Source organism: Xenopus laevis, chromosome 6L (assembly GCF_017654675.1).
Source record: "Xenopus laevis strain J_2021 chromosome 6L, Xenopus_laevis_v10.1, whole genome shotgun sequence".
NCBI lineage: Eukaryota > Metazoa > Chordata > Amphibia > Anura > Pipidae > Xenopus > Xenopus laevis.
Window position 1 is genome coordinate 23,749,060 of NC_054381.1, and position 72,089 is coordinate 23,821,148.

Genomic DNA, 72,089 nt, shown 5'->3' on the forward strand with positions numbered 1-72,089 from the left:
ATCATTATTGGAAGTAAAACCAGCCTATTCGGTTTGTTTAATTTTTACATGATTTTCTAGTAAACTTAAGGTATGAAGATCCAAATTACGGAAAGAACCTTTATCCGTAAAACCCCAGGTCCTGAGCATTATGGATAACAGATCCCATACCTGTAGTAGGTTGCCAAGTACCTAATACAGCTATTGAACCTTGGACCCATGAGTAACAAGACTGCTGCATAAGGATGGAACCTTTCTTTCCAAATAATATCAGCCATTATTGTGTTATGGATAGTTACACATTTTCATGGTTTACAATCTCTACTTAAGCAGCCGCCCTAGTCACACAATTATGTAACTTTTAAGAGATTTTCTGAACTTGTATAATAAATCAATTTCCTACAAACCTGGCATTACCTGTATACAGTTGCTCCCATAGTAGATGCTTATTTTTGGATTCCTGGCTTGGAGGCAAGTTTTGGTTGTATAAATACCATGCATACTGCTAAACAGACCCACCTGTAGGCTACCAGTCCACATAGGGAAAGCAAATATATAGTGATGTGCGAATAAATTCAGCAGGCGTGAATTCTCTGCAATTTCCACGTTTCGCTGACGGCAAATAAATTCGCAAAATTGCTGCAAATTCACCAGCGTAAAAAAATTTGGAAATGTCGCTTGCGTCAAAACAATTGTGCGCCAACATTAGTCGGGCGCCCATTGACTTTAATGACAGCATCAAAATGGATGCAAACATTAGAATTGACATAGGCATCAAAATTGACCGGGGCGTCAAAATTCGAGTTTCTCAAAATTTCACTGGAAATTTGCAAATTTTTCAGCGAACCAAAATGGGAAAAATTCTACAAATAACCAATTACAGCCTTTATTGGGCACCCGCTAGGAACGTTTTTCATTTTTGTGTTGCTCCCCAACTTTTTATTTTTAAATGTGGCTCATGGGTAAAAAAGCTTGGTGACCCCTGGCCTAGACAAACAGCATACCCATCAACCCCTCCGGGAGTTACCTGTTTAGGGCCCCTCTTCCTGTTGCTAAGTAATATGTATGCAATTGCAGTGAGCATTCAGTAACAGGCCACACCCACAATTGTTGGTGGTGCACTACCCAAAATGACCTCATTGCACTGTTGGCATCTCGGAAATAAGTTGCTTTTGGTTAATGGCTTTGCCAACCCCCACCTGGAAAACTTTCTGCCACCACCTATGGAGCCTTCTATTGGAAATGATCACTATAGGGCAGCTGATCCCTTCAAAAACCACCACTGAAAAATCAGAGAAATGGTGAATTTTGGGTTTTATTTGCTATCTTAATCAGTCTTGGGTCTTGCTCACCATTTCTATAAATGCCATTTAGACATGGAACCCAGCTGGCTGGAAAGCAGCACCGCACAAGACACAAGAGACCCTTCATACACGTACTTTTGATAATGAGCAAGGGTATCTAACATGCAGTTATTAGCCATTTGCAGGCTGTTTCATATGTTAATAACTGTATATATAAATATACCTCGTCAGAACTATCGCCAGGTCCACGCTGGCTGCCGTGCGTGTACTTTAACGTGTGATAAGCCTGGGGAGACGGAGCAACATAAAAAGCTTACTATTGGATTTTGGGCTAAGGTTACATCTGGAACGGCTCGAGGCATGAAATACATGAATCCTTCTGCCTGTGTGGTCAGCATTAGGCTCATAACGAATAAAACATTTACATATAAAGTTATATATATATAGTATGGCACACACAGGCAGGAGCAGCTCAGGGGAACTAAAAGCAGATGTTATCTTATGTACACTGTTCTACAGCAGCCGCTTATCAGTGTGGCCTCTCATGTCCATGCTTTCTACTTAGGCAAATGACACATAGGGTGTATTCTCCACAAGGGGATTTCACTACAGGCCCTAACATGGCCACCTGGGCTACCCAACTAAGATATTACTATCCCTAATTGGAGGCAAAGCAAATTTAATGTTTAAAATGTTTTTTTTTTTAAAGGTTTTTATTTTGCATTTTAAACAGAAAAGAAAATCAATAAAAATTAACAATAAGAATAATAATCTTACTTGGCATTTGCAGAATAAAATGGGTACAAGTGTTTGCATAAAAACAGTGATTGACATGTTACATCAGAAGGCCCAGGGTTTAGCTATCCGATAACAATGCCTGGGGGTTGACATCCAGCCAAGGGGTCCAGATTTTCTCAAACTTGTCAGGAGTTCCCCGAGCATTATAGGTCATTTTGATTAGGGGAAGGGTGGCATTTATTAAATCAATCCACTGTTGGAGTGTGGGAGCATTAGGACTCATATAGAGCATAATAATGTTCTAGCTTTTTGTAAGGGCACCACTTCGTCTATTATACCTAGTATACAGATTTCAGGAGTACAAATTCCAGGGAGAGACAGATATTCATTGCTATATCGAGTTACCTCTCTCCAATATGATATTACCTTGGGACAGTCCCAGATTAAGTGTAGGAAACCTTCCTCTGCTGTACCACACTTAGCACATTTAGCCCCCTCTAGTCTAGTCTACCCTTGAGTCTCTGGGGTGTGATATATACAGTATTTGGTGAATCATTTAAATTGGATCATTTTATCCCTTAAGGTGGCCATAGACACACAGATCCTATCGTACGAATCGAGGATTCGTACGATTTTCGCATCGTGTGTGGCGTGTGCCGACATCTTTTCGTCCGTTTGGTCGATCGGTCAGGTTTGATTTTGACCCGACCGATCCCGCCGGAACCCAGGGCACATCGTAATCGGATCGTTCGGCCATACAATCAGATTACACCTGATATAGCCATGTTTGTTAATGGCATATCGGGGAAAGATCCGCTCGTTTGGCGATGTTGCCAAACGAGCGGATCTTTGCATCTATGGCCACCTTTAAGGAGATTAGAAAGGCGTAACGGTTATCTATAGCCTCCTCCCAATGTTCTTCATCTAGTGAGGGGAGTGTTACCAACCATTTCCTTTTGGCTTTGTCAAATGGCACAGACTGTGAGGCCTGGATTATACTGTTTAACTGTGATAATAATTTAGCTGGGGCTGGATCCCAAAGTCTGGCCTCCCACGCCTGCTGCGTTGGTGAAAGCTGGTATGATTGGAATTGGGCATAGAATGCATGTCTCAATTGAAAGTATCGAAACAGTTGTATGTCTTGCCGGTTAAGTTTGGTTTTTAGCTGTTCCAGGGAGGGGAAGGATCCATCCTCTAACAGGTCTTCTAAGTGTCTGATCCCTAGAAGTGGCCAATAATGAAAATCTGCCAGTTTTACCAGGTGTGGCAGATTTGAATTTCTCCACAGCGGTGTTTTCCCTGATAATTTAGGGAAAGAGGTGGCGCCTTTAGCTTGTACCTTTGCCCACACTTTAATAGGAGTGGTGAGTACCCCTGGCAATGAAGGAAGGTCCCCCCCTTCTATAAGGGGCATTGCGTGTAGCTTCCAGAGAACCCATGATTGTTGCATGCAAATTTGTTAATGAGTTGCTATTCTCTGGGTTAAACCAGTTATGAATATAAGATAGCTGGGATTAAAATATTTCTTTTAGCAGACTTACAGGAACAGTAACACCAAAAGTGTTCTAAAGTAATGAAAATATCATGTACTGTTGCCCTGTACTGGTAAAACTGATGTATTTTGTGGTGTAGATGTCACTGTGCTCTGACTTATACTGTGCATACTTCCTGACAGCTTAAAAGTGTAAGTTACTGTTGTGTAATGCCTGCATGCGTCTCTGCTAATAAAACACTATTATACTCTTCTCATCCTCGGCTACCCAAAATATAACCGATTGACGACGAGATGGCTTATCTAACTCTGCAGCAGCCTGCACCTTTTCTTCCAAACCCTGGTGAGCCTACTTTTTCTTTTACTGCTTGGATCCGTATGTTTGAAAATAACATTATTGCTGCTGACCAAGGGGAGATTTCTGCTGCTAGAAAGCGTGCTTTACTTATTCACTGCCTGGGAGCAGAGGGACAGCGTATATTCTATACATTACCATTACCTGATGATACTTATGAAACTGCTCTTACTGCTATAAGAACTTTTTCGTGCCAAGAGTAAATGTGGTTGCTGAAAGAGATAAATTCTGCCAACGTGGACAACGTAATGGCGAATCCACAGAACAATTAGTAGCAGCTTTGAGAGAGTTGGTTGTTACCTGTGACTTTGGGAATCTAACAGATGAAATGCTAAGAGACCAAATAGTGGAAAAAACAAACTCACCTCACATTAGAGAGAGACTGCTCCTAGAGCAGGATTTAACCCTTGCAAAGGCTATGACAGTTACTAGCCAAATTGAAACAGCAGTGGCAGAGGCTAAAACTCTCAGTCAGGGAACTGCTGGGAATGTACAGACTGTGAATTCAGCACTGTGGCCTAATAATGCACAGTCACAGGCAAAATACAGTGTTAAGGAAAGGGATTCACCTACACTGCAAAACCATAGAGCAAATACAAATAGAAAATACTGCTTTCGCTGTGGTTCAACACAACACACTGCAAATCATGTTACATGTCCTGCAAAAGCTAAACGGTGCCGCAAATGCACAAAAGTAGGACATTTTGATTTGCTAAAGATGTTCATAAAGTCACTACTACAAATGTCACAGTATTAAGTGTGGATAAAGCTGGTACATTTATTCCAGACAAGTTTATATGCACTGTCAGTGTTGCTTCTGCACTCCATTAACCTGATGTTTGATACAGGTTCAGCTGTTTCTATACTACCAAAGGATATTTTCTTAAAATACTTTGCAAAAGATCCGCTTGTTGCACCTGCCCTGAAACTGGTTAGTTACTTAAAGGATCCAATCCCTGTGCTTGGTTGCTTGCCAAATACACATCAAATACTGCAAAATGTGACTTTTACATTGTGAATAAGGGTACTGCTATACTTGGAAGGGATCTCTTTGCTGTATTGAACCTACAATTAGTTGATGGTTTCATTACTGCAGCACCAGTGCCTGCCACACAGCCAGTGTCTAAAATGTCACCACTTCAGCCAGTACCATTCCCTGATTCAGCATGGGAAAAACTTGCTATTGATCGGTCCTTTTAAAGATGCTCCTATAGTTTCATCAAGGACCTCATCAATGAGTTAATGCAGTCCGCAATCTGATGTGAAAATCACAGTCTAGTTAAAGGGCCCCATACATGGGCAGATAAGCTTCTGACTCAAGTCTAAAGGACTCAGTTAAATCTGCCCCTGTATGGCTACCTTAAAGGGAAACTAAAGTCTAAAGTAAAATAATGCTAGAAATGCTGTATTTTGTATAGTAGACATACACATGAATTTACTGCACCAAAAGCCTAATCAAAAAATCAACAAATGATTTATGATTTCAAAGTTGGCCACAGGGGGTCACCATATTGTAACTTTGTTAAACATCTTTACAAGACCAAGACTGTGCGCATGCTCAGTGTGGTATGGGCTGTTTAGGGATTATCATAAATGATCAAAACAGCACAAGTCCAATAATATCTGCCAGAAGCTGATACAGCAAGACTGATTAATAATCAGAATATGCAGACTGCACTGGATTCTGTGTTGTCATGTAATCTAATGTGGATTTTATAGTTTTTGTATTGCTTAATACAAACGTTCTCCAACTTTGCAGAACCAGTGGCTGCAGCAAAATAATCCTCCAAATAGAATCCCAGTTTATCTGTTTAAATCTGGCTCTATGATCTTTGTCCCTGTAGATGGAATTGTAAACAGTAAAGGGGATTTAAAGGCAATAATAAAATCCAATCTCTACACATTCGCCGACTGCTCTACAGGGAAACAAACAAAGCTGCTTGAGTTCTGCATCAAAAATAAATGGGGTGAAGACTGCGCTCAGTCCGAGGGTGATATGAAGAGATAGCGGAGAGAAGAGCTGCACCAATGTTCAACAAATGGATCCACTTATCCACATGTCAAATAATTCGAAAGGAAAATGAGAGGTGCGCTGAAAATACAATGCAGATTCCTATAGGAAAAGGAGATAAAGCCTCTATGGTGTAATATCCTCTGTACACGGAGACGGTGTTTTACTATTAGGTCTACTCACATTTTTGAAGAGATCGTGTCACAAAAGGAAACTAGTCGCGTCTGGTACCGGTCGGTCGGTCTGCGAAGGAAGGAATACGATCCTTTCTTTCGGACAGCGGTCAGGGACTACAAGAAACACCTGACCACTGTCCGAAAGAAAGGATCGTATTCCTTCCTTCGCAGAAACATCCGACCGCTGTCTGATAGAAAGGATCGTACTCCTTCCAGCACAGTCAAAAGCACTACTGAACCAGCTCTGAAGAGGCGGGCTCGAATAGAACCGTTCCTAACAGTGAGCGCACCAACACTGATCTACACGCTAGTCTTACACTAACAGCAGGTAAGCGCATTATCGGCTAACCGCCTGACCTAAAGTGACGGTACTACACTATCCCGCACTCTCACCCAAAAGGTGCAAGACCGACCGGTACCAGACGCGACTAGTTTCCTTTAAACATAACTAAAAATGTGCAAAATAAATATATAGTTAGTTAGCCAAAAATGTAATGTATAAAGGCTGGAGTGACTGGGTGTCTAACATAATAGCCAGAACACTACTTCCTGCTTTGCAGCTCTCTTTTAGGCAGTAACCAATCAGTAACTTGATGGGGGGGCCACATAGGTCATAAATGTTGCTTTTGAATCCGAGCTGAATTCTAAGGATCACTTGCAAACTCATAGTTATGTCCCATGTGACCCCCCTTCAAGTCACTGACTAACTCAGAGTTAGAGAGCTGAAAAGCAGGAAGTAGTGTTCTGTTATATATCCAGTCACTCCAGCCTTTATAAATTACATTTCTGGATAACTAACTATATAAGAAACATTTTTTATTTTGTACAGCCTATCTATTTACCCAGTTTTATTTTTATACTGCATACCTCCCAACTGTCCCTTTTTCAGAGGGACAGTCCCTCTTTTTACAGCTCAACTTGCAGTCCCTCATTTGTACTAGAAAGTCCCTATTTTCTCTGCACTGAACAGCCAGAAAAAGAAATAACGTTTCTCACTTAATTGGCTTTTAGCAGAGAGCACAGAACAGCTAACAGGTGCAAATAAGATACTTTGTAACAATTTTGAGACACAAAAAAACAGTTTAGATAAGGAGAAATATTTTCAAACTTTCATAACCTGCCAAAATTTGTAAAATGAACATGGTAATTAGGGGGTGTGGTCACAGAAAGGGGCGCGGTTAAAACATTTTGCTGTTCTACGTGTGAAAAACATTTTTGTCCCTCTTTTTACTTCCAAAATGTTGGGAGGTATGCACTGAACTGTTCCTTTATGGATGTGAGACTGCAAAACCATTATAATGCCTCACGCATACATGTAACTCCAAGCACAGTATCTGAGCTGTTGCTCAACCACACACTTTAGGCCAGGTGGCAATTAGGTCACACTTGAAATGTGTATTTGCCTCTCCTAATACATGGCCTAAACATATCTTCCTCTGTGCACTAGGCCTCAGGAAAGACATATAATTTCTGTAGCAACCCAGGGGCCCTGTGGATTGGGCCTATCTGTGCTTTACTAAATGGGAGGCGGGCATACCTCCCAACATTTGAGAATAGGAAAGAGGGACAAAAAATTAGCCGCGCGTAGCGCGGTCGAATTTTTTTTGGCCACGCCCACTCGATGGACACCCCCCCCCAAAGACACACCCATTTTACAAAAACACACCCCTTCCCCTTGGTTGACACGTGCCCCTGTTAATAGTGAGCAGCTGTACAACACACCCCAGGAACCCACTGTGCCCTTCCATTACACACACCTGTAGTTCTGCGGGCATTTATGCAGCTGAGCTCTCAAGTCCCGACACGACACTTTGTAGCAGCAGAGCTCGGACACCGCCAGACTCCTCCTCCATCGGTTTGGCCGCAGGCGCAACGCCGCAGTAGAACCAAAACAAGCGAGCGTCGCGAGTGACAGTGTGTGCTGCGGCTATAGCAGTCTGGCAGCCAAAGGATCCAAAATGAAAGCTCCGGGAAAGCCAGGCTCCTTTGTATAGCGGCTTTCGCCTTTCCCCCCGCCTCAGCTCCCAGCCCAGACTGAGTCCCAGCGCGCACAAGTCTCTGAATCCTGCCCCCTCCTTACAGGGTGGGACTAGATGGAGACGCGCACGCCGCACAGCTTGTGACATCACGGCAAAGTCTCTTCTCGCGAGACTTCGGCAAAAAACGCACCAGGAAGAGCGACAGAGCCCCAGTGTAGCGGGACATTAAGGCTACATTCCGGGACAGCGGGACAGGCGCATAAAAGCGGGACTGTCCCGCCTAAAACGGGACGGTTGGGAGGTATGGGCGGGGCCAAAGTATAATCCAGCACATAGCCCCTCTGCTGGCTCCAGCCAGTCCTTAATATATAGGGGCACATTAACTAAAGGGCGAAGTGGCTAACGCTAGTATTAATTTGCAAACTTTACCACTTTTTGCCACTTTTCTGATTTAGGGTGCAGGTATAGCTTCGCTAGCGAAGAAGATAGACACTAGTGCAACTTCGCACTCTAACGGCAGTTGAATTTTCGCTCTGGCAAACAGATGTAACTGTGGAAATTCACAAGATGTGGAATTCACAAGATGTGGATTTTACTGAATGCCAGACTTGCATTCACCAGCAAAGACCAGGCGAAGTGCAATGGAGTGTATAATAAAAAATTTTTATTGAAAAAGTCCCAAAAACGCTGGTGTCTTTTCACTTTTTCAGAGTGATAAGCTGCAAATGTCCATACATTTTTTTTTTGGTACCTGGGTTCCCCCCTACATTTCCTAACATATGGCACATAAACTATACACTGGGCTCATGTGTAGGGCAATATAACAACTCTATTTTATTAAGGTTCCCTGGGCTTGTGTAATGTAATGTATTTACTGCAACATATACGTCCATTCAACTTTCACTTCCCTCCATATGCAAATTAGCCAACGCTAGCACAACTTCGCTTTGCTTGCCGAAGTAACGCTTGCACAACTTTGCCAGCGTTCGTCACCCTGTTCGTAAGTTTGCATGTTAGTGAATTAGCAAATTTACGCCTGCCGAAGTGTTGCGATGTGAGCGAACCGGGCGCTAGTGCTGGTGCTTAGTGAATCTGCTCCTCCCCACTTATAAGTGATGACCTAATATTACCACAAAGGTATTGACCAGGATTACTTTTGAATTATTCTAGCTCTATATACGGATAAAGTATGTTATACTTGCAGTTAGGCCATTACCCATTCATATAATTGGGGAATGTTCCATGCAAATGCCCATGGCAATTACATATATCCATACATAGTAAGAACTTGCTGGAGACAACATAGGACCATGTGCTGGATTAGACTTTGGCCCTACCCATTTAGTAAAAAAGCATATAGGCCCAACCCTCAGGATCCCTGTATACCTGGTACCCCAAGTGACATAACCCTAAATAGCTGATGTATCAATGTTTCAATTTGGCTTTTTACTGCAGGTATGGGACCTGTTATCCAGAATGCTCGAGACCTGTTTTTAGGGTTCTTTAAAGGGCATGTAAAGTCTAACATAGAATAAGGCTAGAAATGCTGTATTTTGTATACTAGATGTAAACATGAACTTACTGCACCACAAGCCTAATCAAACAAATAATTTATGCTTTCAAAGTTGGCTACTGGTGGTCACCATCTTGTAACTTTGTTAAACATCTTTGCAAGACTAAGACTGTGCACATGCTCAGTGTGGTCTGGGCTGCTTAGGGATCGTCATAAACAAAGCTGCTTGAGTTCTGCATGACTGGGAAGTAAGGCGGGGGCTCCCCCTGCTGTTCATAAGTATGATTGTTTCCCTGCTCAGCAGTTAGGGACCGTCTGACAATTCCTATCCACAGCAGTAAATGAAGGGAGAACTTAACTGCATACTGTCAGGTTTCTTATAAAAACGGTACACATTTTTTAATTAAGGTATATTGGAGATAGGTTTCTTTTTCATTAAAGAAAGTAAAAATGGGATTTTATTTTTTTGCCTTTACATGCCCTTTAAATGACATGTAAACCCCCCCCACACAAAAATTAAATGACTAAAGAGCCTCTTTGAAATCTGTAATTACTTGCCACTCTGGTTGTTCTAAGGTTAATAGTAAGGTTGCAGCATCCCCTTAATCATGTAGGATTCCTTCTCCTCCTCTAACCCACTCTGGCCCCTCCCTCAGGAATTTCCTTTGGCTGTTGGCTCATGAGCATGCTCAGTTCCTCTCAACTCACATTAATAAACACACCCTCGAGTCTAGCAGCCAATGAAGAGATGGCATTGCTGGTTCCCATAAAAACTCTTCTCTAGCTGTCTGATCCTATTTTTAAATCCTAACCACCTCTCAGAGTGAGCTCAGAGTAACTATTACAGTGCTCAATCCAAGCAGAATTTGTTATCATAGTAAACACTGCCTTTTTATGCCTGCATTCTTTAATTGCATGATATTTACATCACACATGTGCTGTTTGCAAATATAAATGCACTGATGAGGTGTCAGAGGGAAAATGGCCCCCGGGTGAAAGCTGCTATTTGTTTAAGGGAAAATAAATGATGCTGGCAAATGGCGGGAATGTATGCAGTACAAATAATGCAATTTGGGTGGGGGAAATGTGCTTCATGGTAGTAAAATGTAAGCTTTCCATGTCCTTTAATGTTTAAATTATTTTAGTGGATTTAAGGTATGGAGATCCAAATAAGGCAAAATAGGGCATGGGAGTTTGGTAGAGCTTATTTTATTTTAATTGAGATAAATTCCGATTTTATTAAATAACCTCCTTATAGTATTTATTCAGTTCAAGTTTTTTTAATTCATTTGAGTTTTTTCTATTCAGATTTTTTCATAGATAAGGTAACTTTCGTTGAATTTTATTAGAAGTCAAAAAACAATCTCTAGAATTACACAAATCTGAACTTTAATAAATAAGGCCCTAAATGTTTAGTAGCCATTGAGCAGACAGAATGGAAATATTGCTGTGAAATATACATTGGTAGACCTGCAGTTAGAAACCTGCTTGATTCATGTCATTGTTAAGAGATAAAGTGCCAAGAAACAGAATTCTGAAAGAAGACAGTAGAATCATGGAAATTGTGACAGATTTAGATTGTTACGATAAAACCAAAGCCAAAATTGCTCTCTTCTCTGAACCTTTTAAAGGCTAATACCTGTCAGCTAGAATGTAACCAGACCACTTGTAAAAAAAAGTCTAGAAATGCAGCGTACTGATGTCTCATATCTTTTTACATGGAACACAATAAATGTCAATAAAGCAAAGCTAAAAATATTCAATAGCAAATATATCTTGTACGGGCAAATGTCTCAATAAGAAGTTTTTTATTCCAAAAACTTTCTGTAGTATTGATTAAAGGATAAGTAAACATTTTAAATAAGTGAATGTAAAAGTGATAATGGGACTATTCTTAGCACTTATGTAATGTACATTCATTATTTCTTTTGTTTTTATTCCAAGATATTAAGGGATACATGTGCTGTTAACATGAATGAATTTTGTTACAACAGCGCCAGCTGCTGGTCAGTTTCTGACCAGTCTGACCACCAAGTAGTCAAGGAAATTGTCAGGAGAAAGAAAGAGGCTGCTCTGATGTTCTTCTGCTTAGGAAAGATATGAGAACGTTTTCTAATTTTATTCCTAAGCAGAAGAACATCAGAGCAGCCTCTTTCTTTCTCCTGACAACTTCCTTGACTACTTGGTGGTCAGACTGGTCAGAAACTGACCGGCAGGTGGCGCTGTTGTAACAAAAGTCATTCATATTAACACCACATGTATCCCTTAATATCTTGGAATAAAAACAAAATAAATAATGAATGTGCATTACAAAAGTGCTTGATATAGCCCCCTCGTCAGTTTTACATTCACCTATTTTAAAGGTCAACTTACCCTTTAAAGAAAAATGGGTCACTACTGAAAATTATTCTATGGGTCATTAATGAAGGCAAGTGCAGTGTGCAAGGTGCAATTTTGGATACAAATCAACACTATTTTGTACCCACAATTCAGCTTTTCCCCATAATTCCAATGTAATTACAGGCCAGTGCAATACTGTACTCATGGCAATTGTGCAGATCGGTAAGAATTAATTACCATTTTTAGACTGGGGATTGTTTAATCTCCAGCACTTGGTATTAAAGGGGTAGTTCACCTTTGACTTAACTTTTAGTGATATTCTGAGACAATTTGCACTTGGTTTTAATTTTTTATTTGTCATTGTTAAAAATTATTTAGCTTTTTATTCAGCAGCTCTCCAGTTTGCAATTCAAGCAAGCTGGTTGCTAGTGTCCAAATTACCCTAGCAACCACACACTCATTTGAATAATAGACTAAAATATGAATAGGAGGGTGCCCAGATAGAAAGACGAATAATAAAAAGTAGCAATAACAATACATCTGTAGCCTTACATAGCATTTATTATATTTTTTTATGGTAGTTCAGGAGTTTGTTTTCTATGCAGGGGGCTTAGTGTGTTGTGCGTATTTATACCCTCCATTGTTGTGTCACTGTGCAGGCATTTGGTGGGGTGAAGCAGTTTCCCAGAACTCAGCATGGGGAGGCCGGTGGATCTATTAAAGCTATGGAGAAAGTGCTCTGCACCACCAAGATCTGAAGGAAAAGGAAATAGTGCTCAGCATTTAAAGGGGTTGTTCACTTCTAGTAAAGGTAATGGAAATATTATCCAGAATACGGAACTTCTGTAATTTGGATCTTTATACCTTAAACCTACTAGAAAATCATGTAAAGATTAAATAAACCCAATAGACTGGTTTTGCCTCCAATAAGGATTAATTATATTTTAGTATGGATCAAGTACAAGGTACTTTTTTATTGCAGAGAAAAATGAAAACATTACTTAACATTTGGATTATTTTGATAAAATTGAGTCTATGGGAGACAGCCCTTTCTGGATAATGGGTTTCCACATAACAGATCCCATACCTGTATGACGTATATATTAATATTCTGAGACAATAACCAACTCATTTTCATTTTTTATTATTTGTGGTTTTTGAGTTACTTAGCTTTTTATTCAGCGGCTATCCAGTTTGCAATTTCAAAAATCTCATTGCTATGGCCCAAATGACCCTAGCAACCATGCATTGATTTTAATAAGAGACTGAAATATGAATAGAGGAGGGCCTGAATAGAAAGATGAGTAAAAAGTAGCAATAACATTCATGTTGTAGGCTTACAGAGCATTTATTTGTCTAGATGGGGCCAGATAGATACAGGTATGGGACCTGTTATCCAGAATGCTCGGGACCTGGGGTTTTCCGGATAATGGATCTTTCCGTAATCTGGGTCTTCATGCCTTAAGTCTACTAGAAATTCATTTAAACATTAAATAAACCCAATAGGCTGGTTTTACTTCCAATAAGGATTAATTATATCTTAGTTGGGATCAAGTACAAGCTACTGTTTTATTATTACAGATAAAAAGAAAATCATTTTTAAAAATTTGGATTATTTGGATAAAATGGAGTCTATGGAAGTAATTCTGTAATTCTGATCTTTCTGGATATTGGGTTTCCGGATAAGGGATCCTATACCTGTAGTCCGAAGAAGAAGGAAATATTTCAAAAACGTATTAAAAACAAAAAAATGAAGGCCAATTGAAAACTTACTATACATCATGCCTATTTGCACATGGTCAGGCAATCACAGTAGGAGATTATAATATTATAATTGCAGTGCATTGGCAAATGGCTTTCAATGTGTAAAATCCTTCCCTGAATTCGCAAAACAATTGGGCTGTGGCTTAATGACATCATGTTACACAGTGCTAATAAGCATATAACAATATCTATAAAGAGCAATAACATTATGGTTTGCCATTTTTGTGCATAAATGAATCCACACTGCACGAAGGTGGCCACTGTCCTCCATAGAAGCCCATTTGAGAAACTAATTTGTGAGTCACACAATCTGGGCATGTGTATCTGTTTGTGTAATGAGGAACGCCTGGATACTTATTGAATATTGTGGTTTATTTTAAAATACCTTTTAATGAATTCATTAGGAACTGGACATAAACAAGCAGACAGTAAGGAATGCCAGGAGCCTTACAGAATATTGTGGTTTATTATAAATGAAAGAATACTACAATGTTTGTTTGCCTAAGAGGGAAGATTATCAAACTGGCAAACGCTAATAGATGGCTTTCAGCAGTAAGTCACGCCAACCAATAAGTAAATATAAGTTATAAATGTGTTTTGACTAAAGTCTTTTTACTCTGGATTTAAGTCTGAGCAAAGAATGGTAAACGGGGATTTATAGACAAGCGGCAACATGTGTTTATAAGAAGGAACTTGTCTTTTTGCTCCAGGTATAACACTTGATTGTCAGGAACACTCATTGTAAATAAGGTTTTACTGATTTATAAATCACTTGCAAGACCTGGAAAGTCACTGATGTAATTCTCAGTATCCTTTACCAACCCAATACACCAGCCAGGGGATAATTCCTATAGCATCTACTCAACTAAGGATGCCAAATACACTGAATTTCATCTGATGTTAATTACAATTCCCATCATCCCGAAGAGCTTTGACAATCTTTAGGGCAATATATTGTGAGCCGTACATAAATGTGGGTAAAATGAAAGCAACAATCAACCATTATTCTTTGGACAATTACAAAGGAGCATTAAAAATGGTTTACAACACCTTGCTTTATTTCTACTGACAAAGAGGCCAGGTGGAGGGTACCTTCATCAGGCCACTGGATGATTCATGAGAGTAGGCTGGTAGAATCAGGGCCGGAACTAGGAAAAAGATTCAAACAATTCTGTTGAGGTTTTTGTTGACGGAGCAATAGAATGTGCTCAATGCGTATCATGCTGTTACAACAATTCAGTTTGAATAAAAACTAAGAAAAAAAAAATTTCAGCACTTAATTTATAGGGCCCTATGATTATAAAACAATCGTTCCATGGTATGATATGTAATTTGTCCTTTCTCCTGGCCAAGGGGGACCCTTTCTGTTTAGGGGTGCAGGACTCTGCTATACTCAAAAACCAGCTTTGTAAAATATGTTTATTAATTTTATTTTATATTCACACAGTTCCCATGTATTGTTCTTATTATGAGTACATATAGCAAGTAAGGATTCTAGTGATTTCATATAGATAGTGTGTATCTGTATTCGTTGTGTAGTATTGTAATCAGGGCTGCCATCAGAAACTTTGGGGCCCAGCAGAAGTTATTTATATGGGCTCTCCCAGGAGCACAAGCACGCAGTACCAACATTTTGGCACCTCCTTTGTGTGTGCAATATGAACATGTTGCTCTGTATAAGCAGTTCATACATTGTGCTAATTAAAAGTTCATTGGGGTCAGTGCATTTTTCCATACTTCTCTACCTGTCATTGCTTGATGCACTAGTTACATACGTTTCTACAAAAGTAATGTCAATTTTTATATAAGTTATGTAAATTGCATACATTTAGGGGTCCAATGATGGTTAGTAGTAGTTCAGAAAAATAAAAAATAATGTGCTATATTGTGCTTTGTATGTACCTTTCTCTAAAAATAAACTCTTTTCTTTGTTTTATGTAAAATTACCTAAAATAAATAGAATACTTTGTATGGCAATTTCAAGCATAACATCCTCAGAACATATAGGGGAATGAACACAATTTACTATCACATAAAAACGGCTGGTTAAACGTAGTGGGAATTTAATGGAAAATGAACACCTGATCAAAGTGTCATTTAAACTATGTGCCAATTGATGTACCTCAGCACACAACACAAAAAAAAGCACATATAAAGGTAAGAAAGGGTTAATGACATCTCTGAGGGAGAAAGGAAGGGCCATAGGTGAGCCAATAGGGTGCTAGATATTAGGGGAGTGTTTGGGGTAGGCAGATATAGAAAATAAATAAAGCAAATAGCCTGTACTCAAGCTGCACTGAAAGTATGGGTGAGGGAGTGGTGGAATGTGGCTGTAGTAAAATTAACAACTTGCATTCTACGAATTTGAGATGGGTCCCCCCACCATCCAGCGTGACAGTGGACTGCCCCTCCGAGTCTATCCAATCCCATGCGACTCAAGATGCATGGACTTCAGCCCCACCCGGCTCTACTTCTGAGCTGACTGACGGCAGGGGGTCCGACCTCAGAGTGAGTGTAGCTTGGCCGCGCACCCTCACACAAAACAGCCCAAGACCTTCCCCCCTGATGGCAGCCCTGATGGTAATGTAATTGACCAAAGAGATTTGGTGCCATAAATTTTAGGTAGGATAACTGGAATGTTAATAGCAATGTGATTCTGTTTTGGGTCGGATAGAATGCCATCAGAATTAGTTATATCCTGCAATCCATATTCTTCCAGTTCTCGAGGGAACAATGAAGCCAGTATCACATACAGCTCAATTTAAAGCCTTTAGGACAAGTCATAATATAAAATGGCTCAGTTTAAGAGCGCTTGAATTATACTATAGAACTATAGAACATTTATTTTTGTTCGGGAGCAACATAACAGATATCAGACCTAGATGGAGAATGGATTTGCGATCTTATTCTACTCTACAAATCTGATGTTTATGAACCGGACTGTGCATCAACCCTTTTTCCTACCTCAATATTAAAAAATTGGGTTGTTAAGGTCATGCCGGGAAACTGTCCTGACAACAGCCAGAAGCAAACAGGCACACCTTGGTATGACACCCATTAATAGGCAAACCATATGCTTTCTGGGTCTGCAGGTTGGAGCAATCCAGGGCAATTTTTGCAATTTGCAGGAATGATAGAGGATGTATATGTAGGGGATCAGACAAGTTCTTGCCTTGTTTTTCCAGTTACAGGCTGGCGGAGAACCATCCGACTGGCAGTGCATCCTTGGAAGAGGACGAGTGCCTGACTTTGGAGCCAAATGTACAGGGTTTCCGACAGAGCTTATAAAGGAACCTTATAATAAACAAGGGAAAGTTGTGCTCACCACTAATTTTTAAAACCATTAAGCGGGGGTTGAGTGAGGCTGTGACCACAAAATACATATAGACAAATACAAGAGTCCTCTGCACTCAACCCATTATCAATATATTTAAGACATTGAGACATTTTGTGCATACAGCTACTAAAAAATGCCTTACCCTTTAAACAAAACAGGGATTGTTTGTCCATATATTGCAATATATTTAAGCTGGCCAACTACGTCAGTCATCCCATATCTGGCCAGTCCTACGCTCAATTTTCATCTGATTCATTAAGAATTCTATTGCTTCATTATTGTTTTTAAAATGTATTTATTTTTTTAGAAAATGTTTTAAAAAAAATATTTTGTACAAAAAGAAAAAAATTATAATTCAAGTGGTTTGGATGCAGCTAAAGTTGAATCTACAACAGGTAAAGACACATCTAAATTTAAGAACCACAGTGAATTCTATCCTACTCAATTTAGAGGACACCTGACAGATACTACCAGTGAAAGTTGAAGAAGCATTGTGGCAATTACTTCATGAAGCGAACAACACTCAGGTGACCTCTAACTTGACAGGGTTAGAACGAGCTGCATTAAAGGAACTACAGTAAGATGACACTATAGTGATAAAAATGCAGATAAGGGAGGATTGGTAGTGATCTTGGATCCAAACATTTGAAGATGAAGCTCTGAGACAATTGAGCGATTTAGAGTCTTATTTACCATTACATAAGGATCCTACAAAAGCTTTTTCTTGGTGAACTAGTGACATTGGTGGACCTAGCACTGGAAAAAGATCTGATTAGTGATTTGATAAAATATTTTCTCATTCCTAAATTTTTTTTAGGCTATGATGGTCCATTAAGCACATAACTTTGTATTTAAATGCACACTGAATTAAGCCGCTATTGATTAAGATAAAAAAAAAATACATTGACTAAACTGGTTTCACACAAGGTAATTGACTAGGCTCTTCCCAAAATGTGGTTCAAAAATGAGTGAGATGCCATTCTAGAATGAACAAAAATTTGGATTCTGGAAATTATATTTGGGTGGAAAAATTGTTAATATCTGATTGAAGTCTGTTTTATAAAGGCTAAACTTAAAAGTTGTACATGAAACACTATCCATTTAAAAAAAATGAACTATGCCTCCAAGGTTCAAGATGAGGGACTAAACAACATGTACAACTTTCTAGATAAAGGGAACAGGTGGAACATAGGAATACCACTCTATTATACAAGATAATATGCACTATGGCCGGGAGGTAGCTGTAGTTCAATATGCTGGTCTACGCAATAGCATGCCTATTTTAATCTTTTATGAAACCGTTCCCATGATGATAGCTTGATGTGTTGAGTTATATTGTATTTCTCACTAAATCAACTTTTGCAAATATATATGTTCCCTCCTGGTTATGTTTCTATATATTCAATAGTGCCTAAAATTTGCACAATAGGAAGCTAAGATATCCCCAACAACAAGGGTTACACCCCCAAATAAAGTAAATATTGCAACTTTTCAGAGAAGCCGTGCTGATAATAGAAAGGGACAGGTAGACACTAAATTCAATAGCTAGTTATTTACAAATAACGTCAAAAATATATGTAATATATTATGGAAAGCTACTTAAAATTAAATTTTCTTTAACTATGCAAACATTATTTATTTTTATTTTTTGTGGAGCTCCACCCCCAAGCAGCAATGGCAACATCTTTTCATCCAAAATGTACAGACATAGGCTTAAAATCCATCAGATGAGAGACCAGAAATGATATTTGATAGTTCTTTTAAAGATCAAGAAAACACTAGGGGGCCCATTTGATAACAATCTAATTTTATTTTTTTACACCAATCTATAAAAATGTATGGTTTTCTTTTCTTTTTTTTTTAAAAAAAAGCTATAATAATGTGAGATTTAAGAAATTTTAAAACCAAAAAAAACTCTAATACAAAACTTTGCCGGGTAAAAGTTGTTGAGGTCATATAGAAGTCAGTGGTAGCTGTGCTGATACTATTTGACTGATCTAAATCAATTCTGACTTTTAAAGGTTTTCATATTATTCTCATTTTTTAGTGCAGTGTTCAGTGTAATTTTCTGTTCCTACTTTTTTATTCCGATTTTTTAAGTTTAGTCGTGGTTTCACTACTAATAAAATGACAAAAATTAGATTGTTGATAAATAGACCCCTACGTTGTGGATACCCATCCCCGCACAATGCTGCTTCTTTTTTAAGTCATAATCTTTTCCTATGTGATCTACACAATCTCATTCCCAGTATACCTTGAATGCTGGCCAAACTGTCACCAAGGTGGAATTATTTGAATATGAAATGATTACCAGATATTTGCACAACTGATATTGAGTTGTATCTGCCCTTCTACATCATTAGTTTGTAGTAAGTAGAAACATCATTATTTAAAGCACTTGGTTTAAACGTGTATACAGGAATGGCATCAGTTATTTGGAAACCTGTCATCCATGCATTGTTTTCCTTTGAGACAAATTGCAGTTGGGTTTTTTGCCTTCTTCTAGATCAACTAACAGTTAAAGGGCATGTAAAGTCTAAAATAGAATAAGGCTAGAAAGGCTGTATTTTGTATACTAAATATAAACATGAACTTACTGCACCACAAGCCTAATCAAACAAAATAATTTATGCTTTCAAAGTTGGCTACAGGGGGTCACCATCTTGTAACTTTGTTAAACATCTTTGCAAGACTAAGACTGTGCACATGCTCAGTGTGGTCTGGGCTGCTTAGGGATCATCATAAACAAAGCTGCTTGAGTTCTGCATGGCTGGGAAGTAAGGCGGGGGCTCCCCCTGCTGTTCATAAGTATGATTGTTTCCCTGCTCAGCAGTTAGGGACCATCTGACAATTCCTATTCACAGCAGTAAATGAAGGGAGAATTTCACTGCATACAGTCAGGTTTCTTATAAAAACGGTACACATTTTTTAATTAAAGTATATTGGAGATAGGTTTCTTTTTCATTAAAGAAAGTAAAAATGGGATTCTATGTTTTTGCCTTTACTTTCCCTTTAAGCAGGTTCCTGTAGACCAGGAGGTTGGCTGGGGGTGCCTTTATTAAAACTAAATAACGGTTACCATGTCACAATTTTTTTTTAAAGCAACACTGAAAGCAGATGTGATTTTTTCCTTGCAACTGTAAGCAGCCCACTTTGAATGTTTTCTTATAGGAACAATTTTAAAATCTCCTAATGTTACAATAAGGCATTTACAGTGTATTGGCAATTTTATGCAGTAAAACGCCATATAAATCACTGCTTCTTTTTTGTGAGAAAAACCAAATTAATTAAGAAAGTAAATCAACTGGGATGTACAAACCAAATATTGTTTTAGAATAATTATGCACCTGTTATTAATTTAGAATCATGTGAAAGATTCACAACATATGCTAAGAATTTAACAAAGAATACAATGGGAGACTGATTTTATTTAGGTTACTATCAATGGGTTTAAAAGTGGTCAGATTTTTTCTGTATGAAGATCCATTTATGCCCCCAGAACAATGTAATTTAATATTAGTATTATTTACAAACTTGTGGAACCTCTATAGGGACCAGGTCTGCGCCCAGTTACGCTAATTTATTTCTGGGGTATTAGGAACATCAGCAAATCTGGTCCCCACATGGATAGCTTTCAAACATCCAAAATAGTCAATTTTTAAAGGGATACTGTCATGGGAAAAAAGATTTTTTCAAAATGAACCAGTTAATAGTGCTGCTCCAGCAGAATTCTGCACTGAAACCCATTTCTCAAAAGAGCAAACAGATTTTTTTATATTTAATTTTAAAATCTGACATGGGGCTAGACATTTTGTCAATTTCCCAGCTGCCCCTGGTCATGTGACTTGTGCCTGCACTTTAGGAGAGAAATGCTTTCTGGCAGGCTGCTGTTTTTCCATCTCAATGTAACTGAATGTGTCTCAGTGGGACATGGGTTTTTACTATTGAGTGTTGTTCTTAGATCTACCAGGCAGCTGTTATCTTGACAGTGACCATGACCATGACCATGACAGTATCCCTTTAAGGATTAGAATGAATTACTCCTCTCTGGAAGATGACAGAGAAGCAAATCTCCTCATCTCACAATTCGAGGAAATGATATGAGAAAAATGTTATTGCTAAAGCAAAGAATGGGCGCTTCTTAAAGAGAGATATACTTTTGGGTATAAAAGAGAATATAAATATTCTTGACGAGGCCTGTAAAAGTCCAAAAAGTGAAAAAAAAAATGTATATATGGAATCCCACTTTTTGTACGCCTTATTCTATCCTCAATCCTCATTATAAAGAAATTGTAGCCAGTCTAAATAGCCATTGGTACATTTCGAAATCGGACCCAATATTGAATTGTTTTGTGGGGAATGCCCACAAGTATATTTTGGTAAAGCCCTGAAGTTTGAAGAATATATTAGCTCCTTGCAAACTAAAGAAATCCTCTAAATCTAGTTCTCAAAATGCTGCATCCCACATTAAAGTTACGTTTAGATGTGGGAAGAGTCGTATAACTTGTGCAAAGGCGGGATGATTTTCAGATTAAACAATTTGATAAGGGTGGAAATGTGGTGGTTGAAATGATTTGTATTTGTATGAGGCTTATAAAGAAATTATAAGATTATATGGGGTGATCCGACTGATAATTTCAAACAACTCGATAAACTAATTGATGAAGCATTCTGTGATATTATTAATGAGAATGAAAAGCAATTCCCAAGTGTTATATTTCTAGGATGGCAACATTCTATTTACTTCCCAAGGCACACAAGAATATAGAGACCCTTTGTCTCAGGCAATGAAAATCTCGTGGAAAAGGCCAGTAAATAATATTTACTTGTATATTTGAAAATATACAAGTAAATGGAGAGACTCTACTAATTAAGATGGATGTGGAATCTCCCTATACTTCTGTTAAACATGACTTGGGTCTGAAAGTGTTACAGTACTTTTTAAATCAATACATGGGGGAAGCAGGAGTTATTACCTTTTTAAGTAAACTAATGAGATTCATCCTTCACTAGGGATGGGCGAATTTGACCCGTTTCGTTACGCCAAAAATTCGCTGCCGGCGAAATTTTGGCAATGCCCATTAAAGTCTATGGGCGACAAAAAAATTTTGTCATGTGGCGAAATTTTTTTTGATGCGTGTAATTTTTTTGGACGCGAGAAACCTTACAAGTCTATGGGCGTCATTTCCGCGGCGAAAAAATTCACCCATCCCTGTCCTTCACAGTAATTATTTAAAAAACTTCATGTGCTCCTTCATATGCTAATCTTGTTTTGGGAATTTTGGAGGAGACAATAGTGAGAGGGAAAATCTACTCTTCATATCACAATATCCTTAAATGGATTAGATACATCGAAGATATCCTTCTGATTTGGCAGGGTAGGAAGGAGGAAGTATTAGAATTTGAATGATAATGATCTGAACATAAAACTGTACAGTATTTCAGAGAAATTAGATTCCTTTCTAGATTTATTAATCATTAATGATGGGAAATATATATATTGTAAAAGAAGTCCAAATGTAAAAGATATGCTAACAAAGAGCCATTTCCAGGATCACCAACTACCCAACAAATATAACGGTTGTCTTCCCTGTGGGGAACACAACACCTGCCATAATATGCTCCAAATGATCTCCTTTGAGGATAGATTTGGTAAAAGACATACAGTGTAAGGAGGGGTGACCTGGAGCAAGAATAATTAAAATGTGAACGTATTTGTATTTGTGACAACACAAATGTTACAAAATGCAGCTGCAACAACATTGTAGCTCCATTTGGAATGCGGGCAGCATAAACAAAACTGATAAGTCTGTCCACTGGTGCATGTCATTTCAAAAAAGCACATAATGTGGATCCGGTCGGAATAAGATTTTGGGCAATTGAAAAAACCAACTTGGGTATAAGGAGGGGTGATCTGGAGCAAGAATTATTAAAACGTGAATGTTATTTGTAAGCTTAATGCTGTTTCTCCTCAGGGTATAAAATAATTTGTTTACAGCTTTCATTCATTACAGAAACAGTTTCCCCCAATTGGGTCCTCAATAATTAATAGAAATTCTCTAATTAGTTTAGTCTATTGTGTGTTTATAGTTCCCCTCATAAAGTTATATTCAGAGTATAATATAAATTCTTTGAATAGTGACCATCAAATCTCCTAAAATGGATACTGCTTGTATATGTTCTTGTATGAGCAAACAGCGTATTCCGATATTTGCTCCATTATTAGGTATACTCTCCCCCTGGATCATAGAGTGATTCTTAGATTAAGGAGAGAAACCGGGTTTCTATGGTAATCATACTGTGATCCTGCAAGAGTTTAATGATGTAAATGACAGAAGCTTTAAAATGACCATGCGTGCGTGTTGTCACAATGTTTGCCTTGATAAAGATAACTAGAAACGCACATCGGCAGTACCTTCAAACATTTTTTTATCAGAATACTATTTTAGCACACGTTTGTGTGATAGAATCACAGGAGCCTTTGCATACAGAATAGCACTTGTAATGCAGTGTCTTTTACTCTCCGGATCTTATTCCTTTCCAAGGCAGGTTGATGTGTGGTCTTACAGGAAAGCAATTTTTACCTCACATTAGTTAGGCAAGATACAATTTGGGACCACAGTCCTGTGTCCTGTCCCAGGGCTTAGCCAGAATCAGTAATAGCCAGTAGCAATTGGGAAAGTTCCACCTTTATTCTATTTTCCTTTTCCAAATTTTTAATATTGGCAATTTTATGAATTGACTTTTTAATGGTAATTGGATCAAGTAATTAATTGATTTTAATGCACAATTTTTATTTTAATACGATGTAATGATTCATTCATGAATTGATACGATTAACTTAATTATTAATTGTCATTAATTAATTTCTTGGCACTGAGCACTTTTCCAAGAGTGGGGTGTATTTGAAGTAATCCTTCAATTTCATATACAATGTTCAATTTATTGACACCTACCACTTTATTTAAGAGTGATTTACACCCAAATGAATTTGTTAAGAATGTCGTTTATCTCATATGGTGAATTTATGATCGATGCAAGGAATTGATTAAACACATTGTTTGAAATAAGGAAATGTTTTCTCCTTCCATGATTTATCGATCCAATAAGTAGTATTTTAGTCAACTTATTGACATATGGTGGCCCAAAGCATTCCACAACATGCTGTGGCACCTGCATTTCAGGACAGTAAGATAAATGCAGAAATGGCCAAAGTGCACTCAATTAACCCCAGACTTGCCAATAAGATCTTTGTTTTGCTCAGTTCTGCTGTAGCCTTTGCCCTGCAGTCTGCCCCCACTCCATCCCAGAGACCCTTCACAATTATTTTGTAGCCAGATTTAGAGAATCACATTTTGTTTTGCTCAGATCAGCTGTATCCTTGGTTGGTCCTGTAGCCATTTTTACATAGATCTATGTTGGCTGCAAAATAATTCTGATTATGGTTGTTTAAATGTGATTTTGTAGGCTTTATATATGGGGCAACATGCAGCCGTTTAGACACTTAGAAGCCTTTATCTTTTTACAAAAGTGGAATTACACCAAAATTCTAGCATATTTTGAAAGCTCATGTTGTCCTGAAAAAAACAATATATTGTTTTCCTGGGTGAACTAAAAGACCCCCCCCCCCCCAGGAAAGGCCCTTAAAGTGAAAGAGTACAAAAAGTCTAAAAACTGCTTGGCAGTAGATGTTCACGTTTAGGACGAAACAGCTGGCAGGGAAAGGGTTAAGGGTTTGTTCACCTTAAGGTTAACTTTTATTATGACATAGAGAGTGGTAATCTAAGGCAATTTGCAGTTGGTTTTCATTTGTTATTATTTGTAGTTTTTGAGACATTTAGCTTTTTATCCAGCAGCTCACCAATGTGCAATGTCAGCAATCTAGTTGCTATGGTCCAAATGACACTAGCAACCATGCATTGTTTTGAATGAAATAGTTGAATATAAATAGCAGAGGGCCTGGATAGAAAGATGACTACTAAAAAGTAGCAACAACAATAAAGTTGTAGTCTTACAGAATATGTTTTTTAAATGGGGTCAGTGACCGCTATTTGAAGGAATGAAAGAGTTCGAAGAAGAAGGCAAATCATTTTTTTTAAAAAAAAAAAACAATTAAGAATAAATAACAAAGACTAGTTTAAAAGTTGCTTATAAATGACCATTCTATTACATACTAACAGTTAAATTATAAGCGAACTACCCCATTAAATAAATACTGCTGCAAGTGATTTTAAAGAAGCAAGCATTCTGTCCTTTGAAAGGTTTGGGGAGCCTTGTAATGATGTAACTGGCTCTCCTTGCCAAGGTATTTTATGCCATGTTGGAGGCTCCTATAAATACCCAAGGGCAAGAGGCATCTTGGGGGCACTTTCACACTAGTAGAAGGTCAATCCCAGTCTTATTTTAGTAATGTTGACATGTTCCAATACATTTTCACAGAAACATGTCAGTATCATGTAAGCCACTTAAACTACCCTACCAACCATGTATTGAACAATATAGAAGGCCTAAATAGAAGGCCTAAATAGAAAGATGAGTAATAAAAAGTAGCAATAACAATACATTTGTAGTCTTAAAGGAAAACTATACCCCCCAAACAATGTAGGTCTCTATTAAAAGATACTGAGTAAAACAGCTCATATGTAAAACCCTGCTTCATGTAAATGAACCATTATCATAATAATATACTTTTTTAGTAGTATGTGCCATTGGATAATCATAAATAGAAAATTGCCATTTTAAAAAATAAGGGCCGCCCCCTGAGATTGTAAGATTCACTGGGCACACATACAAACCACATGTTAGGTCACATGAGCCAATTAACAGACAGAGTTGTGTCTTTTGCTTCCTCACTTCTTCCTGTTACAGTTAGAGTTGTAGTATTTCTGGTCAGGTGATCTCTGAGGCAGCACAGATAGAGTCACGAAATGGTGGCTCAAGGCAAGAGATGAAAAAAGGCAATATTTATGTAAATATATATTCCAGTTTGGTAAGATTCTTTAATATGTCATTCAATTTGATATAAACTATCTGTTGCTTAAGTATTCATTTTGGGGGTATAGTTTTCCTTTAAAGAGCATTTGTTTTTAGATTGGGTCAGTGACTCCCCTTTGAAAGATGGAAAGTCAGAAGGAGAACGCAAATAATTTAAAAACTATGAAAAATAAATAATGAAGACCAAATGGAAAGTTGCATAGAATTGTCCATTCTGTAACATACTAAAAGTTAACTTTTCTTTCAAACAGCAAAAAAAGTAAATGCAACCTGCTGATTTGTTATTATTAGTTACTAAAACTATAAAGAACTTTACTCCTATTATTACATTACCCTTTGAATCTTCTATTAAAGCATATCTGTAGAAAGTTTATAGATGCAAGGGAGGGGGGGCAAAGCAAAAGGAAAATAATTATGCACTGACTGTGTTTCTGCCTATACTGTATTTCTAGAACTCTTTGTCACTGTTCATGTAGATTATATTATAAACAACATCTTAATACAAGCATATATGTAAGAATATGTACATATCTAGACTGGTATGTAATGCTCTTAATTAAAAGTGTGTTTTTTCGGAAGCTTTCAGCTGAAAGTATTCCATCCTCTCCCCAGCTTGTATAAACCCACTATGATTTAGGAATGTCAACAAGGTTCCTGTTCTACATCATGCGCTGAGCCACACAGACCGTGGTTTTCAGGATAGAGATATGATTCTTAGCATTTGATTTCAGAATGTTCCAATTCACTTCCCTTGTGATATTTTTCAGCATTTATTATACAGGTGCGTGCCGAGTCCATAGACCTGTCATGATATATAAAACAAATAGAGTGATAGTGTAATAAACAGTTATATAATGACTCCACAGAGACTCCTTTCATAAAATGCTTTAATCTATAATTATCATTCATACTCTCGACTGTACCTTCTGCACCAGGGTGTTGATTTATGGAACTGGTCTGGTGCAAGTCCCTTTCATTGGAAACACAAGCCATATATTGAGGTTAAAGCAAAGAAAAATGTAGATCAGCTCTCATGTACAGAGTGAAAAGGATGTGTGCTGGAGGTCTGCATGAACACCAACATTGCAAATCAGACCTGTAATGTTTTGATTTCCTCTTCTGGCAGTGACGGGGTTAAATATTAGTTCAGCTTTAATAAGAAAAAAACATTTGGCTCTGCACGGTGTCTGGCATAAAAAAACCAACAAACACTATTGCACTCAAATGAGACTCAAAATGATTGTCATAATGTATATTCAGTCTTGGTACTTTCATGGGACAGTGTATTGCCTTGTACTTGTGAGACTAGGAATAATGATCCTTTATGAATATAAATAAAACTATATCCTAATAAAAGGTGCTTAGTCTAGTTAGGCTTGGCCTTTGCCCTTATGCTTTTATATGTCTGTGGCTAACAATATCCTTATATTTTACAAAAGGAGGTACATTATTCATTATATATCTTACAACAGTAGGTACATTATGCCATGCATATTTAGTGCCTATGGTTTAAAAACGAAACTCTGACTCCTTTCTTAAGTGTGAATAACAACTGTTAAGTGTACAAAATTTAAACCACGCAGTACTCTACCCTCCCAACCAATTGTCCAATCACTTAGCGATCCAATCACATTGTTGGTTGTGAAATTAGTGTCCAGTTTCATCCCAATTAGTGAAAACAGCAAAACAGTATGGAGCACATATTACACGCACACAGAATCCCGGTAGTGGCACCAACTGACATAAAAACAGCATGAGGAAAATTGATAAAAATAAAAAGGCCTTGATCTGCAGGACAGACACAATTATATTACTTTCATCTCGGCCTTTATTAAATAAGCAGAATTATTATTATTAAATTGTTACTAAAAAGTGCACATAATCATATAATAAAATTATACTTTTTAAACATATTTCATAATGTAGTTCGTAAAAGAAAAAAATGTAGAATTAAAATGAAATGGTCGTGGCAATTTTTTTTAACTGCTCAGATTTCATTTTGAGTGCTCGAATATTCTGTTAGAGTTAAATTATGCCCGATAATACAGCAAGTTTATACTATTTCAGTATAAACAGATCCCAAAGCTAAAGAATGTTTCATTTCATTATAATTAGTGCTGTGTATAAAAATGCTCTGTGGCTGTCAAGTTGATATTCTCCTAGGGGGAGTAGTTAATTGAACTAACGATATCCAATTTGTTTGGAAAATGTCTTCCCATATTTCACTTGAAGTGAGTGGGCCAATTAGGTGCAGCTAAGTTGAAGACTTAACTAAAATCATTTATTGAGCTTGACTCAATCTATAATGGGCAGGAGTCCAAACCACCAGGCCTCGACATGCAGCCTGTCACAGGAAAGGATTCTTACTCTGGAGAAAGTCAGGGCTTTTCCTCTCCCGCGACTGAATGATTTTTCTTGCAGAGGAGCCGAAATTAAGCATTACACCTGCTTTCACTAGCGCTCGTAACGGAAATGTTCCACTGTCTGAGTTTCCAGTTTAAACATTCTTTAATTTCATTAATATTGACTTAAAGAAGAAGTTCATGTCCAGAAGGAAAATATTTTAACTCCCTCTACAAAATAAACATGGCGCATGTCACTTTTAAGACTGGGTAGAGCTTTAACCCATCTCCGCATTCACAAACCTCTATTTATATATATACGTCATATGGAGGTAGCTAGAGATATCAATGAACGCTGCAGTGTGCGTTTTTCCAGGAATAAAGTATTTTAAGGTTCTAAAGTTATGGCTGATTTTCTTCCACGCTGAGATTCTGAAATAAAGATGCACGAGATGCTAATTATCCAGTACTACCTGGAAATATTCAAATTCTATGTGATTAGTAACAGCTTAATCGGTGCCCAAGAAATGTGTATGTACGACAAGTGAGCAGCATATTAAACTGAAAGCAGTGGCCCTGGTGGGCCAGTAAGCATCATTATGGTTTAATAATACCATATGATTGCATAATAATATAATATTTAATGGTTTAACTACAGTAAATATCACTCTTTTTCAGTGCTGCATATATTAAGTTAATAAATTAAAGTTCTCAGTAAAATTTTGGATAATGTATTATGTTGGCACTATACAGAATAAATATTAGTTATTTAGAATTGTATGCTTATAGTTGCACTGCATCAATACCATTACACAGTTATGCCTTATTCAGAAAGTCGATTTTAATAAAATAATTAAAAATGATTTCATTTCCCCCAGGTCCCAAGCATTCTCCCACAGAGCAAAGTGTTACATTTACATGTTGCAGCCGGCATTGATAATAATTCCTACAAAGGTACAGTATGGCAGCCATTGAAGCTTGATGGTATTGCACAGGCAATCTTGACAACCAACAGGTTATTATCAGCACACACATATTTGGTCGTGCACATCATATATCTGCACATCTGGCATATTGGCTAAATAAAAGGGAGGTCCATGCCATTATACTTATAAGTCTGTTGATATGCCTATTCTTTGGCTACATCTGAAGGGGGCCCATATACGATCCAATGGTCAGGCAGTAAAACTAGCCACACAGTCCAACCCTATTAATCCATGTATGGGCTCCTTAACACAGAAGTTTTCCCACAGATTTGCCAAGACACAATTCCCAAGAGAAGTCTCAATCTCAAGTTTGAAGCTACTGTATGTGTTTTACCTTTTTTAGATGTCAATCATATCATGTTTGTGGAGATGGATATTTTACTATATTAAAGGGGATTGTGACAACCCCACTAAACAGAATAAAGACCCTATTTTGTTTTACGAACCATCAAATTATACCTTAAAGGGGTGGTTCACCTTTAAAGTAACTTTTAGTATGGTATATAGAACATGAATTCTAAGCAACTTTTCAATTGATTTTCATTATTTATTTTCAATAGTTTTATAGTACTTTGTCGTTTTCTTCTGATTCTTTGCAGGTTTCAAATGGGCATTGCTGACCCTTTCTAAAAAACAAATGTTCTATAAGGCTACAAATGTAGTGTTATTGCTAATTTTTATTGCTGATCCTTCTATTCATGCCCTCTCCTATTCATATTCCAGTCTCTTATTAAAATCAATGCATGGTTGCTAGGGTCCTAATTACCAGATTGCTTAAAATGCAAATTGAAGAGCTGCTGAATAAAAAGCTAAATAACTCAAACGCCTTCAATAATAAAAAATGAAAACAAATTGCAAATTGTCTCAGAATATCACTCTGCACATCATACTAAAAGTTATCTCAAAGGTGAACAACCCCTTTAATCTCTCTTCTTTAAACAATAGAGATTAAACTGGTGTGAGCAAACAGGTTAAAAAATCACTGGTGCACTGATTATACTCTACATTATGAAACAGTGATGTGCGGGTTAGGAAAACCTCAACCCGGAATCCAACCTTAACTCACAAAACCATTACCTGCACTCGACCTTAACCCACAAAACCACTACCTGCACTCGACCCTAACCCACAAAATATTTCCATTGTAGGACTCGCACAGATTAGTGGTGTGAGTCACAAAAAGCTGTGTCTCAGAAAACACAGACACTATAGTATTGTAGTAGCACCTCAAGCTTCTCCTTTTTTACCAACAATCACACCTCTTGCAGTTTTACTTTTAAAATATTATGGTTAAGTGACTGATGCTATTGCTTATTGCAGTTGTTTTCATGACTGCACTCATTGTATCATGTTTATGTATCCCACACATTTACAGAAGCCCGCCACAACTTCTGCAAGTCTATGAACTCGGAAGCTTGCCAGACATTTTACAACTTGCAGACTCCTTTTCGCAATTATTGATATAGATACTTGTTTAGCTACTTGTGGTGTGAATATCTCATCTAGAACTGTCGCTGGAGTTATCTCACCTTTTTCTTTTTTTCACTAGACAGCTGTGAAATGCATTATGTTTTTGTATCTTACAGTAAATGCCTTCTATAATTGAGTTAAAAAAGATCATCCCTGCCTGTTTGATGTGAAACAAAGCAGTTCTGTAAGGTCTGTGACCTATGCTGTACAGAAAGAAATATGATTGGATTATGAGGCTTTTGGGGAATTTTGGCATTAGCACTACAATCATTCTCACAGTACTCCATTAAGAAAGGTATTTTATGTACACGGAAGCATTGGGAAACTTACGGTTTTGTCCCACAGCCCCACAATTATTTCTGCAGTAATTAGTCAAAAAAAGTATGCATTCTGCTTTAACTGCTTGTTGAGGCCCCATGCAGAATATTAACTTGCCTCTGCAGTTATACTCCCTGGAAATGTTATATTCCTTTAGAAATTACCCAAACTAAAAGGATTGACTCTACATCACAAACAAGTTGATCAGAGGATGATGGTATAAAATAGTAAAAAATACTATATACAAATTGAGCTGGGGTTATAGCTATCTTTACAATAGAACATTTAGTCAGTATTGGTTAATGTAGCAATTAACAGTTTGCTTAACTCACTTTAAATTTCCATAAATGTGTGAAACTTTAGACCATATAGGAAATACTGGTGGATTCACTTGCCTTTCCGCAATAGCCAGGGATTATGGACACTAGACAGTTTTCTGTGTAATTCTCCACCTTTCCCTTTTTTCTTTTGGTGTGTTTTTTCCCGTCTCTGTTTATTTGTAACATATCCTAACTTATTTCTGTCCACTAATCTTCTTTTTCCTATAATATTTTAGCTTTCCCTGCAACCTTTCCATTATCATATATCCTAGACAATGTTATATGTATAATAGGGTACATTTTCTTTTTGTGAAATCTTGTTCATAAATATAACACTTACTGCTGAAAACATGACGGGCCCTTTAGCACCCCATATTTGAAATGTACTTGGTTATCAACTGTTTGCAGAACTCAATCAAAGGCTAAACAAAGATTCCCCTTTTTTGGCTAATTTTAAGGAAGCATATGTTTTTATGGCACACTGTAACTTTACTGTTAAAATTATGCAAATCCCTTTAGCCTCTCGTTCTGGCTACCATCCTTGCATTCTATTACTCCATGGCCAATATTTGATGCTTGCTGTTTCTGGTGTAGTTGTAGGACACAATAGTCCTATTTAGGACAGATCAGCAAAAACCATGCTAAGATACCAGTGTGATGCAGGTCAAAGATCTAATTGGTTACCCCCTGCAACCACCCCAAGAAATTTGTTATAGTATTACCCTCAAGTAGTTGAACTTTAATATAATTACCCAGGCCATCAAGAACATTTGTTCCAATATAAGGTTAATGTAAATGAATACAATTCTTATGTTGTAGAGCTCTTCTAGTTGGTTAGTGAGGGAACAAGCAAATCTTCCATTTCTGCTAAATGTTCAATGTTTTAGCAGATGAAAACTTGGGTCCCGTTATAGTTGGCCCTGTACACATGTATTAAAATGGCCCTCAGGAAACCTATTCAGGCATCATCCATTCATTAGGTAATTTAACTAAATGCTCTTTTTTTGTTTCTGATCAAGTTTGACCCTTTCCTGAATCTGCCATAACTGCTGCACAATCAAACCTTGGCTGCTATGAACATAAGGGATGGTCTGGACCAGACACCAGTAGATCACACGCTGAAGAGGGTTCTGTCAGTTAACATTGTCTTTGGCAAAGCCTCTTTGATTGTCCGGTTGACTTTGGAGGAGCAGATGGACCAAACCGAACCCTATGGGGCAGAAATTAGCAAAAAAGTTCAGGAAGAGGGGAACACTACTCAAGCAATATACATGCTCTGAAAAAGCAAAACTATCTTTCACTGTCTGCTCCAGATATAAAAATACTCTTCACAAATATGTTTCTTTCAACAGAATATAAACTATCAAGTACGATAGCCAGCACACACTTCATGTTTCTTTTGATACACCTCCCTAAGATATAGTTCTCTAGAAAGCTTGGGCAACTTTCTTGTCTTCTTTCTCAATCTATCCAATTCTGGAGTTATAATTCATACTAGACAAAACAAAGCAGACAAAAGGTGGAAAATATTATGGAATAAGTAATTAAATACCGTATGTAGGAAAATTTAGAAATGCATTGTCTCATATTCCTTGGGAGGACAATAATGGAAATATTGACTTATTTAGAATGATGCAAAAGATAAATAGAAATTATTTTCCCATTAGTGTAACACTCGATAAGAGTATATTTATCTACAACATTTGGTTTAAATACTATTACAGTTATGATCTGGCAAGACCTACTTTATTTTTAAATTGTTACAGGACTATTTATTTTTCCTATAATAAGTAGTGTGTATGGTTTATTGTCATGAAAAATGGGATTGTGTTGTAATTACTATCACAAAGTTAAAAGGAAATGCACAAAATGCATTGGAAAGCGGCCACTAATATGTTGGCAACCACTGATTACTGCTTGTCTGCTTTCATATGTGTTGCTTGGGATATAAAAAGACATATATTTGTAGCAATGGATGTTGCTACAGTATTGTAATTACACTGGTTTGGGTTAAAAAGTATGTAGTTATACACCAACACAATTTCTTTTATTGGGGCACTGAAATCAGGACAGGATTACATAAGTGAAAATACGCTCAACAGTTCAAAGTTACACTAGTGTTGGCTAATTTGCATACGGCGTGCAGTTAAAGTACAATGGACATATATGTTGCAGCAAATACATTACACTACACAAGGCCAGGGAACCTTAATAAAATTATATAGAGGTGTTATATTGCCCTACACATGTGCCCACAGTTTAGGTGCCATGTTATCAAATGTAGGGGGGAAGGAGGGTACCCCAAAAAAATTTTTTGATCTTTTTCAGCCTATCACCCTGTAAAAAGGAAAAGACGCCAGCGTTTTTTGGGAAAATTTTCAACTTTTTTTTGAGGAACAAGGCAAGTCTGGCGATAGAGGTAACGGTCAGTAAAATCAATTGCGTAGTAACGCTTTCGCCAGAGTGAAAATTCGTCTGGCGTTAAGAGTGTAAAGTTGCACCAGAGTCTATCTCCTTGGTGAAATTATGCCAGCGACCGTTAGTAAATCTGCGAATTTTCGCCAGCGTTAGCTACTTTGCCCTTTAGTAAATTTCCTCCAAAGGGGGGGGTTATTTATTCAAATTAATCCCATCTTTATCAATAAAATATCTGCAAAAAGTCAGGTTGGGAAAAAAAAACAATAAAATAGAGCGAAAACACAAATCGTACAAATGTTTCCCTGAACCGCTCTATTTTTTTGGGTTAATGACAGAAAATCTCAAATTTTTTCGCATTATCAGAGGAAACCCAGCCCAGATATCTTCAAATTGTAACATCTCCCATTGACTTACACATGACCTTGACAGGTTTGAGATGGCGGATTTTCGGATTCTGACTCTTTGCAGCTTCATTTTTACTGAAGAAAATCATGAAAATCAATCCTGATTGTGTTTTGGACATGTCAACATCATTTAAAGATTACTAACAATGCAGGCGACAGTTCTGGAAAATATTAGTGAAGAGGAACAACAGGCCTTTCTTTTTATGTTAATTTTCTTAATTTGATCCCGATTTATGTCTTGAGAACTGTGCCTAATGGGTTATCTGAAATGGCATTCATGTAATTATTTCCCCTTGATTTCAATGGATTAATTTCATACGTTGCTGTACGCTGACATCATCCACTTTCTGTTAAAAACAAGCTAATTTCCAGTTCCTTGTTAAAAGTGGATCAACATTTTAATCTTCATTTCTCTGCAATCTATGCTATAATTAACTTGGTACAGGGCTCATCCATCGTCTTTGTTTTAGGTTGCAATGGCATTGAAAAACAAACTCCAAAACACAGCAATGGAAAAATACATGCATCACCTACATTACCTGCTGTGTTTGATTTGTATACACTTCTTTTGTACAGTGCTACAGTATATATTGGTGCTTTAGTATAATAATATAATATATACATAGCTCTACAGACATATTTTATAAGTCTCTTATTTTCTAGATTTGGTCTAACCTTACTACTGGAATGGCCTGGAGGCAGCAAGGGACACAAGAAAATAAATATCAATTAAAATCGATGTCCGTGGCAATATACATAGCAATATTGTACAATAAAGTCAGGCAACGTCCCACTTACAGTTGCATCCAAAAGTGTGGATCATCAATCCAACTGTGAAAAAATGTATACAGTTCCGGATGTTGTGCATCTTTGTATAATCTGGATACCAACATCTGTTAAAGTCAACTGGATACCAACATCTGTTAAATTGTATAGATTTTTATATATAATTTTTGGATGTTCTGTTAAAATATCTGCAAGGCCTTTTTCCTTTTTAATTACATGCCAATGTCTCCTTAGGATTTTCTGTTTTGTTTTTTCAAATTGTTAAATGTTGTAATAAAAGGGATTTTCCAATATGTTTTCTGTCTTGTTTTTTTACAGCTTTACTTTAATTAGTTAGTTGTTTTTATTTTCGGTCTAATATATCGGATTTCTCTTTCGGCTTTTTAATCAAGTCAATATTATAACAATCTGCTGGAGATGGGTGGGGGTTCTTGTTAGCTATAGAGGAAGCAGAATTCTATAGTTACACCACTGATCTTCATACTGCTGGCTATTCTTATAATATTTGGCTTCAGACGATAGTATGTCTTATCTCTTAAGATCTAGTAGCCAAATTTTGTCTTTTTGTCTTACTATATAAATCTCCCTATTACAGCTTGTAACTAGGAGAAATTCAGATACATGTAGAGGAAGGGTCTGGAATATGTACAGTTAGGTCCATAAATCTTTGGACAGAGACAACATTTTTCTTTTGGTTCTGTACATTACCACAATGAATTTTAAATGAAACAACTCAGATGCAGTTGAACTGCAGACTTTCAGCTTTAATTTAGTGGGTTGAACAAAAAGATTTCATAAAATTGTGAGGAACTAAAGCCTTTTGTTAACACAATTATTTAATTTCAACCATTTCTCCACTCTTTTTTTTTCCCACTATTAAAAGGACCAGTAACATCAAAACATTTTTTTTAAAAATTCGTTAGTACACAATGAAAAAAAAAACACCTACACAAATTATACTTTAAAAAAAGCAAAGTCTTTATTAAGAAATAACTTAATAACAGAAACTCTGCTTCCTGTCTTCTACAGAAAAGGCAAAAGGGTGACCACCCATTGAGCGGCGCTTGATTTCTCCTCCCTGGCTCTCTGCTGCTGGATCCTTTAGCTGCCACATTCTGTGCTTTCTGTAGTGCAGCGGCGGTTCCAGCAGGAACTTGAGGCGGATCTGCGGTGCCGGTGTTCCTATGGGGCCATGTTCTCTCTATCTCTCACTGCTGTAACGGCTCAGGCCCTGCTGAGCTACGGGACTCGGCATCCAGCTGACTACAAGTCCTTGCGTCCCACTGCCGGTAGCACTTTCAGAGAAGCTGCCCAGCAGAAGGGACGGATGTATGGTGGGACTCGTAGTTTTGTCGGTAGCTGCCAAGCGCCTGAGAGAAACAGAGTTGCAGCGGGTGCGCGCAGCTGCGAGGGCTCTAGGACGCGCTACCGGTTGTCCCAGCAAACTGTGTAAGAGAACCCCCAAATACCCCTGTAGGGATGGGCGAATTTGCCGCCGGCGAATTGTTACAGACGCCCATTAAAGTCTATGGGCGTCAACAAATTTGTCGTGCGGCGAAATCTTTTTGACGCGCGTCTTTTTTTTTTTTGATGCACCCCGCCATACAAGTCTATAGGCGTCATTTTTTCAGCTATATAATTCGCCCATCCCTAACCCCCGGTCCCCCCTAAATACATCGGCGCCCCCTTTCCAAGTCTTCCTTCTCCCCCTTCCTTGCCACACAGCCGCCCTACAGGGAACTGACCCAGACTCACCTCCCCATGCAATGGGGGATCTTGTAGGGCCTGAGCCGTATTAAGTATTGATATAATGCTTAAATGGTAAACAACAATCAGCAGCTGCAAAGACTAACAAAGTGTAAAGGGACACAGGTTACTGGGAGAATGTTATTATTCCTCTTAACAGAGCTCTATTGGATGGCCCCATCTAGAATATGCCATGAAGATTTGAGCTGCAGCGCTCAAAGGATATATCATGTCATATAACAGACATCTTTTTAAAACAGAGCTTAGATAATTAGTATTATACTATTATTGGACTGCTGTCTGAAGAATACCACAAGGCAGCATTTGAAGACCCATTCTAATCAATGGTTCGGTTTCCCTAAAGAGGAGTGGGGCTAGGGTATATGATTATGCTTATTTGAAGTCGAACAATCCTAATCCAAATTATTTTTTTGGTAGATTTAAGGTACGGAGATCCAAATTCCAGGAAGACGCCTTATCCGGAAAACCCCAATTCCCGAGCATTTTCAATAACAAGTGCCATACTTCTATTACAGGAGTGCCCATACTTTTCTAACGAAGGGTCTACTTTTAGTGATGTTGTCCCATTATGATCTACATTCATAAAAGCATTGTTAGCATTCTATTTCATGGAGAATATTACTTAAATATTGATTTAGGAGAAAATGTATATTTCTATATTTAATAAACAACTATTATGTAACCTTAATGTAATAAATATCTGAATGAAAAGTCTGTAGGATAATATAGACAAGCTGATTGTTGACAGTGTCGTGAGATCTACGGATCACCAGCTAAAGGTCTACTGATAGATGCCAATCTAACCTTTGGGCACCACTGCTCAATTAGAAGCACAAAATGCACCAGAAGACAAGCACAGAACCTCCAATTCATAACACATTGTGCCCCAATGCATGACAGTAAGATCACAGCAGAAATGGCCAATGTTTAGTCCATTAACCCCTTGCCAGTGAGACTTTGTTTTGCTGAGCGCAACTGTAGCCTTGGACCTGCAGTCTGCCCATACTCCCTCCCATAGCTAGACAGTCCCACTCACAGAGACCCTTTATAATTATTTTACACCCAGATAAAAATCAAATTCTGCTTTACTCAGTTGTTGCTTTGTTTGGTACTGCAGCCTACCTGCTCCCTTCCCCAGCCCAGAGCCGGTCCCACTCCCAGAGACCCTTTAAACACATTTTGCACCCAGATCAGAGAATCTTATTTTTTTCTTACACAGCCGCAACCTTGTTTGCTCCCACAGCCTGCCGTCCACTTCCCACAGCCCCAGTCCCAAAACCAGAGTAGTCCCTCTTCCAAAACCCTTTTAAAATGAATGATTTTGCATACAGAAGAAACTTTTCTCTTTCTTAGCTGCAACCTATGTTGGTCCTGTAGTCTGGCCCCTTGCAGGGCCGGGCCACTCCGGCCAGGCGTCCCAGGCAACTCAGTTAGCCACGTCGCCCTAGGGTTGCCACCCGGCTGGTATTTTACCGGCCTAGCCGGTAAAACACCTGCCAAGGCCGGTATTACAAATTTACCGGCAATGTAGCTGCCGGTAAATTTGTAAAACCCTTAAAAAGACCCCCTCGGCCAGCCCCCAATCCCCTGTAGATTTACCTTGTCCTTCTGTTCTTGTCCTGGCCGCGCCATGGCCATGCCCCTTTTTTACATAACCCCGCCCATTTGACGCCACGCCCCCTTTTGTACCCGCCCCCCCCACCAGCCGGAAATTTTTTTGGTAAAAGGTGGCAACCCTACATCGCCCCCCCCTCAACCCGCACCCATCGCCTTACCCAGTTACCTTGCAGTGAGCGCATGCAAGCTGTCCCCATGTGTTACGTTACCCCCTCATCTCGCGTAGGCGTGCATATGCGCGCAAACATGAGCAACCAACTAGGGGGGCTCTGAAGACCAGACTGGGGTAGGCAGCAGTGAAAGGTAGGGCGCCCCCCAAGCTTTGTGCCCTAGGCACGTGCTTACTTTGCCTACCCCTAGTTCCGGCCCTGGTCCCTTGCCACAACCACAAAGCCCTTTACACTTATTTTAGGTCTAGCCACAAATCCATTTTGTTCCCCTTACCACAAACACCCTTTACACTTATTTTAGGTCTAGCCAGAAATCCATTTTGTTCCCCGCCCGCGCAGGCTCAAAACATAATGAGCAGCTCTCAAGTCACGGGGCGAATGGAGTACGCATGCTGGCTATAAACTATTTATTTCATCGCAAGCCCCGCCCCCTTTCCGAGGTCAGGTGACCCGCGCCAGACGTGCGACGTCGTACGCGTCCAGAGGTGGGAGTTGGCCCGGGAAAACTACGGCTGCTCGCTACAAGACCACACTAGCGCAGAAACGAGTCACGTGAATTTTAGCGTCTGTTGCCTGAGAACAAGATGTGCGCATTGCGCATGCGTTGCCGATTCTCTTTACCAACCAGTAATATTCAGTCAGACAGACAGTCAGGTTTTTCTGGGTACAGTCCGAAACTATCTGCCCGGTTGTGTCACTTCTGAAAACCGGACAAAAATGTTGCTGCTCTGCCTGCCCCTTATCCCCATAGACCAGGGATTCCCAACCTTTACAAGCCGTGAGCAACATTCAGAAGTAAAAGGAGTTGGGGAGCAACACTAGCATGAAAAATGTTCCTGGGTGCCAAATAAGTGCTGTTAATGACCATTTAGTAGCCCCTTTGTGGATTGTCAACCTACATTAAGGCTCTGTTTGACAGTACACCTGGTTTTTATGCAACCAAAACTTGCCTCCAAGCCTGGAATTCAAAAATAAGCACCTGCTTTGAGGCCACTAAGAGCAACATCCAAGGGGTTGGAGAGCAACATGTTGCTCGCGAGCTACTGGTTGGGGATCACTGCCATAGACACTGCACAGTTAATGCTCCCTGGTCTGTTGCGAGTGTTCCCAACTTCCCCAGCTGCAACGCTATGTGCTGTAAAACCTCCTCCGTGAAGTAAAATTTCCTGTAGTAGCTGAGCATAGAGTCTTGCCTGCCCACGTCACGAAGCCCTGGAAAGCTCCATACGTCACTTGATACTCTCAGTCTCCAGCAGAGAGAGACGTCACCTCACGCAGCTGAACGTCTTCCTGGTTGTAGCCCCTCCCACATTCCTCAATAATCTTCTGTGTGTGCCCGGAGGCTCAGAACAGTCAGTGCCCTGCAGTGGGACACATTTGTAGTGTGGTCTTGTGGCACTTAAAGGGATACTGTCAAAATGAATTTTCAAAATGAATCAGTTAGTAGTGCTGCTCCAGCAGAATTCTGCACTGAAATCCATTTCTCAAAAGAGCAAACAGATTTTTTTATATTCAATTTTGAAATCTGACATGGGGCTAGACATATTGTTAATTTCTCAGCTGCCCCAGTCATGTGACTTGTGCTCTGATAAACTTCAATCACTCTTTACTGCTGTACTGCAAGTTGGACTGATAACATATCACCCCCTCCCTTTCCCCCCCCCAGCAGCCAAACAACCGAACAATGTGAAGGTAACCAGATAGCAGCTCCCTAACACAAGATAACAGCTGCCTGGTAGATCTAAGAACAACACTCAATAGTAAAAACCAATGTCCCACTGAGACACATTCAGTTACATTGAGAAGGAAAAACAGCAGCCTGCCAGAAAGCATTTCTCTCCTAAAGTGCAGGCACAAGTCACATGACCAGGGGCAGCTGGGAAATTGACAAAATGTCTAGCCCCATGTCAGATTTCAAAGCTGAATATAAAAAAATCTGTTTGCTCTTTTGAGAAATGGATTTCAGTGCAGAATTCTGCTGGAGTAGCACTATTAACTGATGCGTTTTAAAAAAAAACATCTTTTCCAATGACAGGATCCCTTTAAACAGATACTTAAAGGCAGAGAGCCCAGAACAGCCACAGCAGCAGATAAGATACTTTTGTAACAATTTCAAGATAAGCAAATAAAAGTAATTGTAACAATATAAGATAACAGGTACCTTGGGAAAAGTTAGACTCGCAGCTTAAGGGGCAATTCATCATCATTAGCAAAACTGTAATAACTGAAAAAAAACACATAAATATGTTCAAACTTTCATAACCTGCCAAATTTTATAAAATTAACATGGTAATTAGGGGGTGTGACCAAAAAATGGGTGTGGTCAAAAAATTTGCCGCGCTGCACGCGCGCCAACTTTTTTTCCGCTCTTTTTATTTCCAAATGTTGGAAAGTATGCTTTCTGTTCAGTTTTGATATGAGCAAAAGGTGGCAACCCTAACAGTGAGTGAGCGCAGCATTGGCGGGAAGCTCGGGGGGGATATATAGGGGCTTATCATTTAGGGTTTCCCAGTGTGGACGGTTGAAAATGAGGCGAGGGGGGGGGTATGCAGTAACCTTGGCACAGCAAGCTACGTGCGAGATTTGTAGTTTTGCAGGAGCTGGAGTTGCCTGACTTTAGCAGCTACTTTGCAGAAGGTTAATGTAACCTCTCTAAGTATAAATATATACTGAGCAATATTCAGCATCCTCTATTCAGTTTATCCCTGTTAGCTGCTGCAGAACCTCTTTGCACAGGGAAAACAAGAAAGTGTTTCATACGTGTAAACTGGTGTCTGGATACAGGACAGGAAGTGAGGGGTGGGAATAGTGAGTGGCAGTTCTCTAGAGGTTCTGCAGCAGCAGTGACACGTGATTACTGGGTTTAGGGGTGTAATTATTCCCTCCTGGCCCCCAGGTGATGGGAAGGGACAAGAAGTAATTTACCTGAAGCCCCTCAGCATTGCAGGTGCTGCTTGTTGGGAAAAGGTGAATACAATGACAAATATCTGTTTCAATGTATAACAAGTGCTTTATATTTCCTGTGTGTACGTTAAACCAGTAGCCCTCCAGCTGACGTAGAACTGCAACTCCCTAAATCCCTGTGATTAGTGGCATTATGGGTGTTGTTGTTTAAAAGCAAGTGGAAGTGCTGCAGCAGGTAAGACATACTTGCTATATGTCGTTTGCCACCCATAGATTGGGCTGGGACCCAAGCTTTTTATTTCTATGGCTATATTACAGCTCCCAGCAGCCACACGGTTTTGGTTACATAGTGCAGTGTGGAAAGATTGTTATGCTGGACTTGGTTAAAGGGGGTGTTCACCTTTGAGATAACTTTTAGTATGATGTAATGAGTGATATTCTGAGATAATTTGCAATAGGTTTTAATTTTTTTATTATTTGTGGTTTTTGAGTTAGTTAGCTTTTTATTCAACAGCTCTTCAATGTGCATTTTAAGCAATCTGGTAACTAGGGCCCACATTACCCTAGCAACCATGCATTGATTTGAATAAGAGACTGGAATATGAATAGGGGAGAGTGTGTATAGAAGGATCAGTAATAAAAAGTAGCAATAACAATACATTTGTAGACTTACAGAGCATTTGTTTTTTAGAAGGGAGTCAGCGACCCCCATTTGAAAGCTGCAAAGAATCAGAAGTAAAAGACAAATAACTATAAAACTATAAATAGTGAAAAACAATTGAAAAGTTGCTTAGAATTGGTTGTTCTATAACAGGGATCCCCAACCTTTTGAACCCGTGAGCAACATGGAAGTAAAAGGAGTTGGGGAGCAACGCTAGCATGAACAATGTTCTAGAGGTGCCATATAAGTGCTGTGATTGGACATTTGGTAGCCCCTATGTGGATTGTCAACCTACATTGAGGCTCTGTTTGGCATTACACCTGGTTTTTATACAACCAAAACTTGTCTCCAAGCCTGGCATTCAAAAATAAGCTCCTGCTTTGAGGCCACTAAGAGCAACATCCAAGGGGTTGGAGAGCAACATGTTGCTCACGAGCTACTGGTTGGGGATCACTGTTCTATAACATAATAAAAGTTACTTTAAAGGTGAACCACCCCTTTAAGTGTAATAACTGAATGTCTCATTCCCGTGTGCTGTGCTTGTATGTGGTGTGCAGTCCATGTTAGCAGGACATACGTCATGCTAAAAAAAATCCCTAAGCACATAGAAGTGCATAAGTAGAGGATGCTTTGAATTCCGGGCATTTAACCACTGATAGGAATTTAAATGATTAGAGATTTTTATTGAGTTGCGTTCCATTATAGCTGCCAGGGGTTTTTGTTCACAGAAGTCAAATCAGTAGAGGAGAAAATCCATATGCACTATTTTTATTTGGGGTCTGCACATGCCATCTGCTTTGGTTTATCTATACATATTGGCCATCAAACTGTTCCGTATTTAGGGTGTTTTACAAGTGTATGTAGGAAATTGGGGCAAGATTTTCCGAAATATCGTAAAAACCGCTGCCTTTAACGTAGCTTTGCAGTTGAGTATTTTGGAGTAGAAAGACATAATTAACCATTTCTGATTCATCAGCATGTGTACTTTCCAAAGATATATGATTTTAAGGGGTCACCATAATTGTTTGTACCTTTTATCCCACATAAAAATGACAGCGTTTATAAATGAATGTAAATATAAGCCATCAAATAAGTGTGCACAAGGTAGATCCAGGGGTCTTTACATGCCATGTACTTCGAGAAACCTATGTACATTGGTAATCAAACTGTTCAGAGGACCCCAGGCTTTCATATTTGAGGTGATTTATTTTGATACCTAATAATATGTGGGAAATAAGATGCTGCGGGTGGAAGTTTTGAGGTGATTTTTGGAAATGTCACCAAATTTAGGAAAGGTTTGCAGCTTGGTGTGTGGAGTAGAAAGACATGCATACCCAATTTGGATTCAGGGGAATATGTACCTTCTGAAAATATATGGTATTCTGGGGTGAACATACTTTTTTTCTACCTTTGGCCCAAAACTATGTAAATTTGATGATTTTTGCAGTACCTGAAATGATAGACCATATGGGGGGTTTTCATTTTGGGGCCCTTATATGCCACATGCTTAGGTAAACCTATACATATCGGGCATCAAACTGTTCAGAGGACCCCAGGCTTTCATATTTGGGGTGATCTATCTTGATACCTTATAGTATGTGGGAAATACGATGCTGCAGGGTGGACGTTTTGCGTTGATTTTTGGAAATGTCACCTAAATTTAGGAAAGGTTTGCTGCTTGGTGCTTTGGAGTAGAAAGACATGCATACTTAATTTCAATACGGGGGAATGTGTACTTTCCAAAAATATATGGTTTTCTCGGGTAAACGTACTTTTTTTTACCTTTGCCCCCCCCCCAATGATATAAATGTGTTGATTTTGCAGTATCTGGAATTACAGAACTGATAGCTTGAATGGGGTGTCTATATTTTGGGGCCGCTATATGCCACATACTTAGGTAAATGTATACATATTATACATGAAACTGTTCAGTGGACCCCCGGCTTTCATATTTAGGGTGATTTATCTTGATACCTAATAGTATGTGGGTGATAAAATGCTGCAGGGAGACGGGTGTCACTGTATTTGGAAAAAGAATTTACACATATATTATTATGTTTTATAACATTTATTTCTCATGTCGAGGTTGATTGTGGGGGTTATTTATTAAGGTTCGTGTTGTGTTTCCACGAAAATGAGCATATCTGATGTTATTTTTTTGGTCAAATAAAAAACCCGAACTTTTCGAGATTTATTATAACTTGACCCTGGAAATAGCATGAATCCAGAAATACAGCATCTAGAACGTCGAGGTCATGTAGGAGGCAATGGCAGAGGTCCCTTGAACTATTTGAAGATGTTAATAGTCTTCATGATGTTCGAGTTTTTTTTGGTGGGTTTTGCTGGCAAACTCAACCAATTCGATTCGAGGTTTTTTTTTAACAAAAACTCGATTAATTAGAGTTTTTGACCTTCGCAACTCGAACTCTCTGAATCTCGTTTTTTCCTTTCGAGTTTTTTCTTTAATAAGAAACCATTCGAGTTCATTTGAGCTATAAAAAACTCTAACATTCAACCTTTGATAAATAACCCCTTGTGTCTTCATCTTTGTTACATTTTTTTCAATTTCTTTTCAGTATCGGTTGAAGGTAAAATTGCACTCGTGTGAGAATATTAATGGCGGACCTTGTGGAAGTTTAATTAAGGAATCTTCACAAGACAACATAGAAGCTGTTTGCAGAAATGGAATTTGAGTAAAGGAATAATAAAAACAATTCTTCCATTTGAGACCTTACATAAAATGTTTATTATATGATCAGTCTGACATTCTGGCCATATGATATAATAATACATTTTTATGTGTTCCTTGGTGGTAGGCAGCATAATTGACTATAACCATTGTTTATGTTTTTAAACTTCTTTGGTGGATCCACTTACTGTGATCTTACTCTTATTTTAAAAGGTGACATCCTTGTAAAACAGCTGTTACAACGGGAGCGGCTCAGTGGACAACGGCGGGCTTCAGGAACTGGCAAGTTGGAAATCACACCTCTGAATGAGTCTCTGTTAAATGACATCATAAAGTATGCTGAGGCTTTTAGCTCCAGGCATCCTGAGGAGGCCCAGTTTGTCTTCCAAGAACCTCTGGAATGGAAAACCAATTTGGAGCCATCTGCATTTGATTCTGGTTATGATATTAGGTGAATTATATTGAAAATGTAAACTAATAAACCCTAATTACAGCTTTTTCCTCGGGTGAGAAAAGGCACATATTTGCGCTCGCAGAGACAATTATATTCTGTAAAAGTCGAATTAATCTTTATCAAGATGGTATAATTATTATTTTTAAGAAATAATTCTAAAGCTAAAGCATATTCCACAGCATTGTATATTACATTGAACATGTACATTACATAAAACTATTGACCAATACAGAAGGTAAAACAGGCTCTGCTCAGTAGAGCTTACACTCTAAGATGTTGTTTCCAAAGTGTAACCATAATGTACTTTTATTATTTTTATGTCTACTTTTTTCCTTTCCATTAATACCAGCTGCTACATTCATTCCACTTCTTATGGTTTTACCTAGACCCCTGTTAATTGTTAATTATAAAGTGTAATCAAGGATTAACAGATATGCTTTGAAATGATGGATAAAATGTATTAGGGAATTTGTTCAGAATATACATTGAAACCCCTGCCTTGTTGCTTGGTTAAACCACATAACGGCTGAAATTCCAAACTGGAGTACTTATGAAAAGCAGTTTCTCTCAGAAACCATTTCAGAAACCATACAAAATGAAGACCAATGCAAATTGTCTTTGTATATAATCTGCATGGATGGTGTCAGATGTTTGAGACAAACATTAAAAAAATCTCCATCCTGTATATATGCAAAAAACTTCTGAAATGGAGACACATTATTTACAAATGTCAGTGTTTAGACTGAGTATTCGATTTGGTATTGTTATATGGCAGGAAAAGTTTTATTTATCTCTTTATTTGTAACTGAGAGCAGAGGAATATAAAAAGCACCAGTGAGAAAGTACGGTAGCTGTCAGAAACAACCTCTGACATTTAGGAGTAGATTTATTAAGGGTCAAATAGAAAATTCTAATTCAACTTTTTTTATGGTCAAAACTGACAATTTCAACTAGGGAATTATCCAAATTTGATTCAAATTTTTTAAAAAATTAGAATTACGTTTTTGAGATTTATTAAAGTCTGGCCCTTTAAGAATTCAAATTCAACTATTCGCCGCCTTAAACCTGAATTCATGTACAAGTCAATGAGAGAGGTTCAGTGACCAATTTGAAGATGTTTGCAGCCTTCCTGACATTCAAGTTTTTTCCTTGAGTTTGATGGAATTCGATTTATGTTTTTTCCAGTAACATTTTTACATATTCAATTTTTTTAATAAATAACCACCCAATCAAATTTTGAATAAAATTGAATTCATGTGAGGTAAAAAAAACTGTCATGAATTCGAAATTGGACCCTTAATAAATGTGCCTCTTACTGATAGATAATTTTTCAGATTTATCAAACACACAGGAAAATGTTTAACAGAAACATTTTATACAAAGATGCCTGTCTCAATGTTCCTGCCCGTCAGATTTTGATAGCAATTACTTTTTCAAATATATTTTATATAATGTACACTATATTGGAAAGTTGCTTAGAATTATTTTTTTTTTACTGTGCAAAAAGTGTTTTGGGGTAACTGACTTTCAGGCTGCCTGTTTCCAATCTGCCACTGATTCCTCCCTTGGGTGAATTTGGGATATTCAGTGCTTTTTTGTTTACTGTTTATTAAACTAAATATTGTGTTTAATTCTCTTGTTTTAGTCGCTCTACTGTGAAATCACACGAAACAGACCAAGATGGGCATCCCCTGCATCTTCTTTTATCATCTACAGTAAAGATTTCTAGCTTTGGTCAGATATCCCACTTTATCCAGCTTGCCAGAGACAAAAAACTGAAGGAAGCCCAGGTTTGTTTGGAAGATCAGTAAGATTTGATTAAATAAATACCACCAGTTTATGGCACTTTATGCTTCAGATATTTTTTTTATAATACGGATTCACCAAATTTTAACAAACAAGGGAAAGTTGTGCTCACCACTAATTTTTAAAACCATTAGGCGGGGGTACAATTAAGCTGTGACCACGAAATACATATAGACAAATACAAGAGTCCTCTGCACTCAACCCATTCTCAATATATTTAAGACATTGAGACAATTTGTGCATACTGCTACTGAAAAATGCCTTACCCTTTAAACAAAACAGGGATTGTTTGTCCATATATTTAAGCTGGCCAACTACGTCAAAGTCATCCCTGGTATGGCCAGTCCTACACTCAAATTGCATCTGATTCATTAAGAATTCTATTGATTTATTATACATTTTACACAGGGACTAAGTTTTACCTGCTACTTACTTGATGCTTTCAAGGTTTAAACTCCCAAATATGGTTGCCCTTTTATTGGCCACCAGTGGCACCACTTCACTATAGCTGGGAAGGGTGGGAGCTACAACATAGAGCTGGCCACTGCTTCTGTATAACTATAACACACAAGGGAAAGTTGTGCTCACCACTAATTTTTAAAACCATTAGGCGGGGGTGCAATGAGGCTGTGACTACAAAATACATATAGACAAATGCAAGAGTCCTCTGCACTCAACCCATTATCAATATAATTAAGACATTGAGACATTTTGTGCATACTGCTACTAAAAAAATCATTAATAATAATGAATCAGATGCAATTTGAGTGTAGGACTGCCAGATATGGGATGACTTTGACTTTCAATATATTGCAATAAATGGACAAAAAATCCCTGTTTTTTAGAGGGTAAGGAATTTTTAAGTAGCTGTATGCACAAAATGTCTCAATGTCTTAAATATATTGAGACAAGCCAAGTCGAACCCAAACGATTAGGGGCAGAAATGTTCTTGCAATGTTACCACAGACATGAATGGTAAGAAACTCAAGAGTTCTTGAGATATGTTGAGTTAGTGGAGCATAAATGGATTTAGGCAGGTTCAGGGCCACAATTTTTTGCCAAAAAAAACACTTGCTGAATAATGTGAGAAAAATATACATAGTTTTTTAGACAAAAAAAACTTTATTTCATACACTTATTTTTAGGGCCATTTAGCAGGGTATTTGCTAAAATTACAATTTTTCCCATGCAGTAACCTTATTTATGAAAAAATCATCTTGAAAAAGTCAGTGTAGGAAAAGTCTCAACAAAATCATGCGGCAATTCAAATCATATGGATTTTTCAAATTTGATGCTCGAATTGTACCGCTTTCTTTGAGTTGTCTCCCAAAAACCTTGATTTTTTCAGATTATCATACGAAAATCACCACAGATGACAATGTCAAGAAGTATCTTCAAACTGTAAAAGGGATATCTGCCAATAACTTCTACATGGCCTCAGATTCAGATTTTTAGCAGTTTTGGAGTATAATAAATCTCAAAATTCAAAAAAAAAATTCAGAAAAAATCGAGGCTTTATAAAGAGACAAGGTCATTTTTATATTTGTCTTCAAGTTGAAAAGGCAAATTAGGGTTCAGATTCAGTTTGGTATGTGGCCAAATTTTTATGATGGATTAGGGGGTAGAATTATCAAGGGTCGAATAGTAAATTAGAGTTTTCGAGTGTCCAAAATTCACATATTCAAATTATAATCCCCCTTTTCGAATATAAATTTGAATGTGAGATTTATCACACCTTGACCATGGAAACAGTTCTAATTTGAATATTCTCCACCTTAAACCTGCCGAGTTCATGTATAAATCAATGATTTGGACTGGGCCCTCTACACTCCTGGGCCCCCCTGCAACCACAGTGTCTGCTTACTCTGTAGTTATGCCCCAGGTCTCCAGCATTCTGAATAACAGGTTCCATACCTGTATTTAGTAAATCTGTCTTTTTTTCCAAAACAATTCAAATCCAACTGTTAGAGGCACAGAAAAAATCAAGGCTTTATAAATAGGCCCCTTATCAACTACTTTACAGCCCTTGAGAACTGAACATTACCATTTATTTATTCAGAGATGGTGTAATTTTTATAGTTCTCTTCAAGTTGAAAAGGCAAATTAGGGTTCAGATTCAGTTTGGTATGTGGCCAAATGTTTTATGATGGATTAGGGTCAGAAATATCAAGGGTCGACTTGTTAATTAGAATTTGAATTTTTGAGTGTCCAAAATTCACATATTCAAATTATAATTACCCTATTTGAATGTAAATTTGAATATGGATTTTATCACCTGGTCCTGGAAACAGTCCTAATTTGAATATTCTCCACCTAAAACCTGCCGAGTTCATGTACAAGTCAATGCCAAAGCCAAGGTCCGTTGAGCCATTTGGAGATGTTAATATCTTTCTTGACATTCAAGTTTTTTGTGAGAGAATCAAATACGATTCGAATTTTCGGGATGGAATTATTCAATTAAATATTAGGCATTCGAATTTCTTCTTAACTTCCCAGTCGAATTGTGAGTATATTCGAATTTTAAAAAATTCACATGAATTCAAAATTTCACCTGTTAATAAATTGGCCTCCCAGGCCTAATCCAACATTTTTTACTTAACTGCATCCTATTTTACGTTTTTGGTGGAAATCCTGTATGTATTATCTGACAATAGGCAAACAATTTTAAAGCAGATTTTAAAGAAGAGTATTTATGCATGTTCTCTTATCAGGTTTTGAATAGCTTAATTACATTTTGCAATTTCATGCCTCAAAAAAAATGTAGCATTTTTTATATAATTTCGTTTTCATTTAGGGGGCAGATTTACTAAGGGTCGAAGTAAATTTTTGAAGTTAAAAACTTCATATTTTGAACTATTTTTTGCGTACTTTGACCATCGAATAGGCCTAAATTTGACTTTGATTTGAAGTAAAAAAGTTCAACTTCGAAAATCAAAGTACTGTCTCTTTAAAAGAGTTCGACTTCGACACATCTTAAACCTGCCGAATTGCTATGTTAGCCTATGGGGACCTTCTAGAACCTATAGCATTTTAAGAAGTCTAAGTAAAATCGTTCGATGGATCGATGAAATCGTTCGAATCATTCGATGAATCGGTCGATTCGAAGGATTTCATCGTTCGATTCGAAGGATTTCATCGTACGATCGAACGATTTGACTTCGACCGAAAACGGTCAAATTCGATAAAAAAAACTTCGACATTCAAAGTCGAAGCAATCCAATTCGATGGTCGATTTATTATTTTCCACTTCGAAATTCGACCCTTGATAAATCTGCCCCCTAATATTTAAGTACGGCTGCTAGATTCTTTGTTCTACAGCATGTTCAATAAATGGTTTTTTTTCCATGCCTTTGATAAAGCCTACATGGTGTGGGTGAAACACGCATCAGGCGCCAATAATTAAGGGGCTGATATTACCAACCGTGAGGGCTTAGTATTGTGAGTGAAAGGGGTTAGTACACAAGTGGTTTTTCAAGTAAAATTTCCAGTTATTCCTTAATAGCCTCCCCGGTTAGATACCTACCGCCTGGACAAGGGCTGACTTCCACGGACTGAGAGGGAAGTATTGTGGGTGAATGGATTGGCACGGAAGCGGTTTCTCAGGCAACATTGCTGGTTACTCTCTAATAGCCTCTCCGGTCAGGTTATCTACTGCCTGAACAAGGGTTGACTTCCACGGACTGGGAGGGATGTATTGTGGGTGAAGGGGTTGGCACGGAAGGTCCTCAAGTGCAGTGTTATCTGCTTCTTAGCAGTGTCTATAGACTGAGTCTATTAGCTACTTCACCGAAGACAGTTATTTAATAACCGGGAGGGTTATGCTGTGGGTGAAGGGGTTGGTTTGACGCACAGGGACTGACTACTCAATAATTGCTCCACTGTGCCTGTGGGCACCATTCAATCGCTCCTCGATTTACAGTACTGTCGCCCCAAATTTATATGCACATGGATCCGATGCCAACCCAGTGATTTGTACTGAGTTCCACCGACCCGTTAGTGTGGGGAACTCGTGTGTTAATAAGCGGTGGTTATTTTAGGAGGTCAAGTGTGTCAATAGGTCACGGCACAGATTGAAGGTTTGGCTCCTTATACTAATACATTGGAGCTTTCATGTACCACCAGCCCACTACCTCTTGTTGATCCGTCTCCCTGGTCCTAACTGGTTTTTAATTGTGGTACACTGGACTGGATCTTTTTTTATTTGGTTAATAAAAGTTACGTTTTAAATTGTATATATACACGAGTCTCTGGATAAGTTTGGATGGGTAGGTGCAAACACATGGGTCAGTTCTTTACTTCTTTTCCTCATATGTGATTTATTACTTGATCCTGCACACCATCCACTGCTTTTCACACTTGATGATAGGTGCTCCCCTTTGTTCTCTTTACATGTTCAATAAATGTGCCTTTTACACACATACACACTCACACTCACACACTTGTTTTATTAGTTATGGGTCAGATTTATTTTTCATTTAAAGAATAACATTACACTAAGCTTTATTTTGTCACAGCTCCCTAATGATATTTTATGAAATATCTACAGTTTTCTGGATTTTTCTAACTGATGTAAAATATAGGGAATGTGTATGCCAAGGAATTTGAATGCCAGACACACTGTAGCCCATACACATCAGCAATTTTTTGCTTAATTTTCCCAGTAGTCAGCTCATTTGATGTTTTATGTGCTACACGTCTCCAGTTTTATACAGTCACTGTTATACGGCATTGCCCATATAATATTCAATATACATTAAATACAATTGTTAAGGTTATATGGAATTCAGGACTTGGTTCGGGATTCAGTCAAATCCCTCTGTAGGGTTTGGATTCACAAAGGCTGAAAGATTAAAATCATGTAACTTTAAAGCTATGGGCTACTGAATGTGTCATTTGTTTTTCATAAATGATGCCATGTTTAAATGAAGCTCAAATCGGAATATGCAAATTAGGGTTCAGATTCAGTTCAGTATTTAGACAACTTTTTTAAGGATTCTGTATTCTTTAAAAAAAAATCTAAAAATGACATCATAATCCTGGTTAGCCTATACAAGTTTAACATTCCAGAGGTACTACTTACCAGCCGAATCCTTTTGCCAGGCCGAACCGAATCCTATTTTGCATATGCAAATTAGGGACAGGGAGGGAAATCACATGACTTTTTGTCACAAAACAAGGAAGTAAAAAATGTTCCCCGCTTTCCACTTTAATTAGGATTCGGTTTGGAATTTGACCGAATCTTTCACGAAGGATTCAGGGGTTTGGCAGAATCCAAAATAGTGTATTCGATGCATCCCTAAATTTTACCAATTAGAAAACTTGATTTCAAACGAATTTGACTAGAGGGTTGGAGGAGATTTTAAACTAGCTGTGGGGGGGGAGGGTTCAGTAAAAGATTCAGTGGTAGACAGGTTAGATGAGATAGTGGGCAAAGAAAGGGAAAATGGGGGAGGAGATTTGGCTAGGGATACTGTTAAGGATAAGGAGGACCACATGTCATATGTTCAATATGGTGCCAGTATTAAATGTATGTTTACAAATGCAAGAAGTCTGACTGGTAAAATGGGAGAGCTGGAGCTGCTGGTGATGGAAGGAAAATATGATGTGATTGGTGTGGCCAAAACATGGCTGAATGAGTCGCATGACTGGGCAGTAAATATCAGTGGCTATACTTTGTTTCGGAGGGACAGAGGCAATAGAAAAGGAGGAGGGGTATGTCTGTATGTTAGGCAGGATTTAAAAGCTCATATAAAGGAGGAGGTTGTGTTAGAAAATGAGGGGCCAGAAGTCGTATGGGTGGAGTTCTTCACCAATTGTAAAGAATCCAGCAAATTAATTGTAGGAGTATGCTATAGACCCCCTAATGTAAGTGAGGAGGAAGAGACAAAGCTCCTAATGCAAATAGAAAAGGCTGCTAGTTTAGGTAAAGTAATGATAATGGGAGATTTTAATTACCCAGATATTGACTGGAGCAACGGTACTGCTAGATCAGTTAATGGGAACAAGTTTATAAACTTATTGCACGACAATTTTTTAGCACAGGTTGTTGAGGAGCCTACCAGAAAAAATGCTATTCTTGATTTAGTGATCTCAAATGACCCAGAACTTATAGCAAATGTGCAAGTCATTGAACCCCTGGGTAATAGTGACCATAATGTTATATCTTTTAATGTCTGGTGCAAAAAACAAAAATATACTGGGGCAACAAAAACCATGAATTTTGCCAAAGCTAATTTTAGTGCCTTGAGGGCTGCCCTACAGAGCATTGATTGGGGCATTAGTTCCCTTAAGGACTAAACATAGAAGCTCTAAGAATCATCCTGTGTGGCTTAATTCAGAGGTAAAGATGTTAATGGGAAAGAAGAGAAAGGCATTTAAAAACTACAAATCTGTAGGGACAGAAGCTGCATTTAATGAATATAAACACTGTAATAAATGTTGTAAATCAGCAATCCGGAAGGCTAAGAAAAGAAATGAAGAGTTAATTGCGGTGGAGGTGAAAACTAACCCTAAAAAGTTTTTTAAATATATTAATAGTAAAAAGATGCAGGTTGAGAGTGTTGCTCCATTAAATAATGGTACCAGTATGGTTGTAACAGATACAGATAAGGCAAATGTGTTAAATCAGTTCTTTTCTTCAGTGTATACAATAGAGGAGTCTGGGTTCACAGGCTCACTTAATAACTGCACGAATGGTTCAGCTCAATCTAGTCAGTGGCTGACTCAGGATTCAAAAAGCTTTAATACAAATTAATGTAAACAAGGCTCCAGGGCCTGATGGCATACACCCCCGGGTTCTAAGAGAGCTTAGTTCAGTTTTAGACCAGCCCTTATTTCTGATTTTCTCAGATTCACTGTCATCTGGTATGGTGCCTATGGATTGGAGAAAAGCTGATGTTATTCCAATATTTAAAAAGGGATTACGATCTCAGCCTGGCAATTATAGGCCAGTAAGCTTGACATCTGTGGTGGGCAAATTATTTGAAGGCTTGTTAAGGGATCACATTCAAAATTTTGTCCTAATGAATGGCATTATGAGCAACAATCAGCATGGCTTTATGAAGGATAGGTCATGTCAGACGAATTTGATTGCATTTTATGATGTGGTAAGTAAGATTCTGGATAGTGGAGGGGCAGTAGATGTGATCTATTTGGATTTTGCCAAAGCGTTTGATACTGTGCCCCACAAACGACTGCTTTCTAAACTAAGTTCTGTTGGGCTCAATGAAGTCGTTTGCACATGGATAGGAAACTGGCTACAGGATCGGGTACAGAGGGTGGTTGTTAATGGGACATTCTCTACTTGGAGTAAGGTTCTTAGTGGGGTCCCCCAGGGCTCAGTATTGGGTCCACTTTTATTTAACTTGTTCATTAATGACTTAGGTGAGGGTGTTGTAAGTAATGTATCAGTGTTTGCAGATGACACAAAATTATCCAGCCCAATTAATTCCATCCAGGATGTGGCATCCTTGCAACAGGATCTTGACAAACTGGCAATCTGGGCAGCTAAGTGGCAAATGAGATTCAATGTTGATAAATGTAAAGTCATGCACCTGGGATGTAAAAATATCCAAGCCACTTATACCCTTAATGGGACTGCACTAGGCAAATCCATTATGGAAAAGGACCTTGGAGTCCTTGTAGATGATAAACTTGGCTGTAGCAAGCAATGCCAGTCAGCAGCATCAAGGGCAAATAAGGTCTTGAGCTGTATTAAAAGGGGCATAGAGTCAAGGGAGGAGGGGGTCATTCTTCCACTGTATAGAGCACTTGTAAGGCCCCATCTAGAATATGCCGTACAGTTTTGGTCTCCATCACTCAAACAGGACATTATTGTATTAGAGAGGGTACAGAGAAGGGCAACTAAGCTGGTAAAAGGTATTGAAAATCTTAGCTATGAGGAAAGACTGGCCAAATTGGGGATGTTCACGCTGAAGAAGAGGCGCTTAAGGGGTGATATGAAGACTATGTATAAATATATAAGGGGATCATATAACAATCTCTCTAATGCTTTATTTACCAGTAGGTCTTTCCAGCTGACACGAGGTCACCCATTCCGATTAGAAGAAAAGAGGTTCCGCCTAAATATTCGGAAGGGGTTTTTTACAGTGAGAGCTGTGAAGATGTGGAATTCTCTCCCTGAATCAGTTGTACAGGCTGATACATTAGATAGCTTTAAGAAGGGGTTGGATGGCTTTTTAGCAAGTAAGGGAATACAGGGTTATGGGAAATAGCTCATAGTACAAGTTGATCCAGGGACTAGTCCGATTGCCATTTTGGAGTCAGGAAGGAATTTTTCCCCCTCTAAGGCAAATTGGAGAGGCTTCAGATGGGTTTTTTGCCTTCCTCTGGATCAACTGGCAGATAGGTAGTTAATAAACAAAAAAAAAAAAAAAAAGGTTGAACTCGATGGACATGTGTCTTTTTTCAACCTTACTTACTATGTTACTATGTTACTATGTTACTAAACTCGATTCAATTTTTTTATCGAAAAAAAACCTTGAATGTCAGAAAGGCTAGTAAAATGACCAAATTGATGCCTGGACCTCTCCCCTTGACTTATACATGAACTCGGCAGGTTTTAGGCGACGACTAGTCGAATTTGTATTTTTAAAGGGCAAGCGTCTGATAAATCTCAAAATTCGAATTAAAACTCGACTCGAGTTTGAATAATTCACAATTCGAATTTTAGAGTTTTGACCATAAAAAAATTGAAAATCCGAAATTTCAATTCAACCCTTAATAAATCTACCCCATAATATGTAAGTATAAAAATGTTTACTGGCCAAATTCACTTTTCTCTATACATTGAATTGTTTCATCCCATGCATGGGTTTATAATGATTGTGTTCACACCTTATCACACCGTATTAAATAAATGGGAAAAAACCTTGTTTCTCAAATTCCACAGAGTTCTCCACAAATACAGTAAGTCCATTGAACAGTTGGAGTAGAGCAATATAGGTGAAGGCTATCTAACTACGGCCGACTGCAGCTGGGAAGAGCTGACTGATCAGCAGTTGAGCTAAACATCCTCAGGTACTTTTCTTAGAAAAGTAAAGCTTTTATAAAGTGTGAAGCCTTGACAAGCGTGTAGCACATTGGAACAGTTCTGAAGAATCTCACCCGTTTGAGACTCATTCCTACTGTGTCTTTACCTTTCAGCAAACAGGAATCCGGTTGCATGTATCCTTGGTCCTGGATTCGCTACCGTGGAAAGAGAGTACACGTCGTTGCTACGGCTGTTTGATAAAATGCGACAAGATGATAGCAGCAACTCAGAAATAAAAATGAAAATCTTTCTCCTTCTCCAGCAACTTGATATGCAGCTGCTTAACAGCTCTTTAAATCAGATTTCACAGTAAGTACATTTACAAACTGCAAAAGAAATTCCAGTATATCATTTTAACCGTTTTCTTTTTTTTTTGTTAATGAGCATCAACATCTGCTTTTTATGGGCTAGGAAAAAAATAATGAAGCAAAGGTGAAAGATATGAAAATCATTACATTTATTGATTTTAAACCGTAGAACCAAGGAAAACTAATTGAAGTGGAAAAAAGATGTTTTCCAACTCTTCTGTGGGATCTAGGCATTGTACATATGTTTTACATTTCTGGTGAGGTTTTAAAATATTTCACTTGACATAGTCAATTGCCAGATGCTAAAAAAAGAATCTGCTTCCAGTTGTTAAATCGATGCAGCTACCATCTATTACAATCATGAAAATGCCACACATGCCCCAAGATGCAGCTAGAAGTCCTGCGGCCGCCCTGTTGTGAATGGGATCTCAATTCCCAGTGTCCTTGTGCCAATTTATCCCAATGGCTAGTCCTTTCTTATTGTGTAACTTGGGCACTAGACCTGATGCCAGCCTTGCACCCCGGTGTTCCTGTTTATTCCAGTAACTGATCACATATGTCATAATATAAACTGAGGTTGTTCCTGTGTATGAAAAAAATAGTTTCCATAGTTTAACCGTGTAAATAAGTGTAAATAACTGCGTACAATCAAATCGTTCAAATGCATCTGTTGCTTTTAAATTTTTAACCTCTTCTTGTCCAGCAGGGCATGTGCCACATTCTTTCACATTCTTAATAAAATGCAGTTATTTTCCCAGCTCTTTGATGACCAAGAACTATTGAAGTTTATCTGGTCAAGTGCACATGCTCCTAGTCAGCAATAACCACCACAGAGCTAAGAAAAGGACATCATGCCCCCGCCATGAATGGAGGCCTCTGCAGGGGGCCTGAGTTATATACATAGGTTTTATTGTCCTTTAAAGGGATACTGTCATTGGAAAACATGTTTTTTTTTCAAAATGCATCAGTTAATAGTACTGCTCCGGCAGAATTCTGCACTGAAATCAAAATTTAATTTTGAAATCTGATATGGGGCTAGATATATTGTCAGTTTCCCAGCTGCCCCCAGTCATGTGACTTGTGCTCTGATAAATTTCAGTCACTCTTTAATGCTGCACTGCAAGTTGGAGTGGTATGACCCCCCCCAGCAGCTCATCAACAGAACAATATGAAGGTAACCAGATAACAGCTCCCTAACACAAGATAACAACTGCCTGGTAGATCTAAGAACAGCACTCAATAGTAAAAATCCAGGTCCCACTGAGACACATTCAGTTACATTGAGTAGGAGAAACAACAGCCTGCCAGAAAGCAGTTCCATCCTAAAGTGCTGACTCTTTCTGAAAGCACATGACCAGGCAAAATGACCTGAGATGGCGCCTACACACCAATATATCCACTAAAAAAATACACTTGCCGGTTCAGGAATTATATTTTAAATGGTAAAGTGAATTATATGCAGTGTAAACAGTGTAATTTAGAAATAAAAACTACACCATAAAAATACAAAAATCATGAAAGAATTGTGTGTAAAAAAACATTGTGTCACAGCAAAGTGATATGTAAGTAAAAGATTTGAGTTACAAGGTTAATAAAGGCAATGGCAAGACTGCTTATTCCAATAGTTAATTTTACAGATGCCAAGGAATTGGATCATAGAGATACTTGCAGTAGGATTTAGGACCTATTTGTAATGCCTTGAAGTCAGGGAATTGGTTGAGGTTTTCCAGCTTTGCCCAAAATGTCACCGGAAACACGACTAGAAAGCAACTTCAACCATTATTTTTTCACTTTAACTTATTTCTAGAGAATATCCTCTTCAAACAATTTATCACTGAAATGTATTCACCAACTCAGTTCTGGCAAAATTCCACTGTTTCCTATGTGAGCATGAATCATTTCTTTTATGTGATAAGAGAGAAATCATCAGTATTTTACTACTTGACAACCATTTTTTTCAGTTGTTGAAATGCCATTGTAACAATGGATCCTGGGCTACATTTTACAACCTTGGTTACATTTCCATGGCTACCTTATCTCCCTCCAGGTTTAATAGATTTGTTTAAGCGTAATAAAAAGGCATTTCCAAAAGTCACAGAAACGGGCAACCTGACAAGAAAGCGTTAGCTCTGGTTAAATTCAAACTGGCGGGAATCCCTAAAGTATCCCCAGTTCTCAATTTAATAAATATTGCCCCTTAATTTACACTGCTGCCGTTGCAGCTATTTTGACATGGGACTGATTTCAAATGGGACTTTTTGAAACTTAATAAACAGGAAAACCCCGAACATCAATGGAACTGCAACATGCTTTGACACTTCAAGGGGAACTAAAATCTAAAATAATAATGCTAGAAATTCTGTAATTTGTATGCTAAACATAAACATGAACTTACTGCACCTGAAGTCTAATTAAACAAATGATTTATGCTTTCAAAGTTGGCCACAGGGGGCTGTCATCTTGTAACTTTGTTAAACATCTCGTCTGGGCTTTTGTTGGGAGATTAACCTTAGGGATCGTCATAAATTATCAAAACCACACAAGTCAAATAATATCTGCCATAGAAGCCGATACAGCAAGACTGATTAATAATCAGAATATACAGACTGTACTGGGTCTGTGGATACAAATCTCTACACAGTCTCTGACTGCTTTATAGGGAAACAAACAAAGCTGCTGAAGTTATGGGAAGTCCCTCCCCCCTGCAGTGTGAAAGTATGATCGTTTTGCTGCAGAGCAGTTAGGGACCGTCTGAATTTTGCTATCTGCAGCAGTCAGAGCAAGTAAAACAACGGGGAAATTTCACTGCATACAGTCAGGTTTATTATAAAAACAGTACACATTTTTTAATTAAAGTATATTGGAGATAGATTTCTTTTTCACTAAAGAAAGTAAAAATTTAATTTTTTTTTTGCCTTTACATCCCCTTTAACCAATAGTGCCATAGAGTTGCTCATTTTTCATTTTACCGTCCTTACACATTAAAGTTGACTTTACTTTAGTTTCTATCAGCTTTCGTTACTTCACTGAGAAAGTATAACGTTATTTAAGTAAAACAGTGTGGTATGGGGATAATATGGAAATAATTATCAATTTACATCTTCCTCATTCTTTCTGAATCTTGGAATCCATGCACTCATGACATTTTACTGGCACAATTTGGTAGCTACTTTGAGTGCAACATGTAAAGGAAGCGCTGGACATACTGCCTGCTAAAGGCATGGGTGATACTAGGGCCTCTAAGCTCTTCTCTATAATTGTGCTGAATATAGCACTGAGCTCAAGAGAGCCCTTGAATTACCTCTACCTTTACAAGGTTGTAATCCCAGAGCTTTCTGTGCATGCTGTGTCAAAAATCAATACAATCATGGGACCTGTTATCCAGAATGCTCGGGACCTTGGGTATTCTGGATAATTTGGATCTTCATACCTTAAGTCTACTAGAAAATCCTGTAACCATTAAATAAATCCAATAGCCGGGTTTTGCCTACAATAAGGATTAATTATTTGGATTTTGGAATTTGGATTACAGGCTTTTGGATCATACCTGCACCAAACTGTGCTAGGATAATCAGAAGTATGCAGTGTTACTGGCACCAAATACACAGGAACCCCCATGTCGATACTAGGGTAGCAAATGTCTAAGGTTTATCTTTAGCATCAATATTGGTACCTCATGTGCAAGTAGTGTCAGGCATACATTTTGCAGAGCATGGCTTTAAGATGCTTAATGCACATTTCATGCCTTAAAAGCAATATGAGATTTCAACTCTCACTAGACTAGACTAGACTTGCAGAATGGCTGTGTGCATATAGAAACAGAGAGACTGGGGTGCTAAATTGAGACAGAAAGTAATTTGCATTTGTTTTCTGCATTTTGGCCCATTTAGCAAATGTGCCCTAAGGTTTTTTCTTTTTTTTTTTGAAAAACTGCAAAAAAATTAAGAAACAAAAATTTCAAATAGAATTAGCGAAGCTATTTTTTAAGGGGAGCATTCTCTTTCTAAATCTCATCCAGTCAGCCTTATCGCAGCTGTTGAAGGGGGCTGAAACACGTCCGGCAGTTCCAATCAGTTATATAAACTATGGTAGGAGAAATAGTGAGGCAGAATTCTTCATGATCATAATTTTGGCTATGACTAAATTGTAAGTTGGGCCTCAGGCAGTTCACTGTACAGCAATAGGTCCTTTGAGGTGAAATTGACTCTCATTCCTGTTATTAATTTCAGGTAAGTGCGTGTAACTCCGGCTGCTGTTAAGAATGAGGTTGATCTGCTACGTTGGATGAGCGATCACGAAGAAAAATCAGTGTTAAAATCTATATCAGGTTTCTTCCTCTTATATTTACTAGAAATCGTCCTTTCAAAAATACATTTTGATAATCACCTGAATAAATTGCACTCAATAAAATGCAGATACTAAAATCCCCGAGCAGTACAGAAATTTTATTCTCTTTCCCTAAAGGAATACTAAAGTCTCTGCCCTTTAGTGCTCAGAGCTGCTGTACATGTCATTAAAGTGTATACAGTTGCTGTTCACTGGGGTGTTCCAACCATAGGCACAGTAAAGTAGGGTCACATTTTTGTTTGGGAAGACTAACAATAAAAGATTTTCAAATGGAGAACATATACAGTCCAACCCTAATTTTATGTTTTCCAGGGTACTGGGGAAAAAAACGTAAACTGGGGGTACATAGTCAGTACAATTCAGGGTTTTCTTGTGAAAATAGTGAATATTATTATGTGATAAAAACCAACTTAAAATCCAGGAGATGCTTCCAATGACACACTTCAAAACACGAGAGGACTGTAAAAAAAAAGAAAAAATTTAACATCTGTGAAAACCTAAAATCAAGGGATGTAAAATTGGGGTTTGACTGCAATAATATGTGTACTTACAACAGTAAGGGGGTTATTTCTCCAAAAAGTAATGACCAATATGTGATTAAAATTCAAGTCGTTTATTAGGACATACAGGTTAAGGCCTTCACCAATTTTTGCCTGTTGTTACATGTTATGCACCCATGGACTGGGGTGAACTTTGAGTATATTTTTTAGGGATGCACCGAATCCACTTTTTTGGATTCGGCCGAATCCTTCACGAAGGATTCGGCCGAATACCGAACGGAATCCGAACCCTAATTTGCATATGCAAATTAGGGGTGGGAAGGGGAAAACATTTTTTACTTCCTTGTTTTCTGACAAAAAGTCACGCAATTTCCCTCCCTGCCCCTAATTTGCATATGCAAATTCGGATTCGGATTCGGTTCGGCCGGGCAGAAGGATTCGGCCGAATCCGAATCCTGCTGAAAAAGGCCGAATCCCGAACCGAATCCTGGATTCGGTGCATCCCTAATATTTTTCTCTTCTCACTACTATTGTTCCTGTTATTTGATACTGATTTATAGTGGTGCTGTTACTGGCATTTTTGTATCAATTTTGGTTATTTATCAAAATCCAAATGTATCTCATTATTTTCAGAACTATACTCTGAGCAAATCTGCACAGGTTATTTCCCCTTATTTTTCAATACATTTTCCTGAAAATTTCCTGAGCTGTAAAAAACGGAAAAAAAAATTTTTTTTTAAAAATACAAATCGTACAAATTGTTTGGATTTTCCACCTCAAAACTCAGATTTTTTTTTTCTCGGATTTTTGCCCAAAAACAACAAAATCTTCGGATTATTGCATGAAACCCAGTGCAGATCAGGATATCTTTGGGACTTCTCCCTTTGACTTATATATAACCTTGGCAGGTCTGAGATGCTGGATTTTCAGATTCTGACTTTTTCCATCCTCGGGGTATAATAAATCCTAAAAAATTTGAAGGGTTTTTTTTCAACTAAAAATTCTGATTTTATAGTAAAAAAAAAACTTAATAAATAACCCCCTAAATCTATTTTTGGGAAGAATAAGCCTCCCTAAATCTACATTATTCTCCATCTTCCTATAAAAGGCATATACTACCCCACTTCTAAAGACATAGTAATCTACTTTTGCTTCCAAATCAAACAAGAAAGTACTGGTTGTTTTGTTATCACCTACAGCCATGGGTGCAGTTGTGCTTGTCAATGTCATTGTTATGGAGGAGCAGGTGCCTGACCTGCGAGTGTAACCACATGTCCAGAAAATTAGAAATGAATGGGTTGGGTGGTTCAAAGCTGAAGGTTGCTTGGGCAACAAAATGCCCAATTTGCCCTATGTAATGTTAGCCTAGGAGGACTAAACCCCCCTTTAGGCAAAATTCCCCGCTGGCCCTCTCCCTCCCAGCACTGTTACTCCTGAATTGGGTCTTCTCTTGAAATACTTGCCACACATGCAGAGTCACTCAGCGGAGCTTAGGGGCACCATCTTCTGACTCTTCTTTGTCAATTTCCCAGCTGCCCCCAGTCATGTGACATGTGCCTGCACGTTAGGAGAGAAATGCTTTCTGGCAGGCTGCTGTTTTTCCTTCTCAATGTAACTGAATGTGTCTCAGTGAGACATGGGTTTTTACTATTGAATGCTGTTCTTAGATCTACCAGGCAGCTGTTATCTTGTGTTAAGGAGCTGTTATCTGGTTTCCTTCTCATTGTTCTTTTGTTTGGCTGCTGGGAGGAAAAAGGGAGGGGGGTGAAATCACTCCAACTTGCAGTACAGCAGTAAAGAGTGATTGAAGTTTATCAGAGCACAAGTCACATGACTTGGGGCAGCTGGGAAATTGACAAAATGTCTAGCCCCATGTCAGATTTCATAACTGAATATAAAAAAATCTGTTTGCTCTTTTGAGAAATGGATTTCAGTGCAGAATTCTGCTGGAGCAGCACTATTAACGGATTCATTTTGACAAAAAAAATTTTCCCATGACAGTATCCCTTTAAATACCTCATACTGCTTTTAAAGGCAAAATCACACACATTTGCAGAAAATATCACAAAGCATTTCCGATTATTCAGTAAAAGCTGTGAAGATCCGCGCTCAGCCTAATGATCACGTCTTTATAAATGCATCAATCCTCTCACAGAGGCCCGAAACATGTCGTGTAAAACAGCATGAATAATAAATAATCACCAGCAGTTAACCTGCGTTTGAGTGCTCTCCTCTCTTTCATTGAAAAAAGCAGGTACGATTATGTTGTAATGCAAGTTAGTTTTTCTGCCAAATAAAAGGAAATTTTTAAACGATTGTAAGGTAAATTGAACCAGTTAATTGATTTTTTTTGCTTAAATATCCCCTTTATTAAAATAATTCTTTGAGATGCAGATGTGAATGTCTATCTCTCATCTCTGTGTAACTTGTGTGCCTCTGCCTCTTGAATACTGCCTGCGAATATCGAAGTCGAAGGATTTACTGCAATTGGTTCGATCGAAGGAAAAAACGTTCTAAATCGAACTATTCGAAGGATTTTAATCCATCGATCGAACGTTTTTCCTTCGATCAGAAATTGCTAGGAAAGCCCCATAGGCTAACATTGGTGCTCGGTAGGTTTTAGGTGGCGAAGTAGGTGGTCGAAGTTTTTTTTAAAGAGACAGTACTTCGACTATCGAATGGTCGAATAGTCGAACGATTTTAATTTCGAATCGTTCCATTCGAAGTCGTAGTCGAAGTAGCCAATTCGATGGTCGAAGTAGCCCAAAAAAAAACTTTCGAAATTCGAAGTATTTTTACAGGCAAAGTTACAGATACAATTGCTAGAAGTTGTTAGGCCTCATACACATCTTACAGAGGAAAGTGTGACCCAGGGACAGACATAACCTTGCTTTAATTGTTTAAAATTAATTTTCTCATTGCAGGATTGTTTTAGTTTTCTGAAGAACCAAGAGTCACTCATAAAACTCATCATGCGGATGTGATCGATGCTGAGGAGCAGAGCCAAAACCATCGGTCTAATGAGCATCCAGAAAATGAGCATCCAGAAAAGAAAGCAGAGGACAAGAAAGCCCCTTGTGAAAAGGAAGCCTAATAAGCAGAAATTAGAACCGTCTCCAAAATTGAAGAATCTTAGCCTTAATGGTCACCAGACGTATGTTGTCTTCTTACATCCTCATATATTACTATGATTTGCATAGTTTATGGACATTTTAAATGAACTAGAAATATACACAGACCCAGATTATCTCAGCCAAGCTTGGCATTTTTGAAATGGAAACATTTAGTGGAAACTTTCTGTTGAGATGTGTGTACAGTTACTGCAGAGCTTCACTGTGAAAGGGCCCAGTCACACACAGCCTCGCCGGTGCTGAATTCGCTCTCTCTTTGGTTATGTATACTATGCTCTAGGTTACTAGGATTCAGTAGTAACATGTTTTGCTAATTACCCTGCAAGATGAGATCTTGCATTTTCGTGGATTAGTGCTGTACACTCAAATTCTGAAAAGGTCACGATAGTAAGAATCATGGAATTAAACATTCTCCTTTACTTCCGCAGTGCGTGGAAGTCTATGGTTCAAGCACTTTGCTTTATCAGTGGTCCACTCATTCTTGTATTGGTGCTCGGACCTCAACTCTTTGCATGCACACTTATTTTCTTTATTGTATTCTGTATTGTATTTCAATAATTGCTGTTGTTAACATTTGGTGCTCCTGTAGGAAATTACTAGTAATCTTACAAATCCATTTCCTTGCTGTCATTTAATAATGAATCACTTATATCCACCATGTTTCTATCTGACAGTCTATGTTAGTTAATTTTATGCAGGCAGAATGTGGGGGTATGGTCACTGCACTAATACACTGCACCAAATCTGGTTCCCAGGGTTACTGACCATTGTAACCATATAGTTTCATAAACAAAAAAAGCGCAAATAAAAGAGACCAGTTTGATGGCAGCTTTGAGTATTTTCATCTGCAGCATACTGAATATTAATTTAAAACTGAATTTCACCTTTAATTTGTATTATTCCTGAGGCTTTGGATATGCCCATCATTACAATATTTGATGATCTTTCATATGCCAATTATTTTTTAAATTAAAAACATTTACAAACTGTTTTTCTCTTTCCTTTTGGGAAATGATCAGGCTTCCAGAGATAAATCACACTGGGATCAGCTAGAAGATGATATTTCCTACAAATGGTATGATTTTTGGTCCATATGTGTGTAGGGGGGATGTAGATAAAGGGGGTCCAGTGCTTTTTGGCACTATTGCTCCATACCAGATGGAAACAACATTTCGGGGAGTAAACACCTCCCAAAACAGTTACCTTTGGTGAGTGCTGGCCCCCCATTGACGTGTCCATACGTCAGGGAGTCATATCACCAAAAGTTTAAATACACAGAGTGTGCCTCCAAGTCCAAAAATCTTCCTTTATGCACCTATGCCAACTATATACTGTTTAAATATATACCATTCTGAATTTATAAAAATATCTTTCAGAAAGATGGCCTACAAAAAATATTGGTGCATCACTGACTACCAAGGTTATAAAGTAAAACACAATTCCATTCCTATATCATCATTAAAATTCACAATGCTTGGGTAGTCATCCTTGTTAAGATTTAAAATTATCTTGCATATATTGAGAGCACTGAAATCCCTACAGGAACCTGCATCTCCCTTTTGCAAAGTGCATAGGAGCTTCAGTAGAACCCCTATTTTATGTTTTTCAGGGAACCAGAAAAAGGGGGAAAATCCTGTTAAATTTAAAATTGTGTAAATGCATATATTGTTGGGACCTCAATGGTCCCTCAATAACACTCTCCATGGTACTGAGTACTATATAAGTATTGGTATATAGTATTTTTCCTTTGTTTCTAATAGTACTAAAGGGATTGAGATTATCAACTGAACTTGCGACCTGAACTTTAAGAAACATTAATTTTAATAACTTATAAAGCTAAAAGAACAAGTATCCAGACAGAGAGTGCTCTCTTCTTAAGTAGCACCCCTACAAAATGACATATTGGCTGCAATTTTGCCTACTGATCTCTAGGTGGTGGTTTAGGAGAAATATACTGCTCTTCACTCCACTCTTTTCCTTCCAAAAGATTCACAACAGGTGCTCATTTCTGAAGTGCCAGGAGCTCATAATGAATTTTCATGCTAGAATACACAAACACATGTACAGCCAGATCATGCCACAGGCTGGTAGTCTTCATGGGACCAGTTCATAATAGCACTTATTAGTCGATGCCCGGGAACTTCATACAACACATCAACACTTTCTACATTTTAATGTGGCTAATGAGTACAAAAAGTCTGGGACCTCAGAGTTTAACATACTGTATTATTAGGGTTTGTACTCCACAGCCTAGAATCATTGGGAGTTCATTAATCTGCTAAAAGCAGCAGCAGAAGTGGGGTGAGGGGTATGGATTTTTTTACAGAGAGAGCTGTGAAGATGTGGAATTCTCTCCCTGAATCAGTGGTACAGGCTGATACATTAGATAGCTTTAAGAAGGGGTTGGATGGCTTTTTAGCAAGTGAGTGAATACAGGGTTATGGAAGATAGCTCATAGTACAAGTTGATCCAGGGACTAGTCCGATTGCCATTTTGAAGTCAGTATGGTATAGTTTCCCCCTCTGAGACAAATTGGAGAGGCTTCAAATTGTTTTTTTTTGCCTTCCTCTGGATCAACTAGCAGTTAGGGAGGTTAAAATAGAGTTAAAAGGTTGAACTTGATGGACGTGTGTCTTTTTTTCAACCTAACTTACTATGTTGCTATGTATATACCCAGTGAATAAAGAAACATGGGACATTTAGTAAATGCTGGCACTGACAGGTGAATACATCAGTGGGCTAATTAATGCATTTGTTGGCTGGTTGTCCTACCAGCCACCACTCAATTTCAGCAGTGCATATATCTGCCACAGGACCGTATGTGCATATGGCTTAATTGGCCATGGGTCTAGTTGTTATTTGTGTGGTGCCGACCTGAAGTTACATCCATAAAAAGCTCCAGCAGGCTGTGGATGCTACAATGTATACTTCACCAACAGCTAAGCCTTAGGGGGTCCCCATCCTATATTACCCATAAGCCACATTAAAGTGTAAAAAGTACAAGCATGAAAAGCATTTGCGGGTCTTGACAGATAAGGGCTGTAATTGATAGCCCTATGTGGATGCTCTGTTTGGCACTACATTTGATCCTCCAAGTCAGGAATTTAAAAATAAACTGGGAACAACATGTTGCTTGGGGATGACCAAAACGAATGCAGTGGTTCTCAAACTGTTGGGTCTGAAGCAGTGTTATGGGGGCTTAGCCTGATGGCCATTTAGAGTAAGGTCTGGTAAAAACTCTATTTGCTCTTCAAGATGCCCCTGAAAACCCAGCAAGAGGACCAACTAGGATAAGATTTGTGGTTGAAGTATAAGGTACCTTAAATATACACTGGTCCTCCAAAGGGGCTTGAAACAAAAAAATTCCTACAACTACTGAACTAGAGTCGTGCAATATGCATACATCTTCCTGAAAACTGGCAAAAGTTTGGCAAACTGTGTCTACAATGTTTAAAGTCCAAAAACGTTTAGGTTTGAGCCACCTTGAGTTTTATAATATAGAATGTCGAGCACAAATGCCCTAGACAAAAATAAATAGGTCTGATTATTACTGATGGATTAACATTGATATGAAACAAAAACAGATGTTCTTATATTGAACAGATAATGAGATCCAGTCTGTGCTTTATTTAATTCTTTTACAGGAGAATTGGTTGTCCATAATGAAAATTGGGAGGTTTTTTTTTCATTTGGAAGATTAAAAAAAATTCACTATTTTTTTTGTAGACATCTTGCAAATATTCATGCTGATTTCAACTCTAAAACTGATTTGAATATAACTCAAAGCAGATGTGACACACGATGGCACGTTTTCACTAGTCGGCATTCACATCATTATGTTTTTTTATCTAATTTCTCATGTAAGCATTTGATTCTTCCAGTCACGTTTTGCAACCCAGTAATACTGAGTTTTCCTGAGCAGCAGCTCGCAGTATTCAATTCAGAGGATATTAGTACCAAAAGAAGTATTGTCATTTTATAGGCAACATATTAAAAATTGATTGGATTTAATGAAATAATTATAATCAAGCGAATGATGCAGTGCCTCTTTCTAGCTTCATACTAGTTGATTATAACACAAGAGGGGGTCCATGGGGTAAGAATCCAGTTAACTTTTAACAAAATAGCAATATTGTCATGGAAAATACAGGGCCAGGCCAAGTCGCTGACATGCCCAAGGCAGAGTGCTCTCATCACATCACCCCACCCCTACGTGTGAACACATCGATTGCCCCCCTGGTCACATGTGCCACAAAGGGGTTATACTGTAGGAGTGCTGTGCATGTGAGCTAAAGTGATCTTCTTCAGAATATAGGAACTAGGGGCAGCCTGGGAGAAGAGTTATGTGCGAGCGTATCACCCTTCCCCTTTGTGTTCTAGGCACATGCCTCTTCTGCCTACCCCTATTTTTGACCCTGGGCTAATATTGCCTCTTCTGCCTACCCCTAGTTTCGACTCTGGGCTAATATTTCATGCTGATGAGGTATTAATTAAGTAATTATATATTTACTTTATACTATTTCCATACAATACAAAGGGAAATATGAGGTATAGTGGCCGTTTTATAAACTAATAAATAATGCAATCCTAAAAAAGTTAATATTTGGGAATAAACTTAAAACAACATGTTTAGGATCTATGATCTTGTATAATTTAGACAAAAATCAAATCAGCATTATAACTGAACGCAAACAAATATTTCTGTTGTGTAGAAGATCAAATGTTTTATCAAAGGAAAGTATTATTTGCCCTGGGGACTTCTAACTGACCCATTTCCTCTCGTGTGCGCTAAAGTCTGCATTCTGTGTCGTTACACAACCTATTAGTCCAAATGAGTTATTTGCGTAGGTTTTTTGTAATTAGGAGTTAATGCATTTAGCTTTAGATGATTACAAAATCAAAAGTTTTGTGGAAAATGGTCTTGACTTGTAATAAAATTATGCATTATGTTGATCGAAAAGTCTATAAAGAATGCATTGCATTTAGCTGATTCCATCAATCTTTTTCATCGTGTGAATATGTCTGTGCTTTGTAATTAGATACTGTAATAACACAATGCAACAAGTAAGTAGAGGATAACATTTTCATTATACAATACAGCATTAACAAATACCTCTGGGGAAGTTGTTGGACTAAACCAGGCATTGTTGGCAGCTGAGATGTGTGCCTCTTCAAACCAAAAGTGCATATGGCTGCTGCAGCATGGTTCCTATTGTTTCCCAATGGCTGGAGCAAAGGGTCCTTGGGCTGCAGTATTCTACCTGTGTGAGGCTGCTAAATAGACATTTCTATGTAATCCATTTGTGGCATGATAAACAGTAACATTGAGCCTGAAGGTGACCCGGAGGAGTTAATGCTATGGTTGAACTGAACTCAGGAACCTAGCACTAACTGCATCCATCAGGAAGATAGTAGTATGGATTTTGTGGAAATTATCATTAGCACTGCAAAAACCAACAGGCATACTCCTTCCAATGGCAAGTGTTCTTTACACTGCAGGCCAAATTTACAAAAGTGAGAAATGTCAAGCTTCACGAAATTTGGCCAGAAACAAAATGAACAACAACATTGGCAATTTACTAAGACACAGGTACAACACGTTTTAACATATTAACTTTGTGTTGGCAAACACTTGCATCTTTTTGCCACAATTTTCACCAATAATAAATAGAAAGAAAGAAAGAAACAGCATCTCATTATCTAAGTTATAGCCACCGTGTTACATACCTGCGGCATCAATACTCTAGCATCAATAACCATTACAACTGTATAGTGACATTTTGGGTGAATATCCTGTAATATATATATTATGAATATCCTGTAAATGATATCCTTATGAACGGTGCTTAGTGATGTCATCGGTTATAATCGGAGCTAAATTATGTCATTTTAAACGTGTGTGTATAATAATAAAGTTATCATAAATAAAGTTTCCCCCGTTGCAAAATATGAGGATATTAAAAGTCACCTCGCGGTTCCATGACCAGTATAAAAACACTCTGCCTTTGGCCTTGTGCTTTTATACGGTCATAACTCATAATATCCATATATTTTATAATATTCATTTAGTCGCTATATTTTGCTATGTATGTGAAGTGTAATAATACATGCATACTTCAAGCATTAAGCCAGACTGCAACACTTTAATTGCAGTCTACAATGTGATGTCAATAAGTTATAGGAGTCTTTAACAATTAAAAATATGGGGGCAAATTCACTAACCTGCGGAGTTGCGCTAGCGCAGACTTCGCCACACTTCGCCGCACTTCACCAGTCGAAGTTTATCCAGGTCGACGCTAATTCACTAAAATCCGAAGTTGTGCTCAGGGAGGCGAACGGTAGCGAAGTTGCGCTAGCGTTAATTCGTCAAGGAAAGCGAAGTTATGCTAGCTATGGATGTATATCTAGCAGCGAAAACATTACACTACACAAGCCTGGGAAAGCTTCATAGAATAAAATAGAGGTGTTATATGCCCTACACATGTGCCCACTGTATCATTTAGGTTCCATATGTTAGGAAATGTAGGGGGGAAGGAGGGAACCTCAAAAAAAATTACGATCTTTTTCAGCCTATCACCCTTAAAAAAGGAAAAGACGCCAGCGTTTCAACTATTTTGAAGCAATCCCTATCTACTCTATTGCACTTCGCCTGGTCTGAGGTTGCGAAGGCAAGTCTGGCGCAAGAGGTAACGTTCAGTAAAATGCGCAAGTTAGTGAATTAGCGTAGTTACGTCCCATCGCCATAGCGCAACTTTGCCTGGCGTAATGGTGTGCTAGAGGAGGTCCACTTCACTAGCGCTAGTAAATCAGCAAAGTAACGAAATGACATCACGCTGGCGAATTTGCACTAGCGTTAGCCGATTTGCACTTTAGTGAATTTGCCCCCTTGTGTGATTCTGAAGGAATGAAAAAGTTCCTTTTCCCTAGTACACTGTTCTGCAAAGGAAAGATTTGCTTCTCCTTTGTTAGTCCATTGTAACAGAACCCGTCCTCAGGTCATAATACAACTTTCTTTAAATAGAAGCCTTACATTTACTTGTGTAAAGACCTCACTTAGGCATTTGGTAATTTATGAATGTGGAAATGAATACACGTAAAAACCGTGTGTATGGTTGGAAAGAGATAGTGCCATACCACAAGCCATCAAGCAAGCCATATTGATGAACTGCTATATCAGCGTGCATATGTTTCTCGTTATATGTGGAAGACTAAGTGGTGTAACTTTGCCCAAGCTAACAAAAAGATTTGGCTCTCCAGAAAACAAGTTCTTGTGAAATATGGAGTTAAAAATACATTTTTCAGAAACTACTGTATCTTATTTTCTAGTACTGATTGACAAGACATTTTTCCAAACTTTGTTTCCCATCTTTGTGGTCATACATTTTAGAGGACAACTGGTTGCAGCACGGTGATGCAAATAATACCTAAAGATAAATAACAAATACATCAACCAACAGGTCATAATTGTTTAAATGTTTCCTCTAAGCCTTTACAGTCCAAGGTTTGTGCTTGTTGAGTCCAAGAAGATTTTGTGTGCACACACAAAGAATTCATGACTTGTTAATGCCCAAACACCACTCTGCACACAAAGTTTTTAAACAGTGCTTGTAAAAGAAATTATTTTGTTTTCATGGCTTGAAAAAAATAAGAGCCAGGT